Source organism: Dendrobates tinctorius, unplaced genomic scaffold, assembly GCF_039654945.1.
Source record: "Dendrobates tinctorius isolate UK_male_01 unplaced genomic scaffold, ASM3965494v1 ptg000126l, whole genome shotgun sequence".
Classification (NCBI taxonomy): Eukaryota; Metazoa; Chordata; class Amphibia; order Anura; family Dendrobatidae; genus Dendrobates; species Dendrobates tinctorius.
In genome coordinates this window covers 25,564,134-25,636,222 of record NW_027361794.1, presented here as the reverse complement: position 1 = coordinate 25,636,222, position 72,089 = coordinate 25,564,134, and the positions used below count along the sequence as shown (strand labels likewise).

Genomic DNA, 72,089 nt, shown 5'->3' with positions numbered 1-72,089 from the left:
ACCTCTCTAAAACTGAACTTCTGCTCCCGCCGTCTACTAACCTCCCTTAAATCTGACATTTCCCTCTCTGTGGGTGGTACCACAATAACAACCCTGCAGCAGGCGTGCTGTCTGGGTGTTATGTTTGACACCAATCTCTACTTCACATCCCATGTACAATCTCTTGCCCGCTCTTGCTGCTTACACCTAAAGAACATCTCTAGAATTCGCCCTTTTCTCACCATGGAAACAACAAAAACCCTCACTGTAGCATTGATCCACTCCCGCCTGGATTACTGCAATGCTCTATTAATTGGCCTCCCCGTCACTCGACTATCCCCCCTCCAGTCCATACTTAATGCAGCAGCCAGTGTCATCCATCTGGCTAATCGGTACTCGGATGTGTCCGCTCTTCGTCAGTCATTACACTGGCTGCCCATTCATTATAGGATCCGATTCAAAGTACTTGTTCTCACCCACAAAGCTCTCCATGGTGCGGCAACCCCCCTACATCTCCTCCCTCATTTCTTTCTATCGGCCTAGCCGATCGCTGCGCTCTGCAGACGACTTTCGACTAACCTCTGCACTAATCCGTACCTCCCACTCCCGACTCCAAGACTTCTCCCGTGCTGCTCCTATACTCTGGAATGCTCTACCCCAAGAAATTAGGACTAACCACAGTTTGCATAGTTTTAGGCGCTCCTTTAAAACACATTTGTTCAGAGCGGCTTATCACGTTCGCTAATCAAAGTCATTCTATGTGTAAGTGTGCGTGTGTAGCCCATTCACTATCTCCATCCATCCTTCACTCCCTCAAGATGGCTGGACCTTCATTGTAAATATACAATTGTAAATTCACACCTGTACTTTGTATCTCCCCCACCTCATTGTAGATTGTAAGCTCTCACGAGCAGGGTCATCTTATTTCGTCTTATTTTGCTTTAATAATTGTATTGTTAACGTTGTTACTTATGACTTGTGTTTTGAAACTGTTAAACTGTAAAGCGCTGAGGAATATGTTGGCGCTATATAAATAAAGATTATTATTATTATTATTATTGAAGATTACAGTGCGGGGAAGCCGGGAAACATTCATATAGACGGCCGGTGGGGATGGAGGCAGTGACCGACTCTGGCCAAATCTGTCTCTAGAGCCGCAGTAGAAGATGAAGATGTCGTCCTCATCATGAAGGAGTTATTTCTCATGTCGCGTGTAATGAATCTCTCCTGCAGTATTGCTAATGCCGATTCCAGTGTCGGTAATGAGACAAGAATTAGCGTTATGGAAGATGAGTCTATGAGGAACGTGTTCAGCTGCCAACTCCGAGGAGGAAACTGCTTGTTGTCTGTGGCCTAAATATATAGGTTTTATTAGTAGATGTCAGGGGAGAAAACTAAACCCTGTAAGATAATAAATCTCCTCATATGTTTCCCTTATTATCTCCAGTAATTGTATTATTACACAGGATTCTTATGATGTTACATCGGATCATCTTCTTCTCATTCAGGTCTCTACAATATCGGATCCTCTCAGTGAAGATCTTCTACAGAAGAGAATTTTCCTGATTTACCCATCAAGGATGGATATGGACAGAGACAAGATGGCTGAGAGGATATTACACCTCACCCTAGAGATCCTCTTCCGTCTCACTGGAGAGGTGAGAGATTCTGATGTCGTCACATTACATCATTCTTATCTATGGGAATAACAGGTGGACAGAACTGGAGAGGTGAGGACTCTGGAAATGTCTGTAGTGAGATTTATTAATGTGTCTCTCCATAACCAGGATTACACAGTGGTGAAGAAGACCTCTAGTGATCGCTGTCAGGACCCTGTGTCTGAGGGATGGGGAAGACCCCTGAGCCCAATCACGGGGCCTCCACCTCACCCCCTGATCCATGAGGACATCAATGACCAGAAGATCCTAGAACTCATCTACAAGATGATTGAGCTGCTGACTGGAGAGGTGACACTGCTGGGAATGCTGGGACATTATACAGTAACACTATGAAGGGATTGGGGGGATGACGGTATCATTGTATGTGTCAGGTTCCTATAAGGTGTCAGGATGTCGCTGTCTATTTCTCCATGGAGGAGTGGGAGTATTTAGAAGGACACAGAGATCTGTACAAGGACGTCATAATGGAGGTTCCCCAGCCCCTCACATCACCAGGTAATAGACAGGACTAAATACACACGGCCTATAATTATCTGTATGTAGAGAATGAATTCAGTCCCTGTATGTGTTTCCTCCAGATCTATCCAGTAAGAGGACAACACCAGAGAGATGTCCCCGTCCTCTTCCTCCACAGGACTGTAGCCAAGAAGATCCCAGTGTTTCTCAGGATCATCAGGTAGATGGAGAGAAGGTGTCAGGAGATCTCCCCTATGATGTGTAGACGGCTGTGAAGGTCTTGTGCTCAGTCTTGTTTTATCCCCCAGTATTATATGTTTTATACTTGTGTAATGAGAACGGTGGAGATGGCAGGATTAGAGCTGATCATAGATGGGACTTCTCCATCTGTCTGTGACTTTTACAATATTTGTTTCAGGGTGAAGATCTGACCCATATTAATACTACAGAGACATATGTGAGAGATGATGAGTGTTGTAAAGAGGAGATTCCCACCTATGACTACCCGGGTGAGTAGTAACCACTGAATGCAGAGAAGTCACAGATTCCTCTCAGTCACCGGCTGTGGCTGCTTTATCGGTGGTGTAGTCCGGCCATATTACCATGATCACCATTTTGCCTCTAGATCACAACATTCTCCTCCACCCAAAACTGTTCAAATGACTTTGGGCAGTGAAAGCCCTTTTCTATAGAACTTACAACCAATTACATTGTTTTTGATCCTAAGGAATTCAGATTACTGCACAATCTCTCCTGAAATGGGGAGCAATATTATTTTCTTTGTGCAGTGGATGATTTTGCAAACTCCCCTCTCCCGCACTCTGACCACAATCTTCTTTCATTCTCTATCAAGGACTGCCAGGCTGCTCAGGTCACCCCCACTGTCCATACTTATAGAAACATACAGGCCATTAACTCCCAGAAACTTATGAAGAACTTTCAGTCTTCATTGGCCCCTATCTCCTCCCTCTCATGTCCTGATTCTGCATTGAAGCATTACAATGAAACACTTCAAACTGCCCTGGATGAATTTGCATCTCCTATAAATAGAACACCACAACGCAGACGGCGACAACCCTGGCACACGGTGCAAACACGTTTCCTGCAGCGGCTCCAGGAGCGCCGAACGTCTGTGGAGAAAATCCAATCTACACGAAGATTTCATCCATTATAAGTTTATGCTTAGAACATACAACACTGCCCTTCACCTCTCCAAACAAACCTATTTCAACACCCTCATCACCTCACTGTCCAATAACCCGAAACGTCTCTATGACACTTATCATTCTCTACTCAACCCAAGAGTTCAGGCCCCAACCACAGAGCTCTGAGCTGACGATCTGGCCAATTACTTAAAAGAAAAAATTGACCAGATTCGACAGGAAATTATCTCCAAATCACCTCATACCATGCACTGTCCTCCCTCCCCCACTGCATCTAGCTCACTCTCTGATTTTGAACCAGTAATAGAAGAAGAAGTAAGCAGGCTCCTTGAATCTTCTCGCCCAACCTTTTGCATCAGTGACCCATTTCCGTCACATCTCCTCCAGTCCCTTTCCCCTGCTGTCACCCCTCACCTAACTAAAATATTTAACCTCTCTCTCTCTCTTCTGGTATCTTTCCCTCCTCATTTAAGCATGCCATCATACATCCACTACTTAAAAAACCATCCCTCGACCAAAACTGTGCCGCTAACTATAGACCTGTCTCTAATCTTCCCTTCATTTCTAAACTCCTGGAACGCCTGGTCCACTCCCGTCTTATCCACTATCTCTCTGATAACTCTCTTCTTGACCCTCTCCAATCCGGTTTACGCTCCTTACACTCTACTGAAACTGCCCTCACTAAAGTCTCTAATGATCTACTAACAGCTAAACCAAATGGTCATTACTCCATGCTAATTCTCTTGGATCTCTCTGCAGCATTCGACACTGTGGATCATCAGCTCCTCCTCCTCACTATGCTCCGTTCCATTGGCCTCAAGGACACCGTTCTCTCATGGTTCTCCTCCTATCTCTCTGACTGCTCCTTTACTGTATCTTTTGCCGGTTCCTCCTCCTCTCACCTTCCCCTTACTGTTGAGGTTCCTCAAGGATCGGTTCTAGGCCCCCTCCTCTTCTTGTACACTGCCCATATTGGTCAAACAATCAGTAGATTTGGTTTCCAGTACCGTCTCTATGCTGATAACACCCAATTATACGCTTCTCCTGACATCACACCAGCCTTTCTAGAAAACACCAGCGATTGTCTAAACGCTGTGTCTAACATCATGTCCTCACTATATCTGAAACTGAACCTGTCAAAGACTGAACTCCTTGTGTTTCCTCCCTCTACTAATGTACCTATACCCGACATTGCCATTTCTGTGTGTGGCTCCGCTATTACTCCCCAGCAACATGCCCGCTGTCTTGGGGTCATACTTGATTCTGAGCTTTCCTTTGCCCTCTACATTCGATCACTGGCTCGCTCTTGTCATCTGCACCTCAAAAATATTTCTAGAATTCGACCTTTTCTTACTTTTGCAAAAACTCTTACTGTTTCTCTTATTCATTCTCGTCTCGACTATTGTAACTCTCTTCTAATCGGTCTCCCTCTTACCAAACTCTACACTCTCCAATCTGTCTTGAATGCTGCAGCCAGGATCATATTCCTCCCCAATCATTACACCGATGCCTCTACCTTTTGCCAGTCATTACACTGGCTACCCATCCACTCCAGAATCAAGTACAAACTTATTACCCTCACCCACAAAGCCCTCCATGGCTCAGCACCACCCTACATCTCCTCCCTTGTTTCAGTTTACCACCCTACCCGCGCCCTCCATTCTGCAGATGACCTGAGGTTAGCATCCTCAATAATCAGAACCTCCCACTCCCGTCTCCAAGACTTTACACGTGCTGCGCCAATTCTTTGGAATGCACTTCCCGGGTCAATACGATTAGTCCCCAATCCCTACAATTTTAAGCGTGCCCTAAAAACGCATTTATTCAGACTGGCCTATCAACTCAACACATTAACCTAATCTATCCCTGTGTGGCACAGCCAAAAGTTTTACCATAACCAGGTTCCCCGCATCATGTTCCCACATGCTTTATGCATCCATTAGCCCTCTGTGTCTGTACTGTTACACACTTAACATTATGGCTGGTCCATACAATCAGGGCAACTGTTACCACCCACCTTTCGTGTCTACCTCTTTCCTCATAGATTGTAAGCTTGCGAGCAGGGCCCTCATTCCTCTTGGCATTTGTTATAATCTATGTGATTATTGTTATGCTGTAATGTCTATTGTCTGTACAAATCCCCTCTGAAATGTTAAGTGCTGCGGAATATGTCGGCACTATAGAAATAAAATTTATTATTATTATTATTATTATTATTATTATTATTATTATTATTATTATTTTCTCTGATCTTCTGGTCAGGATTCATAGTAGCTCCAATGGTCCACCATAAATGAATTCAACTCTGGTTTACTGTTGTTTAATCTGTATTTGTAGTTTTCAGTAATGAGATTCTCGTGCTCTGGGGCGGTGCTGTGGGTGGGGCTGTGGGCGGGGCTTTATGTGGTCTGATTACATATTCATCTGTATTGGCTTATGACAGGTCGCTGATCCCTCACTGACCTGCCCCCCATTATTACATAATACATATAATAGCATTGATATTATTGGTGATAATGCCTATAATATTGTGACTATTGTGAGGCTTAGAAAAAAATTACATCCAGCAAAATGTCACCAGCGATGGCGGCGTCATTTGACATTTTGAATGTAAAATATGCTGGAATAATTAGCGGTTGCCATGTCGTGTTTGGAGAGCCCCTGATGTACCTAAACAGTGGAAACCCCCAACAAGTGACCCCATTTTGGAAACTAGACCCTTTAGGGAACTTATCCAGATGTGTATTGAGCACCTTGAACCCCCAAGTGCTTCACAGAAGTTTATAGCGTAGAGCCATGGAAATAAAAAAAATAAAATTTTTCCTAAATCTTTTTACCTCGATATATATTTTAGTTTGTCCTGAGTACGCTGACACCCCCATATGTGGGGGTAAACCACTGTTTGGGTGCATGGCAGAGCTCGGAAGGGAAGGAGCGCCATATTGGAGAGCAGATTTTGCTGGAATTGTTTGTGGGTGACATGTCACATTGTCAGAGCCCCTGAGGTGCCAGAACAGCATAGGCCCCAAAAGTGACTGCATTTTACCAAATACTTCCCTGAATGAATTCTTCTAGTGGTGCAGTGAGCATACTGACACCACAGCTGTTCCATAGACAATTATACAATTGGGCAGTGAAGAAAAAACAATTATATTTTAACCACTAAAATATTGTTTTAACCCCAGATTTTACATTGGAAAATAGGTAGATAGGTAAATGGTCATCATAGGTAAATCTATGGGTGTACATAGATGAATTTGCAAGGGGTGTCATTTCCAATTCCCAGAGGGGTGTCATTTCCAAAATGGGGTCACTTCAGGGAGGATTCTGCTGTTGTGGCACTTTGGAGAGCCGCTAAGTGCCAAAACAACAGAATTCCCCCTGAAGTGACCCCATTTTGGAAATGACACCCCTCTGGGAATTCATCTGTGTATATTGTGACCATTTTCACTACATGGATGATTTCCAGAAACACGTAGTGGAAGTTTTAGAGCAAAAATTGCAAAAATGTCATTGTAGTGCCCAATATATTGTGCCCAGCTTGTGTCTCTGGAGACCTCCCCCCACCTACCCCCGGAAATTGTTAAGTCAGCTCTACTCAAAAGTGTCTGTCACCAAATAAACCAAATGCTTGATTGTCAAAACAGTTCAAAAACGTGGTTCTGTGTGGAGATTGTAAAGCAGTCATGGAGGCATAAGGCTGGCAGTGATGGGCATTGTGGGTAATAATAGCGGGTATCATGCCTCATTCCTCTCTAGGAACATACACGACATCTTCTCTGGGGGTTCTTTCTTGTTTCAGTTACTGGGATGAGTGCAATATAATGTCGCTCAGTGAGTCTTCTCACATCTTCACATTCTAAAGGATTGGTGGGGACAAAATTTTCAAAAACAAGATTTACATGACCTTTTCCTGATAATCAAGGAAAGTATCTGCATTTCCGGCTTTTTTGTATAACACAAAAGAATTATATGTGGCCACCTGAAACAAATACATGACTAACTTTTTATACCAGATATATGATTTTCTTGATACCTGGTATGGCTGTAGAACCTGATCTGCAAGGTCCACCCCCCACATATTTGTTGTAGTCAATGATAGACACAGGTTTTGGAGTGGTGGATCCCTGTTGGTCTGCAGTGGCCCTTGTGGCATCTGTGTGGATCGAGCTCAGGATAAAAATATATTTTTCATCCTTATACTTAAGGACAAGCAGCTCTCCATTGCATAAAGCCCCTGACTGCCCCATTCGGAAATGTTCTTTGACCAATGATTGTGGAAACCCCTGATGGTTTTTGAGAATGGTCCCACAAGCCCCTATGTTATGTTCAACCAGACTTTTAAATAGGTGTATGCTGGTACAGTAGTTGTCAACATACAGATTTTAGCCTTTTTGTAAAAAAAGGCTCAAAACGATTTTTCCAGATGTCCCCAGATAAGTAGGGCATCCTGGTGGGATTAGTTGTCTATCTTTCCCCTCATAAATGTGAAAAGCTGATGTGTATCTGGTTGAACTCACGCACATTTTATAGAGCTTAATTCCGAACCTTGCCCTCTCAGAAGGAATAAATTGCTTGAGGTCCAGTCTTCCTTTGAATTTTACAAGGGACTCATCAATGGAAATGTTTTCTGTTGGGGTGTAGAGCTTTAAGAACTTTTCTGTCAAGTCTTCGATGATGGGTCTGATTTTGTATATTCTGTCATGTTCTGGGACATTTCTGGGCAGGCATTGACTATTGTCATTAAAATGCCAAAATCTCATGAGCATTTCATAACGGGTCCTAGGAATAACGGCAAAAACATAGGGGTGGCTTGAACAGGGCTTTTTTAACAAGACACATAGCGAATGTAAGTCCTAAAAAAAATTTAATTTCTAGTTGGTGTCCATAAATGTGACCTACCATAATAGGATTGTGGATTCTGGCTGATGAATTGGGACGCATATAAATTTGTAAGCTAATATGCTCTAGCAAGCTATCTGTCATAAACATATTAAAAAAATAATTGGTCCAAAATTTTCCACCTCCACATTTATACCAGGAATGGCATTAAAATTAGGGATGAATGGAGTAGCCGAAACCGAAGCCTCCCATCTGGGAAATGCTACATCAAGAGGCAAAGCTTCTTGGACATTGGTGTGCGCCAATTCACGAGCACTGGGGACAGCGCTAGTACTGGGCTTTGTTCCCTGAGTTGGAGACATTTCTCCAGAAGCGCTATTTGTCCTTCTTGTTGTACTGGTCCTTGTGTGTGAGGATGGACCAGAATCACTGCTCATTTCTGAGCTATCACTGTCGCTGCTACTAAAGCCCTCGAAATCCACATCACCATCTGACACTGCACTTTCTTCACTGTCAGAACATAAAAGTGCATAAGCCTCCTCTGCACTATAATACTGACGGGCCATTTTATTTTATTTATTTATTTTTTTTCGTAAATAGAAAACTACGACATGACGTGACCAAATTATTGGGCAGGCAATTGAGAAAAGCCTAATTCTTTACCCTAGCCCTAACTTTAGAATAAACCCTAACAGTAACCCTAACTTTAGTCCCAACACTAACCCTAACTATAGCACTAACCCTAACCTGCCTTATCTGTTTTTTACTTTATTGCAAAATCAATGACTGACACAGCTCTTGGCAGCAGCACTTGTAAGGCTACTTTCACACTAGCATTTCCTGGAGCTGTGGAGGGATGCGCATGGCCGCCCCTCCTCCGGTCAGCTCCACCTATGGGCGCATGACGCTGCATGCGGCCTGCGTATCCTATCTTTAGCATTGGGTACGCAGGCCGTGCGCAGGTATGTATTTGCCGGCGCATGCGTCCCTTTGACGGTGCGCCGAGTGCACCAAAATGCAACACGGTTAAAGTTTTTTGCATAGCTTGCCATTTTTACGGACAATTTAAACAGGTTGTCCACTACTTTTTAGTAACCCCCCTATTGTATCCCCCCGGGGCCCATAATGATTTTTGTAATTACCTTGCATTGCCAATTCTGCCTGTGAGCGGCGCTATGCGGGCGGCTGAGTCCGAGTCATGTGACCGCCAGGCTACAGCCGCCGCTAACATCTGCTGATGTCACGTCAATTTCCTGACTATGGAAATTGATGTGACATCAGCAGGCGTGACCCAGTATCAACACACTGCTGTCACTCATCAAGAGTCACAGTAGTGTGTGGGCGGTGCTGCACCAGACATCACAGCCCCGTCACTCCGCAGCGTCTGTCTCCTCACCCATCAAGAGTGACGGGGCTGTGTAGGGGTCTGCGGGCTGCTGTGTGGGGGGGGGCCGTGCAGGGGTCTGCAGGCTGTCTGCTGGCTGTACGGGAGGTGAAGGGGCTGTGCCGGGTCTGCGGACTGTCTGCCAGCTGTGCGGAGGGTGGGCGGGCTGTGTGGGGGTATGCAGGCTGTCTGCTGGTGCCGGCTCTGCGGGGGGTGGAAGGGTCGTGCGGGGGTCTGGGCTGCTGTGCGGGGGGTGGTGGGCGGGCTGTGCTGCGGTCTGCAGGCTGTATGCTGGCTGTGCAGGGGGTGGACGGGCCGTGCGGGGGTCTGCCGGCTTTGCGGGAGGGTGGGTGGGCTGTGTGGGTGTTGCCAGGGCTGTGCGGGGGAGTCTGCGTGCTGTGCTGGCGGTGCCGGGGCTATGCGGGGGTGTGTGCGCATGCGTGTGTATGCAGGCAAGCATCATCATCTACAAGTCCCATCAGGTGATGCTTGCTACACTGTCAGTGAGTGACACATTAGCCAATGATGGGACAGAAGTAGTCCCATTATCCGGCTAATGTGTTGAAAGTGAAAAAAAAAAAAAAACACATTCTGAACATACAACATATAGAATATACATATAACATACAACACAACATAGAGTATATACTTACCAATCACCTAGTTCCCCGAAGCCATCGATCTTCTGTAATAAAAATAAAATAATAAAGCAACCTATACTCACCTTTCCGCTGTAGTCCAGATAATAACGAGGGTCCCACGACGATCTCCCGTGTAGAGCAGCCGCATCAGCTGATGCGACCGCTCTCCAGGGGCCCCAGCAATGAAATGATAGACGGAGGTAATCCTCCCCTGTGTATCCCTCCGCCGCCGGGAAAGTGGTCCCGTAACCCTAACCCAAGCCCTAACCCTAATTCTCATGCAGCATTGCTGGAAAGTGAGAGCCTGAACTCATGTCACCTCAGTGATGCACTGCAGGAGCCATTGTCTCCTGTCAGTTCACCACTGGGAGGCGCTATAGAGCGGTCACATCACCTGATGTCACTGTTCTATAGGGGAGATCGTCGTGGGACACTCGTTATTAATTGGACTGTGCCGGACAGGGAGTATACGGTTTGTTTATTTTTTTACTTTTTATTAGAGGAGACCGAGGGCGTCACTTGGATCTGGGCGTGCAATAAAAATATGATATCCATGTTGTGTTTTATTTCATTAAAATACTTTATTCTTATGTGTGTGTTTTTTAACCCTTTATTACTATAAGATTAATAATGGATAGGCTGACGCCACTCCATTGTTAAACCGGGCTTAATGTCATTTTCCAATAGCAAGGTGACATTAACCCCTTATTACCCCATATCCCACCGCTACACGGGAGTGGGAAGAGAGGGGCTAAGTGCCAGAAATGGCGCATCTTATATATGCGCCATTTCTGGGGCGGCTGCAGGCTGGCATTTGTAGCTGGGGGGGTCCAATATCCATGGCCCCTTCCTAGGCTATGAATATCAGCCTGCAGCATAAAATTTAGGGGGACCCCCACGTCATTTTTTGGGGGGTCCCTTATTTTAATAGCCAGTAAAGGCTATGAAGACAGCTGCGGGCTGATATTCATAGCCTGGGAAAGGGCCATGGGTATTGTCCCATTCCCAGGCAAAAAATATTGGTCCCCGGCAGTCGGCTTTCCTCCTCTGGTGCAGAAAGTTGCGCGGGAGCCCACGCCATTTTTTTTTTACTTTTTAAAATGAAACATTGTTCATTAATAAACATGGATATGGAAATATCTATGGAAATAAAATATCTATGGAAAAATCTATATATAGATCCATATATCTATCCCATATCTATCTATCTATCTATCTATCTATCCCATGTCTATCTATGTGTGTAATGAAGTGTGGGATGGACAAGTGTAAATGAGGAGGTCGGACAGAAATGGCAACACAAATCTTTTTTTTTGTTAAATAACATCTTTATTTAGGTTACAAAAACACATACAATCCACATGTAAAAAAGCACATGAAAAACCGCATGACAAACGCATCAATAACGCACCTGCATTTTCTGCCAAGAGCTGTGGATTCTGTGTGGAATAATCCGCCCAGTGTGCACACAGCCTTATAGCTCTCAGCACTATAACGGTGTGTACATGGCGACTTATTATTAAGAACGTCTGTGTCTGTGCACGCTCCTGTGTGTGCGCTCATGATGCTTGCAATGTGTTTTATGTGAACACGTGGCGGATTGTGCTGCCGATTTTTCCGTGCGGATTTTGCTAAATCCGCAGTTAAAATGACCTGCGGATTTATAGCGGATTTTGTTCGGCTTTCCCCTGCGTTTTTACACCTGCGGATTCTTATAATGGAGCAGGTGTAAAACGCTGCGGAATCCGCACAAAGAATTGACATTCTGCAGTAATGAACTCTCAGCGTTTATGCTGCTGATTTTCTGCACCATGTGCACAGCGGTTTTTGTTTTACATTGACTATAATGGTACTGTACAATGCAGGAGAATCTGCTGCGGATCCGCAGGGCCAAATCCACTGCGGATCTACAGTAGAATCCACAACGTGTGCACAGACCCTTACAATAAGATGCTTCAAATTGAAGAGAGAGGAGGGAGGGGTTTGGGTGTGTTTTGGAGTGGGTGTGCTAGGTGCTGGCTTACAGGCCAGTGCAATGCATCATGGAACTTGTAGTATTAGAGCACAGTAAGTCGGGAGAAAGAAAGTTGTCAATTAACCCCATGAGAGCTGGAGCCAGCACTGAGGATGTGCTGCTAGAGCATGATAAAAGGTAATATTGCTAAAATAAACATAGTGGATGTTTTTAGTGGCACATAATAGCAAGATTTATGAAAAAAAAAAGTTACAGTAGTGGACAACTTCTTTAAGTAGAAATGTTCAAAAATATAAAACTCAATGATATTTTATGAAAGAAAAATTGTTTTTTGTCTTGGTAGATGACTGTACCAGGATATCAGGGGGACAGCTGACATCTTCAATTTTTAAATCTGATGATCTTGAGATCCTACAAGATACAACTGAAGTGATTGCTATTACTCCAGATATATCATCATCCATTCACAGCAAAGTTCTGTCATCTGATCCTATGAAACAGGTCCCATCTTCTGATTCATTACTGACTACTAAGGAAAATCAAAGTCACAAAAGAGGCATTAAAAAACAAACTGCTCCTAAAGCAAAAAATTCATTTTCATGTTCGGATTGTGGGAAATGTTTTCACAAGAAATCTAATTTTGTTACACACAATAGAACTCACACAGGGGAGAAGCCTTTTTCATGTTCAGAATGTGGGAAATGTTTTAACCAGAAATCAAATTTTGTTAACCACCAGAGAATTCACACAGGGGAGAAGCCTTTTTCCTGTTCAGAATGTGGGAAATGTTTTAACCGAAAATCAAGTTTGGTTGATCACCATAGAACTCACACTGGGGAGAAGCCTTTTTCCTGTTCAGATTGTGGGAAATGTTTTAACCAGAAATCACATTTTGCTAACCACCAGAGAACTCACACAGGGGAGAAGCCTTTTTCCTGTTCAGAATGTGGGAAATGTTTTAACCGGAAATCAAGTTTGGTTGATCACCATAGAACTCACACTGGGGAGAAGCCTTTTTCCTGTTCAAATTGTGGGAAATGTTTTAACCAGAAATCACATTTTGTTAACCACCAGAGAATTCACACAGGGGAGAAGCCTTTTTCCTGTTTAGAATGTGGGAAATGTTTTAACCAGAAAGGGGATCTTGTAAAGCACCAAAGAACTCACACAGGGGAGAAACCTTTTTCATGTTCAGAATGTGGGAAATGTTTTAACCAGAAAGGGGATCTTGCTAAGCACCAAAGAACTCACACAGGAGAAAAGCCTTTTTGATGTTCAGAATGTGGGAAATGTTTTACTCAGATTTTAAGTCTTGTTACACATGAGAGAATTCACACAGCAGAGAAGCCATATTCATGTTCAGAATGTGGGAAATGCTTTAAATGGAAAATAGATCTTGATCGCCATCAAAGAACGCACACAGGGGAGAAGCCTTTTTTGCTGTTCAGAATGTGGGAAATGTTTTAACCGGAAAGTGATTCTTGCTAGACATCAGAGCAGTCACACAGAGGAGAAGCAATTTTCATTTTCTTAATGTGGGAAATATTTTACTTGGAAATCAACTGTTAATAAACATCAGAGACGTCACATAGGGGAAAAGCCTTTTTTATGTTCATAATGTTGGAATAGTTTTAACCAAAATAGAATTTTCTTAAATGGGTTGTCTCTTGTCATTCCTCATGTTTGCTGACAAAAGGATAAAACTAAACTTTATTAATTCCAAATGTAAAACTATACCCATAATTCACCCCCTTAAGGTTAGTCAGTAGGTGACTAATAGAAAAAACATGTACCCCAAAGTTCAGTATATAAGGTGAGGTGACGTATACTGTGACGGAGTCAGCTTCAGCTGAGCTGATTTCTAGAGTGGACCCTCTGGGTCGTGGCACCCACCCACCTAGGGCGAGCTGACCTTGTGAGGGACCACCCCTACACAGGGAGAGTCAGGGGCAAGACCAAGGGGGTGAGCCACCACCACTGCTGGAACCAGACTGCCGACTCAAGAAAGACACAGGTGTGAGTGTCTGGCAACAGGGAACGTGGAGGGTACAAGACATAACAAAGCGTGGTCACAGGGTTTCTTCAATAAAGCGTGGTCTCAGGGTTTAATCAGGAACACGATATAGTTACAAGGACAAAGTGAAACATAGCAAGGTGCATGCGTTGGCACGCCAAGGTCCAAGGCATGATACGTGCTATGTGGCACGCCAGGGTTCCCGCAAGGGCTAGATGGCATTGGACTCCGGACATCTGGCAATGATCGACAGGCTCCGGACATTAGGCTGCAGTCTTCAGGTTCCGGACCTCTGGCAGCGATCGGCAGGCTCTGGGCATCTACCAGGGATCAGGCAAGGAGGGACGCCGGAGTTCAAGACATGGTGCATGTTAGGAGACACGCCAAGGCAGGGGTCCAGGCAGGATGAGTGCTAGGAGACACCAGGGTCCAAAGCAAAGTTCAAGGCAGGGTGCGTGCTAGGGGGCACACCAGGGTCCAAGGCAGAGTGCAAGGCAAGGTGCGTGTTAGGGGCTATGCCAGGTTCAGACTAGGGCAAGGGCCTGCATGTGCTAGGAGGCATGCCAGGGTTGAGGCTAGGGCCTGTGCATGCTAGGAGGCACGCCAGGGTTCATGGCAGGACCTGCGGGTGCTTTAGAGATGCACAGGGAGGTATGTCAAGGAGCAGGCTAGGGCCTGTGCAGTGCAGTGACAGCGTGAGTGCAAGGAAGCACAGAGCACGGCTGGGGCACTGGCTAGCTGGTCAGGCTGAGGCTCAGACAGGCGGGCCAGACTGTGGCGAGCACGGCTGAGGCACAACAGTGGACACAGCTAAGTCACTGGCCGACGTGCACGGCTGAGGCACAAGCAGGCGGGCACAGCTAAGGCAGGCATGGCTGAGGCATAAACAGTAGGGAGAGGGAAGGCCAGGTGCATGCAAAGGGCTCACGAAGAAACAAGGCAAGGCAAAGTACAAATCAAGGAGCGGAAAGTAGGCTGAAGCACAGAGCCGGGTACAAGAAAGCAGAGCGTATGTTAGAGCCCAGAGCCAAGTCAGAGACACAGAGCAGAGTACAGACAGGTAGTGGAATGTATGCTGAGGCACAGAGCCAGGTACAAGGGAAAAGTGGAGCGTATGCCAGAGCACAGAGCCGGGTATATGGCAAAGCACAGAGTACAAGATAAGACTTGTGCTAAAGGAGCACGGAAGGTCAGAATGAAAAGATAGAACTCAAGACAGATTGGATTGGAGAACCAGGAAGCTCATCTGCATATTTCTGATGCATTCTGGGAAGAGGAGAAGCGTCACCTTAAGCTGATCGATCGCTGGGACTTGCCACGTCTCGCTGTTTGAGGACGTCGCAAAACCAGGGATTGGAGAAGCAGGAAGCTCATCTGCATATTTCCGGTGCATTCAGGGAAGAGAAGAAGAGTCGCCTTAAGCTGATCGATCGCTGGGACTTGCCTGGTCTCGCTGTTTGAGAACATCGCAAAACCAGGGATTGGAGAAACAGGAAGCTCATCTGCATATTTCCGGTGCATTCTGGGAAGAAAAGAGTCGCCTTAAGCTGATCGATCACTGGGACTTGCCGGGTCTCGCTGTTTGAAGACATCGCAAAACCTGGGATTGGAGAAGCAGGAAGCTCATCTGCATATTTCCAGTGCATTCTGGGAAGAGAAGAGTCGCCTTAAGCTGATCGATCGCTGGGACTTGCCGGGTCTCGCTGTTTGAGGACATCGCAAAACCACCCATCATAGGCTGCATCAGCAATAGCAATATGGAGAAGAAAATCCACATGGTCACCTGCAACACATGCTACATGTTTACGGATCTGCCGGCCCAAAAACTCAACTTTACCTGTCAGAAGTGCAAACTTGTTGCCCTCTTAGAGGAAAAGGTGCAGGGACTGGAAGAAAGAATAGCAACATTGAAGGTAATTAAAGAACATGAGGACTTCTTTGATGAAGCAGAAGCAACCATTCAGGATGCGGAAAGTGAGAAAAGCTTCAGAGCACATACAGAGGCTGAAAAGTGGAGCCATGTGACGAAAAGACGCAAACGGATCAAGTGGTCATCGCCACCCACACAGCTTAGCAACCAATATGAAGCCCTCATGCTGGAGAACGAAAATGGGACAGCTCAGGATGATACCGTATCTCCAAGAGAAGACACACTATCAACAAAAGAAGTTACTCTCAACAAAAGCGGAAACAAAAGACACTCAAAAACACTCACGAGCAGCAAGCAGTGCGTCCGGAAGAAAAAGAAGAGTGGTAGTTATGGGCGACTCACTACTAAGAGGAACGGAGGCAACTATCTGCAGGCCGGACATAACCGCACGAGAAGTATGCTGCCTCCCAGGAGCAAAAATCAAGGATGTGGCCAACAGGATACCAACTATCCTCAAATCCAAGGATGACGACCCTTTCCTACTGATACATGTAGGCACAAGCGACACGGCAAGAAATGACCTACCAACTCTCTGTGAAGACTTTAAAATTCTAGGGAAGAAAATAAAGGAACGGAATGTACAGGTTGTTTTCTCATCAGTCCTCCCAGTCGATGGTCATGGCATCAGAAGATGGAATTGGATACTAGACGTGAACAACTGGCTACGACGGTGGTGCAGGCAGCAAGGATTTGGATTCTTGGACCATGGCATGAATTACCTCTACGATGGACTTCTCGCAAGAGATGGGATGCACCTCACAAAACCTGGGAAACACACATTCGCCAGAAGACTTGCCACACTCATAAGGAGGGCTTTAAACTAGAAGAAGAGGGGATGGGAGGAAAAACAGCAGACAAGAACATGCAGCAGAAGGACAAACTAATCAAGGATACTAGATGTGGTAAAGAGGACCCAAGACAGGGTACTCAGAAGGAAGCTTAGAAAAATTAAGCAAAACTTGTTTCCTGCATGCTGACCAACGCAAGAAGCCTGACCAATAAGATTGAAGATCTGGAGTTGGTAATGTATGAGGAAAAATACGACATAGTAGGAATAACTGAGACATGGTTAGACGACAGCTATGACTGGGCGGCTAACTTGCAAGGATAAGATTTGTTTAGAAGGGATCGTAAAAAAAGGAAAGGGGGTGAAGTCTGTCCATATATAAAGTCCACTTTAAAGCCCACACTAAGAGAAGATATACAAGAGTGAAATGAAGAGGTGGAGTCTCTATGGGTGGAGATACAAGGAGGGAAAAGTAATAAAATCCTCATTGGGGTTTGTTATAAGCCACCAAATATAACAGAAACCACTGAAAATGTATTATTGCAACAAATAGACAAAGCAGCAAATCCCAATGAGGTGATTATTATGGGGGACTTCAACTACCCCGACATAGACTGGGAAAGTGAAACCTGCGGATCTCAGAGAGGAAACCAATGTCTGTCAGTGACCAAGGATAATTCTCTGTCACCACTTGTGCAGGGCCCAACTAGAGGGACGGCCCTTCTGGACTTAATGTTAAGCCACAGGCCAGTTAGAATAACAGAAGTCCGAGTCGATGGGCACCTAGGGAACAGTGACCACAATATAATACAATTCCACTTGTCCTTCAGTAAGGTGCCCTGGAAGGGGGTTACCAAAACGCTGAATTTCAGGAAAGCAAAGTTTGATCAGCTTAGAGAGGACCTTCGCCGAATTGATTGGGACAATGTCCTCAAAAATAGGAGCACAGAAAATAAATGGGAAATATTTAAATCAGTCTTACACACCCACTGCGAGCTAGCCATACCGTACAGAAATAAAAGGGCTAGGAACAGGAGAACACCAATGTGGCTAAATAAGGATGTAAAAAGGGCAATAAAGAACAAGAACAAGGCATTTAGGAAGCTAAACAAGAAGGCAATGAAGAAGCATTAAAAAGTTATAGAGAGAAAAATAAAATGTGTAAAAAACAAATACATTTAGCAAAAGTGGAAACTGAGAGACTCATTGCTAAGGAAAGTAAAACAAACCCCAAACTATTCTTTACTTATATAAACAGTAAAATGATTACAATTGATGGTGTCGGCCCTTTAAAGAACAATGAGGGTGAAATCATAGAGAGCGATGTGGGAAAAGCAAATGTTTTAAATACATTTTTCTCCACAGTGTTCACACAGGAAAAGGATTTGCCAGGGGAAATGCAGAGTGATAATGTAAACTCCCCATTAAGTATTACCTGCCTAACCCAGGAAGAAGTGCAGAACCGCCATAGTAAGATTAAAATGGACAAATCACCAGGCCCTGATGGCATTCACCCTCGGGGATTAAGGGAGTTAAGTAATGTGATAGACAGGCCTCTATTCCTTATATTTAAAGACTCTATAGAAACAGGGTCTGTTCCTTTTGATTGGCGGCAAGCAAATGTGGTACCAATATTCAAAAAGGGGTGTAAAAGGGAACCTGGAAACTATAGGCCGGTAAGCTTAACATCTGTTGTGGGTAAAATTTTTGAAGGGTTTCTAAGGGATACCGTTATGGAATATCTCAATGTTAATAAATGTTTAACTCCATATCAACATGGATTTATGAAGGATCGCTCCTGTCAGACTAACCTGATCAGCTTCTATGAGGATGTAAGCTCTCAAATGGACCCAGGAGAATCATTGGATGTCATTTATCTCGACTTCTCTAAAGCATGTGACACTGTCCCACATAAAAGATTGGTAAGTAAGATGAGAAAGCTTGGGCTAGGGGAAAATGTGTGTAGATGGGTAGGTAGCTGGCTGAGTGATAGAAAACAAAGAGTGGTTATTAATGGGGCATCCTCAGATTGGGCCAGGGTTACTAGTGGGGGACCATAGGGGTCTGTATTGGGCCCTCTACTATTTAATATATTTATTAATGATCTAGTGGATGGCTTACACAGTAAAATATCAGTATTTGCAGATGATACAAAACTATGTAAGGTAGTTAACACAAAGGAGAACAGTTTGCAACTACAGACAGATTTGAGTAAATTGGAGAATTGGGCTGAAAAATGGCAAATGAGGTTTAACACAGATAAGTGTAAGGTTATGCACATGGGAAGGAGAAACAGATGCTACAATTACTTACTAAATGGGAAACTGCTGGGGAAATCAGACATGGAGAAAGACTTAGGCATCTTAGTCAATAAGAAGCTAAATTGGAGTGCCCAGTGTCAGGCAGCTGCCACCAAAGCAAATAGGGTCATGGGATGCATTAGAAGAGGTCTGGGGACACGAGATGAAAACATAATTCTCCCTCTGTACAAATCACTCGTCAAGCCACACTTGGAGGATTGTGTGCAGTTTTGGACGCCGGTGCCCAAGAAAGACATTACTGAAAGGGTTCAAAGGCAGGCTGCTAAAATGATAAATGGAGTTGGTTCACTACAATACCCAGAAAGGTTATCAAAATTAGGTCTATTTACTCTAGAAAAGAGAAGACTTAGGGGAGACTTAATATATATGTACAAGTATATCAGAGGGCAACACAGAGATCTCTCCAATGAACTGTTTGTACCAAGGACTGTGACAAGAACAAGGGGGCATTCTCTTAGTTTGGAGGAAAGACAATTTCTGCACCAGCATAGAAGAGGGTTCTTCACGGTAAGAGCAGTGAGGCTCTGGAATTCTCTTCCTGAGGAAGTGGTGATGGCCAACTCACTGAATGAATGTAAGAAAGGAATGGATGCTTTTCTTGTGAGTATCAGTATAGAAGGTTACGACTAACATAATATTATAGGTAGATGGTTGACCCAGCTTAGGGGAAGGAATTTTTTTCCCTATGGAGAAAATTGGCTTCTACTCTGTGGGTTTTTTGCCTTCCCCAGGATCAACAATGCAGAACAGCTGCACTAAAAATAGGCTGAACTAGATGGACATAAGGTCTTCCTTCAGCCTTCAAAACTATCTTACTCTGTAATGTGCCCTATCTTGGGTCCTGTGCTGGGACTGTTCTATGTGTTATCTGCCTGTTCTGTGGTAGAATAAAGCATTGCCCACACTGTTTTACCCTCACCCTGTGTTGTCTGAGTAGCATTTTGCCCAAATTAAAAGGAGAGCAAGGTTCGGTCGGACGATCACTGGTCCATGTGGTTTTGGCTAGTGGGTGGCGCTCATAGCATTCCGGCAGTGACAAGCATAGAGGTCTGCTGGAGACCTCTGGTTGTCATGCCAACCCATCGGTGACCCATGATCATGTGACGGGGTCACTGTTGGGTGGATTTCCGGCGTGCTTGCTGGAATTGCACATTAAATGCCGCTGTCAGAGGCTGTTCGGGGCAAATGGCAGCTGTTCAATACAGCTGACATGTGCTGGAAAATATGTGTGCTCACCGCTGAAGCCCGCAGCAAAGGGAGGAAGTACATTTACACCCGATGTCAGAAAGGGTTAAAGGGGATTGTTTTTACAGAGACAGAAGTGGTAATCAATCATGTATACATAGAAATAATTACAGAAATACACAGCTTCTAATGGTAAATAGTATAGAGTTACCACAAGAAAATATAATTTGTGTAAACCAGGTGTAGATATAAAAATTCAGGCAAATGTCAGATGTTGTAGCGCCATCTAGTGGCCATGTGCAAAAGTGCCATCATAGAGTAACATGTATCCTAAGAGAGCATCACTATCAAGGTGGGGATGAGATAAGTGCACCGTATTTACTGAGTGTAAGATAAATCCATACATAGATATATGTAACCGGATTGTAGATCTATCACTGGATATCAGTGTATAAGGGGAATAGATCCTGTGCACTTATAGATGAATAGCTTATATAATGAGAGGACACAGAGCAAAGGGTATAAATAGTGAGAGAATAAAGAGCTGACAGCGCATTACATCCCTGGGATACAGAGAGGAGATATAAAGTGCAGCCAGTGCTATATGGGATATCCCAGGAATACAGCACAGCCCATAAAGTGTAAAGGAGGAACCATCCTAACAAGAGATGGGGATTACAGATCCTACAGACGACATGCCGGGAGTGTACAGAGAAAGATGGCAGAGTCACCACTATTCCCTCTTACGGGCGTTTCGCCCCGTCAGCTTCCTCAGAGGGTACGGATAAGTGTTTCCAACACACCAAGGTCCTGCACTAATCCAGGCAAGGGGAGTAACTCTGGGGTAAAGTGGGAGTGTTCCTAAAGGAATTGGGGCTGTTCCCCGGTCACATCTATGGAACACATGATTGAGTCGGCCAATGTCAGCCAATCACATTGGTGGTTATTATTTATACCAGCCCTTTCCTGTCCAGGTTCATGTTATTGGCGTGACACCTAATAGTGGTGGGGACATACCCCTGATGGCTTATTGGTGTAACCCGAACGACCTGGGGCAAATGCCAGAGGTCACAGGAAGCGAGTTCACCCCACGTGGGATCCAGGAAACAGCGTCACATGCCATCCCGGGGAACGCCGCCTCCGGGCACCTCCTATTGGATGGTGTCACTGAGGGGGAGTGACCGGAATGACGCTAGATGGACTCGTTACCATGGAGATCGGATGGGTCCACACCACGCAAGCGTTCAGCATCCCCAGTGAAGCAGGAGGTTCAGGATGAAAACCTGTTGGTAAGACCAAGATGAATAATGCTGCATAGAGCCATCTGGTAGCGATCAGTCAGGTGAAGTGATAGTGAGGGGGGTCCGGAAACAAAACAATGCAGGTGAAAAGAGCCAAATGTGACCCCACCAAGTGACCAGTGAGAGTGCAACTGTGCAACGGGTAAGAAAAGAGAATAAACAGTGATATGGTAAAGATATAAAGAGAGAAGCAGCTTAATAACAGTGATGGATAATAAAATCTATGGGAAGTGTTTGTGGTGAAGTGTATACACTCATAAAAATGTTTCCTCTACAATATAGAGATATAAATGATCAGTATTAGGACGTGTAACAAAGAGGAATCTGTTATTATATAGAGAGAATGTAACGAGCAATAAATGACGGGAAAAATCGGGAATGAAATTGTTATTAATAATATAATGAGATCCCAGCACCTGACACTTCCCGGATATATGGGCTTATATTAGAATCCCAATTACCAACTGGAAAGATAAAAACAAAGGGAAAAGGGCGGAACAAAAAACAAGCCCCAAACACCTCATAACCCACAATGTAAGGGCAGAAAAATACCGGAAATATAAGTTTCTATTCACACTGCAATATTAGTCACCTGTGATCTGTGTCTCTCCCAGAAGAGAAGTCATCACAGCGTCATTCCCCGTAATAACCGTATAGAGGAGGAAATGATCGCGGAGAGAGCGTCCATTGTTAGACTAGTGGGGAGACACAGATGGGATCCAATGCTCCTGACTGTCCGGAGGTCTAGAGGATCGTCACCATCGGAGAGTAAAGTGCAGATCGGCGATCTTGTGACCGTTGTATTATGGGGAAATAAGAAACAAATAAGACACATTGAGATCAGAGAAAAAGTTTCTAATTGTGACCAGTAGTGATGGGCGAACCCCAGATGATCGGGATCGGTGGGTTCACCCGAGTTTTTTGTAAAGTTCGAGCTCGGGGCCGGAGATGACGCGAACTTGCATCCGAACCCCGAGCTTGGACTTTACAGATATGGGATGAGGCGGGGGGCTGTAAAACAAAGTATAAAATTAATAATAAACATAATTATACTTACTGGTCCAGCGACATGTCCTCCCATCTCACTGCCTCCCGGCTGCATCTACTTCGGGGGCGCTCATTAACTTCCGGGTTATTTACTCCACCATTCGGCAATTTTCGGTCGGCGTCGGTGGCGTTTGTGTGGTGACGTTAGGGTTCACCCCAGTTCACGGCTCGACCCATGAACTGGGATGAACTCTGACATCACCGCACGAACACTTCCAGAAAAAGCCGAAGACTGCCGAGTTCAGTGAATACCGCCGGAAGGTAATGCGCAGCCCCGGAAGCAGATGTGGCCGGGAGACAGCGGGATGGGAGGACGCATCGCTGGACAGGTAAGTATAAGGATAATGTTTATTATTAATTTTATGCTATTACAGGCTTTGGACCTGAACAATAAAACACGAGTTTCCCATGGAAAACCATGTTCAGGAGCTTATGACCGAGCAGTATATGTTTGGTACAGGGTCGGAACTTTACAGTTCGGGTTCGCCCATCGCTAGTGACCAGATCTTTTTCCAGTCGCCCCCTATTGGTAACCAGGACCCTACCGGTGCCAGAGACACGGAGTAAGCTGGAATCACAGGTATGTTTCTTTATAGTCAACTCCTCTAAATCAGAAGCCATGAACATAACGCTGACCTGACACAACTAATTTCTAACTTTCCCTGTAAGTGGCAGAAAGTCGCAATTAACCCCTTCATGCTGCGGCCCATTTTCATTTTTTGTTTCTGTTTTTTCCTTCCCCTCTTCCCAGATCCATAACTCTTTATCTCTCTGGCCACATAGACATATGAGGGCTTGATGTTTGCGGGGCGAGTTGTACTTTTCAATGACTCCCTTAATTTTACCACATAGTGTACTCAAAAACGAGGGAAAAATTCCAAGTGCGGTGAAATCGAGAAAAAAGCAATTCTGACATTGTTTTTTGTGAATTGTTTTTGTACATTTTGTGGTATAATTGACCGTGTGATATGATTCTCCTCATCACTATGATTATGGCAACACCGAACATGTCCAGTTTTTATTATTCTTTTAGTGGAGAAAAAAAAATCTGAGGTTTGGAAAGAAACATTTTTGGAGCAGTTCCTCCATTTCCCGAGCCCCGTAACATTGTTATTTTCCTCCGGTGGAGCTGTATGATGGATTATTTTCTGCAGGACGAGATAACGTTTTATTAGTACAATTGTGATTGCTCGTTACAGCATTTTTTGTGGAATTGTGCCATCCATAAATACGTAATTTTGGCAATTCTCACATTTTTCTATTTCCGGTGTTTACTGATCGGGTTAATTGTTTTTATGTTTTTTTACAGAGGGGTAAAAGACACACAGGCAGTGCTGTACAAAAACAACAGATAATGTAACAAAAAAGAACAGCGAGCACTGAAGGAGATAAAAACTGCCAAGATCCTGTTATTAGAGAAGCCGATAAAGGCAATAATGTAGTGTTAGTAGCAATGGACAATATAGTAAGGAGCAGAAAGACAGCGATCAGAGAGCAGCACAGAGAAAAACAAGCGCTGATCCCACAAATAACGAGAAGGAACAACTAAGATCTTCTCTGAGATTTCACATAGAGAAGGGACGATTGTCTAATATCAGAGAAACTCTTCCCTGAATTTCCACACAAGCCGCATTGGTATTATATTCCTAAAGTCCCCAAAGACGCAGCGCCCCCACCAGGCCGCCCGATAGTGTGCGGGGTCGGATCAGTAACAGAATCTTTATCTACATTTATAGACCGGTGTCTGACACCATTACTGAGAATAGCACCTGCTCACATCAAGGACACCGGAGATTTATAGAGAACTGTGTCCGGTATAGATTGGCAGGAGGGTTATAAATTGGCTTTGATCGACGTCGGGAGCTTGTACGCACGAATTCCACAAATCACAGGACTGGAAGCAATAAACAATCTATGGAAAAAACTGCTGAAACAGATGACTATATTGGATTCATCCTGGAAAGCCTGAATGTTATATTGTCCCATAAGGCCTTCTCTTTTGGGAGCAGCTGGTCCACCCAGATGACGGGGACAGCGATGGGGGCGCCAGATGCTGCAGTTTCACTAATTTGTTCTTGCCAGACTTTGGAAATAAATATATTTATTGTGTAAAACCCCCACCTGACACCTCCGTGCGGACCACCGGTACATGGATGATGTGTTTCTGGTGTGGGCTGGGACAGAAAGGGGTTAATGATTTCATTACATATATGAACGAGGAGAATAAGGTTAATATGAGATTTATTCACAATTTGGACAGAATAACTTAGATTTCTCAGATGTGAATAATAAAATAGTGGATGGTAGAATAATAACCAGCACCTATAAAAACCTGCAGCCACCAATATGTCCCTCCATTCTAATAATGCGCACCTGGAACATACTAACAGAGGCCGACCATACAGCCGGTATCTGAGGCTGAGAACAATGAATAGTAGAGAAGAAGGTTTCCTACAACAAGCGAATGACCTGACAGACGACTTATTACACAGAGGTTATCCGCCAACATTATTACACTGTGCTAGAGCGATGGAGGAATCCATGTGGGTCTAGTTACAAGATCCAGGAGGAAGAGCAGAAAGAAGGACGAGATAATAAAAGGTTCATTGTTACTTTTACACCTAATCCCAATATGAATGTAATCAGCGATAAACAGGAATTGGCATTTGTGAGGAGATAAAGATTTAGCCGTAGCAGCAAAGAACAACCCTCGATTGCTTCTAGAAGAAGCGGTGACTTAGATGACTTATCGCTACAGGAAAGATTCCAGGAGAAAAACAATAAAGTCATCTGGTTACATGGAAGACGTCCAAGAGGCCATTTCCATTGTGGGGATCGCTCCTTCTGTCATCTCCATCTTACAGGAGAAATCTGAGGATCGGGGCGATGACGGTAGATAAACTAATCACGGGCCGCACAGAGCAAGCGCTTTATGTCATATACTGCCCAGGATGATTATTATATTGCCCAGACTATTAGACCGCGGCACATCAGGCTCAGAGAACATTTCCATTCAGTTACACAGGAGAAGGATCTGTGACATAAATGATATAAGAGAGGTCCATAATGCAGACCCCAATGTGCTGAGATCTGCAGGAATTGAGCCCGCTGATTATCCCGTACAAGGCGGTGACCAGAATAGATTACTACTAACAAGAGAAGCAGCATGGATTGTGGATTGTGATGCACAAGTTCCCCTTGGCCTCAGTGATACATTGAATATGTCTGTGTGGCTATGATCTATGTTATATTTCTTTACATTTTTTATATTAATCATCTCACTGTACTCACTATAAATGTTTTGCACTTCTCAGTTAACCATTCCCTAACCCTTGTTAAGAGGAAGTAGTGTAACCCCCTGACAAGCATGGACCGGTAGAAGCGCTAAGCAAGTGCGAAACGGCCGTAGTCCGTCAGGCTCTCTCATCTGTATAGCTCCCTGCTACCTGCACGCCGCACTCTAATATGGTTTGATGTCACGTTTCACCATGGAATAAAATTGCAAGAAGGATCTGGGTGACAATTCTTTCAATTCCTTATGATTACTCTTATACGTATACACAAGACTGTTGTGACTCAGGGCTAGAACCCCAATAGCATTTCCTCTACCCCACTTAACCATTAATAAATCAAACACGGAAACCAAATGATGGGTGAAGGTCGGTCACAGCTTTATTGAATGTATCTCAAACAACCATTTTAGAGGCACTTAGCTTCTCTTAACACACACTCGCCGCAAATGCCCTGCTCTGTAATCGCAGGCAAGTCAGCCAGCGAGCCGTAGCTTTGTGCCATTCCTTCTTACACCGCCACGGAGGATCCTGTTTTCTAAACAGGACTCCGACCCCCACCCATCCATAACAAAGCTTGCTCTACCCCATCCTGCAAACCGGATAAGATGATATCGAGCCCGATGTCGTCCAATTGCACCCCGTCAGGCCTTAGCAGGGCACTGTTATTTCCTTCCAGTTGTCTGTGACGAACAACCACACCGAATTTCTCACGCACAAACTTAGAGATACGGGCATTGATAGACCTCCTCGTGCGCTCAACTGCCATACCATCTCGAGCCCCTTGCCACACCGCCCTCGGGACAATCTCTGACCAAACCAGCACCAATTCCTGGAAAAAACTATGAAAGCGTTCCATATCAGCCCGCATCATAGTCAAAAGCTCCGCCACCTTGTACGAGCAAAGATCGTTACCCCCGCATGTAGCACCAGAATGCTCGGCCCCCGAGCTCCCCTTGCAATCGAAACCACCTCAGGTAAAACTTGCGGCCACTGCAGGCCCCTAATGCCTCTCCACATAAACGCTACGTCCCGAAATCCAAGGTGCCGTCCACCCGGGCGACACTCGGCTCGTTGCGCCGCCCAGAAGATGTAGGAATGTCCCAGCAACCATACAGTCGGTCTGACGGAATCTGCGGAAAAAGAAATTGTTAATATAACAAATCCGGACGAATGTAACGAGCAAAGCATGCCGACTTCCACCTCCCTATCCTTTGAACTTCAGCATCAGGAAGACCCTCATTTGCCGCCTCCGTAGCTGCCCCAATGCGAAAAGAATGAGTGCCATACTCACCAGCTGGAACTCCTAACCCCTTCAAGCATCTATTAAACACAGCCTGAAATTGATACCTAATTAAAGGTAAACCATCTGCATGCGAAAAGAAAAAACTACCTCCGGTCCTAACAGCTACATACGACCGAAGTAAAGCAACCGGGCACAACGAGAATCTAGCAGCACGCAGCAGAACCCAGGAACCCCTACCCAAAGGATCAGTCTTCGATTTACGTATTCTCACGCGCACGGACCCTTCCAAGAAAACCACGTCCTCAAACCGCAAACCACACCACAAATCAAGCTTCGAACGTGGAACCAACTCCCCTACCCGTAAGGCTCCGAAAAATGCCAGTCCCAAAAGCAGCGGACACAAGAGCCGCTTCAAACGCAGAACTGCAAACTTTACCTGCTATACCTATGAGCTGACCAAGGAGGTCAGAAAAATCAGAAAAGTTAAGCAACAAAACATCAGGGCCTTGTACCAATTGAGCCCTGAAGCCAAATGTTGAATTTCAAACAGAGCAAAGCCAATCTACGAAGAAGGCCCAAGACCGGCGGAGACCTAGACGACATATGATTGAGACAGCGAGACACCCCTGGAGTAATTGTCTTCCAATGAATCTCCTGATTGCACAGCAAATTGCCCCATAACTCAATCAATACAAGAATTGAAAAATCTCGCACAGGGTCCTGTCACAATCAAAACCCAACCTGGTCCAAAACTCCGACCAAGTCTCCCGACACAGACGGTTCCCAAAACCTGCCGTGAAACCAACGACACCATCCACTGATGTAAACAAAAGCAAATCCTGTGCCGTCCGGCACGGTAACATAAAGCAAGTATGCCCGTTGAATGTTTGCAAAAAAGAGAGCCACACCTCCAAATCCGCCTTCATGACCCTCGTCAACCGCACCCTGTGGTGCGGGCTGGAGGCCCCTTTCGTAGCCAACGACAGCCGACGTGAAAATGCCCTACCTACCGGCATAACTCTGCTCGCAAAAACCAACTATCCCAACAGTGATTGCATCTGCAACAGTGTAACCTTCCGAACAGACATGAAACCCTCAATCAACGAGACCAACTTCTAAATCTTGTCGCCTGGCAATCGATACACCATTGCCACCGTATCAATTTCAATGCCTAAAAACAACAAGGTTTGAACCGGACCGATGGTCTTCTCTGGTGATAGAGGTACACCAAAGGTCCGCACAATAGATGTGAATGTTGAAAGCAAAGTGCTGCTCACCTCTGAGTCATTGGGGCCGACAAAAAGGAAATCATCCAAGTAATGAGTGACAGACCTCATTCCAGACTCCCATCTCACCACCCACTCCAAAATGAACTAAAAAGTTCAAAATAATAACACGGAATAGAACATCCCATGGGAAGACACATGTCAAAATAAAACTCTCCTTCTACTTGACAACCCAACAAATGAAAACAGTCCGGGTGCACCGGAAGCAAACGAAACGCCGAATCAATATCAGACTTCGCCAACCAGGCTCCATTACCCGCGTCCCTGACCAAAGCCACAGCCCTGTCAAAAGATGCATACGATACTGACGCATCCTCAGGGGAAATACCATCATTCACCGAAGACCCCTTCGGGTGAGACAAATGGTGAATCATACGAAAGGAACCCGGGTCTTTCTACGGCACCACTCCCAACGGTGATACTCTAAAATCCTGAAATGGCGGTGATACAAATGGACCAGCCATTCTACCCAACGCTACCGCCTTCTGCGCTTTCGCCACCAGGACCTCCGGGTGTTCCCGAGCAGACTTCAAATTTGACGCAAAACCGAGGGACCTATGCAATTTAAAAGGGATGAAAAACCTTCTGAAAAACCAAAATGCAGTATACCTGCAGCCTCCTTATTATGATAACGGTCCAACCATGGCTCCATCGCGACCACGTTCACCGGCGTCTTTCCTCTCAGGTTGCTGCGGCTTGACTGGCAGCTTTCCCGCAGGGCGGGAACACCTGGAAGCCGGGTGGGGTCCTCCACATGCCGAACATTCATGTCGGAATTTGCAGAGGCCGTAAAAACGACAATGTCCCTCATTGAACAACCAACAGGTACCCGGTCTCCGCACGACCACTGAACCGGAACCTGTTGATCCTTGTCCAGCAGCCGCTGACGGAAAGGGATACTGCTTCTGAGTCATCATAAGGCGCAGCCACACCTCAGTCGCCTTCACCCCCCAGCCAATTTCCGGGTGAAGGGCTAAACGCCTCCTGAATTCCTCATCGTACTTCCACCAAGCCGATCCCCCATGAGCCTTATATGAATTGTAAATCATATCCTGGTAAATAAACAGCTCGGAGCAGCGGCTCGGATGCTTCAGCCCCATGATGCAACCCAGTACAGCGAAAGCTTGCAACCAATTATTCATAGTCTTAGCCACCTTGGGACGAACTCTCTCTGAAAACCTCTCAACCGACCTCCTTTCTTTATCCACGGTGTGCTGGTCCACCGAGACCAGCGACCAAATATCTATATAATCATTACTCCAAATCTTCTTTTTGGTATCATCATCAATGTGCGACCCTAGCGCACTAACCCCACAAAACATGGTATCCTTATACACCCCTGCTAACGGGGAATCCACCTTTTGACACTCCGTTGCTGTGCCAGCCGTAGGGGGCAATTGCCCTATCAACGCTCGCAAAACCGATATCATAGCTGCGTTATCCACACTTGAAGATCCCAACAGGGAACACTCACCCGGATTCACCGTTGGAGGAGGGACTCCCATAGATGGAGGAACTCCGGCTCCCGGATGACCCGCCAGAACGTTGATGCCGTGACTTGTAGCCTCAGGAGTCGCGCCCGTCTCGACTAGGCTGAAAGTCCTTGATCGAGCCCTCGACTCCCGACGCTCGGGAGGAGGACCACGGATCAGCTCGGGACTCACAGACGCGCTGGACACCTCTGACATTGAAGATGGAGAGCCACGTCTCGAGGACCGGGGACGGTGACGACCACGAGAGGACGCTCTGCGGCCAGAGTGCCTTGATTTCTTATGGCGACGCTGCGATGCGTGGTGCCCGTGCCGACGCGTCTGCGGGGATGATGAGTAAGTGGAAGAGGAGGAGGAGGATCCCCGGCATCTACGCCTGCCTCGCCTCCCTTTCGGGGGGTAATCAGCCACTGGAGCAGCCACGGAAGTCTCCCTGCTATCACCGGCTACGGCAGTAGCCGAAGCCTGGCCCAAACCGACATCCCCTTGAACGCCACCACCCTGCGGCGCAGGAGCAAGCACTGTAGTGCTCGGCACACACAACCCTACGAGAGGAGAGGATGCCTGAACCCCCGCCAAAGTAATCTGGGACACACTGCCCCCCCCCGTTCCTCCACCCTGGGCGCAATGGGCTGCTCAATGACCCTGTCCTCGGTTGACCCAGAGGAGGACGCACTGTGCCTCCCTCCCATTATTGTTCCCACGTCCCCAACCAAATTACTCCCCCGTGCCGACTGGCCCTGATCCCTCCCAACCACCACCGATATGCCGCTCGCTTGCCCGGGACCCTCCGCCTCCCTAACCCTGGACCCGCGCCTCTTTTTCCCACGTGCAGGCGCCGCTGCACGATCTGTGTCCCTGGACCGGAAGTCTGGGGGCGGCGACTTCCGCCTAGCCGCGCGCCGCCGGGAAACCCCAGCCAGCGCCGGCGAGGCATCGCGCAGCCTTAAAGGAGGGCGGGATCGACGCTCGGACCGCCTGCCTCCACTCACCCCCACCGCCGCCGGCTGATCCTCCTGTACCACCGCGGCGGCGGCCGGACCCGACCGCGGTGAAGCCGCGCCAGGACCAGGTGCCCCCAGAGAAGCCGCAGCCCGTGGGGATGCTAGGTGAGTGTCAATCCCCGCCAGGAAACTATGCAGCCAGGACTCTCCCTCTTGCAGCACGCGCAATCGCAGGGCCTCCATTAGAGGGTCTGCCATAATACCGCCAGACAGTGCTCGACAAGCACTTCCAGGATTAGCTGCCATGAGAAAGAGGGAGGGCGGCCTGGTGACTGGTGCTATATAACTACAGGAAGGGGCTGTACTAACCCCTTCCTGATCCCCATTGGCCCTACAATACTAAATACCTGCCCCAAAGCAACATGGGTGGGCCAGCTCAATTAACCCTAAGGGGAGGGGAGGAAAGGCACCCCAGTCAGGGGCACTTTCCTTATGCAGTACAGTGCCCTCCATAGTGATGAATGGAAGGCCGCAGTCAATGCACCGGAGGGTCATATTGAAAATTTGGTGATGCCATTCAGATTAAACAATGCTCCGGCAGTCTTTGAAAATGTCATTTTTTTTCTCCCCGATGGGTAGATTTGCGGTAGTTTACCTGGATGATATATTGAGTTACTCACGTCCTCTGCAGGAGCATCATGAGCATGTCAGACAGCTGGAGTGGGAAAAACATTACCCAGCAATCCCTTTTTGACATTTTGAAGACTTCCATCATTGAAAAATGTCCTAGCACCAAGAAACATAAAAGAGAAGAAGGAAGATTTGCTAAAAATCGCCTGTCTCCCGAATAAAACCATTACATGCAATCTGAAAACTTGCCTCTGTTGTGACTCGATCTGCCATGGTCTCTCTGAATTCACCCTTATTTCTACTGGTGAAATTTTCCCGATCAAAACTCCCATGTCATGTTCCACCAGTTATGTTACACACGTGATTATATGCTCATACCAGAAATTATATGTGGGAAGGACGACCCAACCCCTCCCCAAAAGGCTGAACTCACACCGTTCCAATACTCCATAGGGTTTTCTCCAACATGGGCTTTCACGTCACTGCACCATCAAACACAAGAAAGATTCCACAAAACTGAGAATATTCCCCACAGAGGAGATTCCCCCACAGGATCAGAATCGCATTGGACAACTACATCGGGAAGAAATCTTCTGGATTTATAAACTAAACCCCCTTACTCCAAATGGGCTCAGTGAGATTACAGATGTTACAGAGCCTCCTGCTGCACCAGCCTGGGATAAGTCAGATCATCGCCGGATCCCCGAACACCTCCTGTGACCCGGCTCCACCAGCGCTGCCGATCCCCCCCCGGGTTTACTGAATTTGGACTATGGGACAGACCCCCATTTCACACATTAACTTTTTCCCTATTATCTTTCTGAATATTTGGGGAGCGTCTTATGGTCCGGTGCGGCTTATAGTCAGAAGATACAGTATATTTTTATTCATTCTTTTAGGTGACCTCACTTCATTCATAGGCACTTTATAATATAATTATTGTATGTAAGTGTGTTCTGTTTTCTCATGATCTATAATTTATCTTTGTGTGACGGACTTTCTCATGAACTTTGACATCTTGTGCTTTGTTGGCTTTTTTCATTCCAGAGACATACTGATAGGGAATTTAGATTGTGAGCCCCATCGGGGACAGCGATGATAATGTGTGCAAACTGTAAAGCGCTGCGGAATATGTTGGCGCTATATAAATAAAGAGATTATTATTATTATTATAAAGACTGCATATAAAACGTTCCAGGCTTGACATGTTTATCCGCTATCAGGTTACGTCCTGAGGAAGACATCCTGCGTGACTGTGAAACGCGATGACTTTGAAAAACTATGTGAATAAACATTTTTAATGAAAATCTCCATCTCCGATCGTCTCCATCAGCAGCGCAGGTACAGACACATTATACCCGGATCAGCTCTTCTGCTCGGTCTTTGGCCCCGGGTCCTGCAGCAGCTGATTGATGCACTGAGCATGGTGTAAAGGCGCCACTCCATCAGGTGAGTGTATACTCCCCTACTCTCATTACATCTGGTTATCAGGTAAGACCCTATTTTTCGCTTGTTTGTTCCTCAGTATCTCGACTAAAAGAAATCTCTGTAACACTTTCAGGTTACTTGGATAAAACCAATGAAGGGACTGCTGGGACCGTAACAGGGTCCATCTGAGACCCCAATGCAGAAGCCACATGTCCTGAGAACTGGAACTGCTGGAAAAACAAATTGTCATTTCTCCAGGTTACCAAATAAATAGTTGTCACGTAGAACCTGGAGAACCTGTCTGACATGCTCAGCATGCTCCTCCAGAGGACGGGAGTAACTCACTATATCATCCAGGAAAATTACCACAAATCTACCAATCAGTGAGAAAAATATAATTACTGACATTGTCACAGACTGCCGGAGCATTGGTTACCCCGAATGGCGGCATCAGGTTGGGTTTTCTTACAGCGAATATTGGATTTATGTTGGGGCCCCCTGTCCCTGACAGCCGGTGTCGTTTCCCCTACAGAGGCTAATCCACAAGGGCCCTGAGGTGCGAGACTCAGGCGAGTTTCTCCCAAGTGTGACCCCGGCCTCAGCCGGACTCTGGAAGGGGGGAAATAACCAAGATTTGGGCATTTTAGCTCCTGGTGTGGAGTCGATAGCACAATCATATGCCGCCATATAGTAGACGGCCGGTAACTGGTGAGAATTCCCTCCTGTGTGGGGTCTATTTCCCTCCAGAGAAATCACACGTTACATTCCACACATAACACTGTGTAGAGAAGGCGGCGCGGGGTAATTGTGCCAGTAGTGAGGGGCGAATAATGGCGGGAATGTCACTGACTGAGGAGAAGCCTCCATGGAGCGTCTTCACTCCGGAGATCATGTGACCCCTGACTCCTCCCCTCCTGTGACCTCATCACAGGTCCTGTGCACAGAGCAGCCATATATGTGGAGTGCGGCTCTGCAGGTTAGTGATGGGCAGTCCGGCTCTTCTGGCTCCTTTCCCTTCACTATAAAGCCTGGGCCTCATTATACAGCTGTACAGTGGTCTAGTGAAGGCTTTTTAGCCCTTTCCTCAGACTGTAGCTCCTGGGAACAGGCCCTCACTCCTGTCCCTTCACTATAAAGCCTGGGCCTCATTATACAGCTGTACAGGGGTCTAGTGAAGGCTTTTTAGCCCTTTCCTCAGACTGTAGCTCCTGGGCACAGGCCCTCACTCCTGTCCCTTCACTATAAAGCCTGGGCCTCATTATACAGCTGTACAGGGGTCTAGTGAAGGCTTTTCAGCCCTTTCCTCAGACTGTAGCTCCTGGGCACAGGCCCTCACTCCTGTCCCTTCACTATAAAGCCTGGGCCTCATTATACAGCTGTACAGGGGTCTAGTGAAGGCTTTTTAGCCCTTTCCCTTTCCTCAGACTGTAGCTCCTGGGCACAGGCCCTCACTCCTGTCCCTTCACTATAAAGCCTGGGCCTCATTATACAGCTGTACAGGGGTCTAGTGAAGGCTTTTCAGCCCTTTCCTCAGACTGTAGCTCCTGGGATCAGGCCCTCACTCCTGTCCCTTCACTATAAAGCCTGGGCCTCATTATACAGCTGTACAGGGGTCTAGTGAAGGCTTTTTAACCCTTTCCTCACACTGTAGCTCCTGGGAACAGGCCCTCACTCCTGTCCCTTCACTATAAAGCCTGGGCCTCATTATACAGCTGTACAGGGGTCTAGTGAAGGCTTTTTAGCTCTTTCCTCAGACTGTAGCTCCTGGGAACAGGCCCTCACTCCTTTCCCTTCACTATAAAGCCTGGGCCTCATTATACAGCTGTACAGGGGTCTAGTGAAGGCTTTTTAGCCCTTTCCTCAGTCTGTAGCTCCTGGGAACAGGCCCTCACTCCTGTCCCTTCACTATAAAGCCTGGGCCTCATTATACAGCTGTACAGGGGTCTAGAGAAGGCTTTTTAGCTCTTTCCTCAGACTGTAGCTCCTGGGAACAGGCCCTCACTCCTGTCCCTTCACTATAAAGCCTGGGCCTCATTATACAGCTGTACAGGGGTCTAGTGAAGGCTTTTTAACCCTTTCCTCACACTGTAGCTCCTGGGAACAGGCCCTCACTCCTGTCCCTTCACTATAAAGCCTGGGCCTCATTATACAGCTGTACAGGGGTCTAGTGAAGGCTTTTTAGCTCTTTCCTCAGACTGAAGCTCCTGGGAACAGGCCCTCACTCCTTTCCCTTCACTATAAAGCCTGGGCCTCATTATACAGCTGTACAGGGGTCTAGTGAAGGCTTTTTAGCTCTTTCCTCAGACTGTAGCTCCTGGGAACAGGCCCTCACTCCTGTCCCTTCACTATAAAGCCTGGGCCTCATTATACAGCTGTACAGGGGTCTAGTGAAGGCTTTTTAGCCCTTTCCTCAGACTGTAGCTCCTGGGATCAGGCCCTCACTCCTGTCCCTTCACTATAAAGCCTGGGCCTCATTATACAGCTGTACAGGGGTCTAGTGAAGGCTTTTTAGCCCTTTCCTCAGACTGTAGCTCCTGGGCACAGGCCCTCACTCCTGTCCCTTCACTATAAAGCCTGGGCCTCATTATACAGCTGTACAGGGGTTTAGTGAAGGATTTTTAGCCCTTTCCTCAGACTGTAGCTCCTGGGAACAGGCCCTCACTCCTGTCCCTTCACTATAAAGCCTGGGCCTCATTGTACAGCTGTACAGGGGTCTAGTGAAGGCTTTTTAGCCCTTTCCTCAGACTGTAGCTCCTGGGAACAGGCCCTCACTCCTGTCCCTTCACTATAAAGCCTGGGCCTCATCATACAGCTGTACAGGGGTCTAGTGAAGGCTTTTTAGCTCTTTTCTCAGACTGTAGCTCCTGGGAACAGGCCCTCACTCCTGTCCCTTCACTATAAAGCCTGGGCCTCATCATACAGCTGTACAGGGGTCTAGTGAAGGCTTTTTAGCTCTTTTCTCAGACTGTAGCTCCTGGGAACAGGCCCTCACTCCTGTCCCTTCACTATAAAGCCTAGGCCTCATTATACAGCTGTACAGGGGTCTAGTGAAGGCTTTTTAGCCCTTTCCTCAGACTGTAGCTCCTGAGAACAGACCCTCACTCCTGTCCCTTCACTATAAAGCCTGGGCCTCATTATACAGCTGTACAGGGGTCTAGTGAAGGCTTTTTAGCCCTTTCCTCAGACTGTAGCTCCTGGTCACCATGTGATCTCACCATAACCCTAACAAGCTAATTAAGTTGTGAAATCTTGATCAAAATGATCTCAGTACACAAATCTCCAAGGGTGCCCAAAATTTTGCATCGCCCCTTTTTCCTTTTTGCAATTATGAAATTGTAAAAAAGTCTCTCTCTCTCTCTCTATATATATATATATATATATATATTTTTTTTTTCTATTATTATTTCTGTCTAAAATACAAAGGCCATGTGTGATCTTAGAGGTTCGGCCTTTTAGAGATCATTTCTTCTTCATCTTACTACTGCTCACAATAACGGTCATTTTGACCAGGGGCGCCGACACTTTTACATGCCGCTGTCAATGCTTCGTCCCGCTGGTGCTCAATATTTAATAGGGTCTTACTATTAAACTTAATGAAAAGTTCGGTGAATTTCTTTGAGCTGTTATTACTAGAGATGAGCGAATATCGTCGGAGAAGTTGTTATTGGCTAATATCACTTACCGAATAGCTGCATCAGGACCCCGGATCCCTGGAGCGCTCCCGATAATCAGCTGCATGTGTCGCCCTCCATGCAGGTGCTGTGACTATCACACAGCGCGACACACGCAGCTGATTATCGGGAGCGCTCCAGCACACTGAGTCCTGCACACACTGAGGCCCCTGATCATATGACCCCTGACTCCTCCCCTCCTGTGACCTCATCACAGGTCCTGTGTGCACAGAGCAGCCATATATGTGGCAGACACAACTGGATCTTCTGCTGTCTGGGCCGGTTCCTCCTGTGAGTCCTATTAACCCTTTCGCTCCCTGTATTCTCCTTTCTGACAGGACAATATCTGAATTCGGATAGTGTGAGAGGAATATAAGCAATGTGGAAGGAAAAAATGACAATTCTACTTTTTTTTCCTCACAAAAATGTGACTTTAGCCCCAAAATTGTCAGCGTAACAAATCCTTATTTTCCCCACTGTAGTTTGTAGACTCCATATACAGATCCCTTAAGTGTGAAAAGAGATAAATTCCCCACTTAAGTTATTGCATTTTGGAAATTGCCCCCACTGGGAATTTATCTCCAGGTAAAGGCACAATTGTGTCTCCATGGGGGTTGTGCTCACAGCCCAACATCGTGTGGCCTCCAAAGAAATGCCACCCCACACCATTACTGACCACTGCCAAACCGGTCATGCTGAAGGATGTGGCAGGCAGCAGATCGCTCTCCACGGCGTCTCCAGACTCTGTCACGTCTGTCACATGTGCTCAGTGTGAACCTGCTTTCATCTGTTAAGAGCACAGGGCGCCTGTGGTGAATTTGCCAATCCTGATGTTCTGTGGCAAATGCCAAGCGTCCTGTACGGTGTTGGGCTGCGAGCACAACCCCCATCTGTGGACGTCGGGCCCTCAGACCATCCTAATGGAGTCAGTTTCTAACCATTTGTGCAGACACATGCACATTTGTGGCCTGCTGAAGATCATTTTGCAGGTCTCTGGCAGTGCTCCTCCTGTTCCTCCTTGCATAAAGGCGGAGGTAGAGATCCTGCTGCTGGGTTGTTGCCCTCATATAGCCCCCTCCACATCTCCTGGTGTACCGGCCTGTCTCCTGGTAGCACCTCCAGCCTCTGGACACTACGCTGACAGACACAGCAAACCTTCTTGCCACAGCTCGCATTGATGTGCCATCCTGGATGAGCTGTACTACCTGAGCCACTTGTGTGTGTTGTAGAGTCCGTCTCATGTTACCACGAGTGTGAAAGCACAGCCAACATTCAAAAGTGACCAAAATATCAGCCAGAAAGCATTGGTACTGAGATGTGGTCTGTGGTCCCCACCTGCTGAACCGCTCCTTTATTGAGGATGTCTTGATAATTGCCAATAATTTCCATAAGTGGACAGTTTGATTTCACAGAAGTTTGATTTACTTGGAGTTATATTCTGTTGTTTAAGTGTTCCCCTTATTTTTTTGAACAGTGTATATAGATGGATAGATTTTTTTTTCTTTACGTTGGAGGGTCCAATTCCAGCTATTGCTGTGGGATCTGTGATTTCTATCTACTCCACTGTGTACAGGATAATAGAGTATAATAAAGTAGCTATGGACGTGACGTAACTAACATTGTGCAGTGACTCTGCTTTCCATATAGTGATGGATATTTCTTGTTGCTGAAACTGTGATATTTTTCCCCTTTAAACCTTTTTTAAACCCCTCTGATCAGTGCGATCACACAACATACAAGCCTCTGATGGCTCCGGTGATGCCCTGTACTGCTGTAGTGCCGTGTATCATCACTGCCTGTCAGTGTAATACTAACGGCCCCATACACATGAGATCAGAGTTGGCTGAGCGGTCATTTGTCAGACGGCGATCTCTCCCGACTCCCCCATACACACAAATATTCCAGCTTTCCTGTGGTCTGTATGAGAGAGTCGCCTCCAGACTCCTCTAGAGGAGGATTATCTACAGGAAGAACAGACGGATTATCCTCTGAAATTCAGGATGTCAGATCCTTCTCTGCCCTGACATCATCTGTCGGGAGGCCCGCAAATACATTATATGGTCGGCCAAACCCCCCGAAATCAGTGTTTTCATGGAACTTTAGTCTAATGTGTATGGGGGCGTTATAAGGTAACTTATTGGACGCTGCCTCTGGCCCGGCCCAATAGACCTTCATACATTGCAGCCCAGACCCCATTATTAGGCATGTAAGTATCGTAGTAACTAGGCCGCCCCATACTATTGAGTACTTGGAGGCGGGGGGCATTCAGCCAAACTCTGTCACACCTTCTTAGATGTCATGTTTGCTTTTCACAGCAGCAAGTGGTTTTGTTGAAGCCTCATCTGTGCCGTCCCTGCTGTGTACATCTATGTTCTGGGGCCCAAACAGATTAATTTCTTTTTAATAAAAGTTTAACATGTTAAAAATTCTAAAATGTGTCTTCTGCTTTTTGCATAATTTTTTCTTCTTACAAGAATTGTTGGAGCCAATTTTTCTTTAGAAACATTTTAATTTCGGCTTTTTCTGGAGTTTTTCTTGTAATATAGGAAAGCCTAAGGCCAGAAATAAACCCCATAAATCACTGTACATGGAGACTTTGGGATCAGATCATTTCTGTCCGTTGTGATTGTGGAAACTAAAAATCTTTTCTAAAAGCCTCAAACTTCTGTGTGTGACTCAGAGCTGAGATCTAACGTGATAGAAGATTCCAGTGCGGGGAAGACGGGAAACCTTCATATAGACGGCCGGTGGGGATGGAGGCAGTGACCGACTCTGGCCAAATCTGTATCTAGAGCTGCAGTAGAAGATGAAGATGTCGTCCTCATCATGAAGGAGTTATTTCTCATGTCGCGTGTAATGAATCTCTCCTGCAGTATTGCTAATGCCGATTCCAGTGTCGGTAATGAGACGAGAATTAGCGTTATGGAAGATGAGTCTATGAGGAACGTGTTCAGCTGCCGACTCCGAGGAGGAAACTGCTTGTTGTCTGTGGCCTAAATATATAGGTTTTATTAGTAGATGTCAGGGAAGAAAACTAAACCCTGTAAGATAATAAATCTCCTCATATGTTTCCCTTATTATCTCCAGTAATTGTATTATTACACAGGATTCTTATGATGTTACATCGGATCATCTTCTTCTCATTCAGGTCTCTTCAATATCGGATCCTCTCAGTGAAGATCTTCTACAGAAGAGAATTTTCCTGATTTACCCATCAAGGATGGATATGGACAGAGACAAGATGGCGGAGAGGATGTTACACCTCACCCTAGAGATCCTCTTCCGTCTCACTGGAGAGGTGAGAGATTCTGATGATGTCACATTACATCATTCTTATCTATGGGAAGAACAGATGGACAGAACTGGAGAGGTGAGGACTCTGGGAATGTCTGTAGTGAGATTTATTAATGTGTCTCTCCATAACCAGGATTACACAGTGGTGAAGAAGACCTCTAGTGATCACTGTCAGGACCCTATGTCTGAGGGATGGGGAAGACCCCTGAGCCCAATCACGGGGCCTGCACCTCACCCCCTGATCCATGAGGACATCAATGACCAGAAGATCCTAGAACTCACCTACAAGATGATTGAGCTGCTGACTGGAGAGGTGACACTGCTGGGAATGCTGGGACATTATACAGTAACACTATGAAGGGATCGGGGGGATGACGGTATCATTGTATATGTCAGGTTCCTATAAGATGTCAGGATGTCGTTGTCTATTTCTCCATGGAGGAGTGGGAGTATTTAGAAGGACACAGAGATCTGTACAAGAACGTCATAATGGAGGTTCCCCAGCCCCTCACATCACCAGGTAATAGACAGGACTAAATACACATGGCCTATAATTATCTGTATGTAGAGAATGAATTCAGTCCCTGTATGTGTTTCCTCCAGATCTATCCAGTAAGAGGACAACACCAGAGAGATGTCCCCGTCTTCTTCTTCCACAGGACTGTAACCAAGAAGATCCCAGTGCTCCTCAGGATCATCAGGTAGATGTAGAGAAGGTGTCAGGAGATCTCCCCTATGATGTGTAGACGGCTGTGAAGGTCTTGTGCTCAGTCTTGTTTTATCCACCAGTATTATATGTTTTATACTTGTGTAATGAGAACGGTGGAGATGGCAGGATTAGAGCTGATCATAGATGGGACTTCTCCATCTGTCTGTGACTTTTACAATATTTGTTTCAGGGTGAAGATCTGACCCATATTAATCCTACAGAGACATATGTGAGGGGTGATGAGCGGTGTAAAGAGGAGATTCCCACATATGACTACCCAGGTGAGTAGTAACCACTGAATGCAGAGAAGTCACAGATTCCTCTCAGTCACCGGCTGTGGCTGCTTTATCGGTGGTGTAGTCCGGCCGTATTACCATGGTCACCATTTTGCCTCTAGATCACAACATTCTCCTCCACCAAAACTGTTCAAATGACTTTGGGCATTGAAAGCCCTTTTCTATAGAACTTACAACCTGGAGGATCCACCTACCCCCTGGGATTAGTGTGTGGGTGATACCTTAAAGAGAGAGCTATATGATTGCTTGCACCTGATCCAATATAGGCAGTGTGCTCTTAAAGAGTCACACTGAACACAGAGTTAGATGTCTACTCCTTTCTCCGCAAAGACTCGCACACAACTGAAGTTTTTTCTCAAGACAAAGAGACAGGAAATGGGCGTCACACAATCTTCTGAGGAGCCAGTGTCAGTCTATGATAGGTCCATTTCAACTTCACTTCCATATATTGTATCCAGTATCTTAGCTTCTGCATTCCAAGGATTCCTTCCAAGGTGTCTGAAGACACAGACGCCATCTTGGTACACCATATCTGAACTGACTTATTTAAGGTTTAATAATTGATTTCATTAGCCATTCTCTCCTTCACATTAAGAGACGCTGACCGTTACCTGCCCAGATCTGTAACTATAAAGCCAAATGACAGCGTATGTAGAATGTGCTGACAAGTTACAAAATCACTTGAAGAAAGGTATTATGATGGGCCTGTAACAGAAAGCGGAGGGTAATGATGCTGTTGGCTTCCTAGATCCCTGAGATCTTATCGGATGAATCTTCTCTCCCTTCTGTGCTGCTGAATGTCTCATGGTCCCTACAAGACCAGGTCCAGTCTTTCTGGCCAAACTTCCCTTTTATGATCAACAACAGTAAATGTGCAGTGAGACCAAGTGTGAATTTCTGTACAATAACAGCAGAGTTTCCCTTTATCCTGACTTTTCAATTTGTATTAAAACCAACTAACTTCAAGGAGGATTGTGATAATCTACAGGACAAACATTCCACCTGTGCCATGATAGATCTCTAAGCTGTGCGTGGCTGATGGCTGTAATATACATTTATTCACGCCTGCAGGCAGGGCCGTATTTAGAGTTTGTGCTGCCCTAGGCACTTTTCGTGCTGCCCCCCATTGGCGAGTATGACTAATGCAGACACTGTCAGCAGTGACTTGGGCTACTTTCACATCAGCGATTTTTGCCATTCACGGCAGATCCGGCAGTGGATTTAATAGCGCAATATCAATGTACAAATATTATTCTTAATATTATGTCACAATACCAGGATCTGAGGATCTTCTATTTCGAGGTCACGAGCTCTCTGATGCGATGTTGCTGCCTGTCTCGCTGTCTTCCTCTTTTGACACTGCAGTGTGGTGGACAAGAAAGCATTAACTGGTTAACAGCAAGAAGTATGGTGCCTGTACTAACTGAACTATAAACTATCCCCATACCATGTCCAGCAGACATTGGAGGATTACCCGTATATACACGAGCATAAGCCGACCCGAGTATAAGTCGACCCCCCTAATTTTGCCACAAAGAACTGGGAAAACTTATTGACTCGAGTATAAGCCTAGGGTGGAAAATGCAGCAGCTACTGGTAAATTTCAAAAATAAAAATAGATACCAATAAAAGTAAAATTAATTGAAACATCAGTAGGTTACATGTTTTGAATATCCATATTGAATCAGGAGCCCCATATAATGCTCCATACAGTTCATGTTGTCCCCATAAGATGCTCCATACAAAATGCACCCCATATAATGCTGCACAGAGGTTAATAATGGCCCCATAAGATGCTCCATGGAATAATATGCCCCATATGCTGCTCCATAAAGGTTATGGCCCCATAAGACATTCCATAGATTATGCCCTATAAAATGCTCCATAGAATAGGCCCCATAAGATCCTCCATTGAATATACCCCCATATGCTGCTCCCATAAGATGCTCCATTGAATATGCTTCCATATGCTCCCCCATAAGATGCTCCACTGAATATGCCCCCATATTCTGCCCCCATAAGATGCTCCACTGAATATGCCCCCATATGCTGCCCCTCATAAGATGCTCCACTGAATATGCCACCATATGCTGCCACATAAGATGCTCCACTGAATATGCCCCAATATGATGCACCACTGAATATGCCCCCATATGCTGCCCCCATAAGATGCTCCACTGAATATGCCCCCATATGCTGCCCCCATAAGATGCTCCACTGAATATGCCCCCATATGATGCTCCACTGAATATGCCCCATATGCTGCCCCCATAAGATGCTCCACTGAATAAGCCCCATATGATGCTCTACTGAATTTGCCCCCATATGCTGCCCCCATAAGATGCTCCACTGAATATGCCCCCATATGCTGCCCCAAAAGATGTTCCAATGAATATGCCCCCATATGCTGCCCCCCATAAGATACTCCTCTGAATATGCCCCCATATGCTGCCCCCATAAGTTGCTCCACTGAATATGCCCCCATATGATGCTCCATTGAATATGCCCCATATGCTGCCCCATAAGATGCTCCACTGAATATGCCCCCATATGCTGCCTCCATAAGATGCTCCACGGAATATGCCCCCATATGCTGCCCCCATAAGATGCTCCACTGAATATGCCCTCATATGATGCTCCACTGAATATGCCCCCATATGCTGCCTCCATAAGATGCTCCATTGAATATGCACCCATATGATGCTCCACTGAATATGCCACCATATGATGCTCCACTGAATATGCCCCCATTTGATGCTCCACTAAATATGCCCCCATATGCTGCCTCCATAAGATGCTCCATTGAATATGCTCCCATATGCTGCTCCACTGAATATGCCCCCTTAAGATGCGCCACTGAATATGCCCCCATATGATGCTCCACTGAATATGCCCCCATATGCTGCCTCCATAAGATGCTCCACTGAATATGCCCCTATATGCTGCCCCCATAAGATGCTCCACTGAATATGTCCCCATATGCTGCCCCCATAAGATGCTCCACTAAATATGCCCACATATGCTGCCCCAATAAGATCCTCCACTGAATATGCCCCAATAAGATGCTCTACTGAATATGCCCCCATATGCTGCCTCCATAAGATGCTCCATTGAATCTGCCCCCATAAGATGCTCCACTGAATATGCCCCCATATGATGCTCCACTGAATATGCCCCCATATGTTGCCTCCATAAGATGCTCCACTGAATATGCCCCCATATGCTGCCCCCATAAGATGCTCCACTGAATATGCTCCCATATGCTGCCCCCATAAGATGCTCCACTGAATATGCCCCCATATGATGCTCCATTGAATATGCCCCCATAAGGTTCTCCACTGAATATGCCCCCATATGCTGCCTCCATAAGATGCTCCATTGAATATGCCCCCATAAGATGCTCCACTGAATATGCCCCCATAAGATGCTCCACTGAATATGCCCCCATATGCTGCCTCCATAAGATGCTCCACTGAATATGCCCACATATGATGCTCCACTGAATATGCCCCATAAGGTGCTCCACTGAATATGCCCCCATATGCTGCCCCCATAAGATGCTCCATTGAATATGCCCCATATGCTGCCCCCATAAGATGCTCCATTGAATATGCCCCCATATGCTTCCCCCCATAAGATGCTCCATTGAATATGCCCCATATGCTGCCCCCATAAGATGCTCCACTGAATATGCCCCCATAAGATGCTCCATTGAATATGCTCCCATATGCTGCTTCCATAAGATGCTCCATAGATTATGCCCCCATATGCTGCCCAAATAAGATGCCCCACAGTTTATGCCCCCATATACTGCTGCTGCCGCTACTGCAGGTATTAAAAAAAATCTGCTCAGTCTCCCCCTGGCCCCCATTCTCCCCCTGGCACTCATTAAACCCCCCCGCTCATTCCCCCGCTCATTCCTCCCCACTGCTCAGTCTCGCCAGACCCCCATTCTCTCCCCTAGATCATTTATTGCCCCCCCTGGCGCTCATCCCCCCCTCCCCCGCTGCTCAGTTTTCTCCCCGGCTGCCATTCTCCCCCCGGATCATTTATTGCCCCCCGCCCCGCTGCTCAGTCTTCCCCCTGGCCCCCATTCTCCCCCTGGACCGCATGCTGAGACAGGAAGAAGACAGACATCCTGGCAGTCGTGCAGGACCATCGGAGCTGCCTGCAACAGACGCCACTGGAGCCTGGAGGAGGTGAGTATGATGGCGGGGGGATGGCGCAGGGGGGGGAGTAAACGAGGATAAGGGCCGACACCGGACCAAATTTAAACAAAAAAAAAAAAAACACTCGCTCAGGTGCTGCCACACCGCTAAGCCCTGTCCTAGGCACGGGCCCTCCAGTGCCTAATGGCAAATACGGCCCTGCCTGCAGGAGATGTGTTGGCATGGCTCAAGCCCTGGTTTCATGGATTCACTCCGTGTCATAAATTACATTGTTTTTGATCCTAAGGAATTCAGATTACTGTACAATCTCTCCTGAAATGGGGAGCAATATTATTTTCTCTAATCTTTCCTCAGGATCCATAGTAGCTCCAATGGTCCACCATAAATGAGGGCAAGTCTGGTTTACTGTTGTGTAATCTGTATTTGTAGTTTTCAGTTAATGAGATTCTCGTGCTCTGGGGCGGGGCTGTGGGTGGGGCTGTGGGCGGGGCTTTATGTGGTGCTCTGATTACATGTTCATCTGTATTGGCTTATGACAGGTCGCTGATCCCTCACTGACCTGCCCCCATTATTACATAATGCATATAATAGCATTGATATTATTGGTGATAATGCCTATAATATTGTGGCTATTGTGAGGCCTAGAAAAAAATTACATCCATTAAAATGTCACCAGCGGCCTCTGTCCAGTAACCTCTATGTCTTACTTATAGATGCTACTGTGCAGGCGCCGTCATCGCTGGTGTCATTTTGCTGGATGTAATTTTTTTTCTAAGCCTCACAATAGCCACAATATTATAGACATTGTCAGGAAAAGGGGTTGTATGGCATTTGGCCAGCACACGGCTATCACATGGGCCGGGGGCTTATCTTAGTTATCCCACCACTGCCAACAATGAGTGACAAACAGTTACCAAGGTAACAGAATCGCCTCTTGCTTTTTTCTTCTTCCTTGTGCTTTAGCTTACAGCGTTCGTTTACCAATACAATACATTCTACGTATGCTCCATAATTTGTGTTGCTGTATTTATTTCCATATTTACAAATTCTGGATTTCTATCACTAACAATCCTTGTTTAAACCGTGGTTTCCCTTCATCTTGTATTAGCAGTCTCCCCCTTTTGTACATAACCATTTTGTATATATGGTTTTTATGTATTAGTCATATGTATATATTGTCATATATGTTTTCTTATATTGTCCTCTCTATTTTTGTAGTACCCCATTACTAAGATCCGGGAGGATAGAAACGTTGGGTATGGGAATCTAGGCTGTATATACTAATTTTTCTGTCCTGGCACTTTTTTTCTGTGGACTGGATGTTTTTGAATAAAATTCACTAATTTTGCATAATATCCAAGAAAAGTGTGCGGTGAATTATATTTCTTGTGCACATTTTGGAAATGACACCCCACTGGGAATTCATCTATGGATATAGCGACCATTTTCACTACAAGGATAATTTCCAGAAACTCGTAGTGGAAGGTTTAGAAAAAATTGCAGAAATGTCATTGTAGTGTCCAATATATTGTGCCCAGCTTGTGTCTCTGGAGACCTCCCCCACCTACCCCCGGAAATTGTTACATCAGCTCTACTCAAATGTGTCTGTCACTAAATAAACCAAATGCTTGAATGTCAAAACATTTCAAAAATGTAGTTCTGTGTGGAAGATTGTAAAGCCGTCATGGAGGCATAAGGCTGGCAGTGATGGGCATTGTGGGTAATAATAGCGGGGATCATGCCTCATTCCTCTCTAGGAGCATACACGACATCTTCTCTGGGGGTTCTTTCTTGTTTCAGTTACTGGGATGAGTGCAATAAAATGTCGCTCAGTGAGTCTTCTAACATCTTCACATTCTAAAGGATTGGCGGGGACAAAATTGTCAGAAACAAGATTTTCAGTGACCTTTTCCTGATAATCAAGGAAAGTATCTGCATTTCCGGCTTTTTTGTATAACACAAAAGAATTATATGTGGCCACCTGAAGCAAATACATGACTAACTTTTTATACCAGATACTGTATATACTCGTGTATAAGCCGAGATTTTTGGGCTGAAAGTCCCCCTCTCGGCTTATACGCGAATCATATACCGGGGGAGTGGGCGGGGAGGGGGAGCTGGGGTGTCAGAGACCATACTTACCTCTCCTGGCACTTCTCTGCAGCCCCTGCGTCTCCCTCTGCCATCTGCTTCCTGCATTCAGCGGACACGTGGTACCGCTCATTAAATTCATGAATATGCGCATATTTAATGAGCGGTACCATGTGACCATCTGAATGCAGGAAGCAGATGGCAGAGCGAGACGCAGGGGCTGCCGCTGTAGAGAAGACCTTGCCCTAGGAGGGGTGAGTATGATGGGGGCAGAGTGATATTCACCTGTCCCCATTCCAAGCCGTGCACCACTGTGTCTCCGGGTCCTCCTGCTGTGACGGCAGAAGGCGCGATGACATAGTCAGTGCGCTCCCTCTGCTGTCAACGCAGAGATCCAGGGGACACAGCGGGGCACGGCTTGGAAAGGGGACAGGCTAATATCGCCACTGCCAGGGGCTCAGGACACCGGCACCTGGCCCTCAGCGACGGAGAGGTGAGTATGTTTTTTTTTTTTTATTGCAGTTGCAGCAACAAATAAGGGCGATTTATGGAGTATCTTATGGGGCAGCATTAGCCCTTGTGGAGCAGCATATGGGGGGTATTTATGGGGCAGCATTAACCCTTGTGGAGCAGCATATGCGGGGTATTTATGGGGCAGCATTAATCCTTGTGGAGCAGCATATGGGGAGTATTTATGGGGCAGCATTAACCCTTGTGGAGCAGCATATGGGGGTATTTATGGGGCAGCATTAACCCTTGTGGAGCAGCATATGGGGGTATTTATGGGGCAGCATTAACCCTTGTGGTGCAGCATATGGGGGGCATTTATGGGGCAGCATTAACCCTTGTGCAGCAGCATATTATGGGGGTATGTATGGAGCATCTTATAGGGCAGCATTAACCCTTGTGCAGCAGCATATGGGGGGGTTTATCTATGGAGTTTCTTCTTGGACCACCATTATCACTCGGCCTTTATATAAGAGTCAATACGTTTTCCCAGTTTTTTGTGGCAAAATTAAGGGGGTCGGCTTATACAAAGGTCGGTTTGTACACAAGTATATACAGGTATATGATTTTCTTGATACCTAGTATGGTTGTAGAACCTGATCTGCAAGGTCCACACCCCCATATATTTGTTGTAGTCAATGACAGACACAGGTTTTGGAGTAGTGGATCCCTGTTGGTCTGCAGGGGCCCTTGTGGCATCTGTGTGGATCGAGCTCAGGATAAAAATATCTTTTTTATCCTTATACTTAATGGCAAGCAGCTCTCCATTGTGTAAAGCCCCTGACTGCCCCTTTCGGAACTTTTTGCTGACCAATGATTGTGGAAATGCCTGACGGTTTTTGTGAATGATCCCACAAGCCCCTATGTTATGTTCAACCAGACTTTTAAATAGGGGTATGCTGGTGTAGTAGTTGTCAACATTCAGATTGTAGCCTTTTTGTAAAAATGGAGTTATCAGCTCCCAAACCATTTTTCCCCGATGTCCCCAGATAAGTAGGGCCTCCTGGTGGGTTTAGTTGGCTTTCTTTCCCCTCATAAATGTGTAAAGCTGATGTGTATCCGGTTGAACTCTCGCACATTTTATAGAACTTTATTCTGAACCTTGCCCTCTTAGAAGGAATAAATTGCTTGAGGTGCAGTCTTCCTCTGAATTTTACAAGGGACTCATCAATGGAAATGTTTTCTGTTGGGGTGTAAAGCTTTAAGAACTTTTCTGTCAAGTCTTCGATGATGGGTCTGATTTTGAATAGTCTGTCATGTTCTGGGGCATTTCTGGGCAGGCATTGACTATTGTCGTTAAAATGCCAAAATCTGAAACTGTGGAAAAAAATAAAGCTATGGAGGGGTATAGGGGAATACCCGAGATACAAAGCCATTTGGTTTGACCCCCGGCTGACTGAACTGCTAAGTCTACGGAATTTTGGACAGTGGAGAAGAATAGGTATATGGTATGTGTCGCTGTTGCTAGATCAGGGGTGGGGAACCTCAGGCCCCAGGGCCATTTACGGCCCTCGATGACCTTTTATCAGGCCCCCCGAGCAGATTCTCAGGGACTGCATTCTTGGGCAGGGAGCTGTATTTTGATTGCCACAAGCTCATTAATTTTTCTTGCTCTGTGAGCACATACATGCAGTGTTCACTACTGAACATTGAAGGGCATGCAATGAAAGATTAAGCCAGTACCACAGTCAGGATGTACTTTGTGGGCAGAGTTTGTACGGCCCCCGAAGGATGGTATAATTATCCAAATGGCCCTTGGCAGAAAAAAGATTCCCCACCGCTGTGCTAGATGGTGAGACATTTAAAACATTTGAAACACTTAGGGAAGAGTTCCCTTTGGAGCATACTATGTTTTACCAGTATCTGCAGCTGCGACACGCATTCTCTAGACAGTGGAGAAAGTCACCGATAGTGATACAGAATGACAGTATGTTGGATACGCTTGGCCCCCAGAGGGGCACTAGGGGTCTTATATTGATAATTCACAGGGGATTGCTGGATATGTTTTTGGATAGACACCCATTGATGGCTAGATCCAAATGGACAAGGGATTTGGGAGACATATCGGATGAGCAGTGGGAGTCGGTTTTACAATATGTCCCTAGAATATCTATGAGTGGATCTGGGAGGGGGTCGCAGTTATACACTATACATGGGGTACACAGGACACCTGTGTGGATGAAAAAGGCTGGACTAAGGGCAGACTCTGGATGTCCGAGATGTACGATGGATGAAGCTGATATCCTTCATATGCTATGGTCTTGTCCATGATTACAGGCATTTTGGTTCGGGGTCCTAAATTTAGTGGAAAGAGTGTCGGAAGCAAATATTACTCGAGATCCATTGACGTGTATTTTAGGACATGTAGAGGAGGTGGCGTTGGATGAATGGGGTAGGCTAGTTATAGCCAGACTGCTTTATGTTGCAAAGAAGACTATCACATTGCACTGGTTAGATCAGTGTTTCTCAACTCCAGTCCTCAAGACCCTCCAACAGGTCATGTTTTCAGGATTTCCTTAGTATTGCACAGGTGATGCTATTAATGCTTGAGCAGGTGAGCAGGTGATGAAATTATCACCTGTGCAATACTAAGGAAATCCTGAAAACATGAACTGTTGGTGGGTCTTGAGGACTGGAGTTGAGAAACACTGTGTTAGATGAAAATCCTCCTACTAGGAAGGAATTTGTAAAAAAGAGTTAATTTTGTAATCCTTATGGAGCGAAGCGTCTACTTGAAAAGATGAACCACTAGGAGAATATCTGGGGGGGCTGGTTGGACTTTCCCGGATTGGCTTCCGCAGAACTCATCAAAAATAGGATATTAGGGTTATAAAAAAGTGTACAACATTGTAATGCATGGCTAAGGATTGTAGATGCGTGACGGGGGGGTTCTTGTTATGGGAAGGGGGAGGGATGTGTTTGGTGTATTTGCATTTATTAAAAAATGGGGAAAGTATTATAATTTGTACTCTAATGTATACTTATGTATGTAATACTATCCTGTATGCTTTCTTCAATACTTTCTTCGCTGTCAGAACATAAAAGTGCATAAGCCTCCTCCACTATAAAACTGAAGGGCCATTTTATAAGTTTTCATTTTTTTTTCAAAAATACAAAACTGCGACGTGACTGACGTGACCAAATTATTGGGCAGACAATTGAGTAAAACCTAATTCTTTACCCTACCCCTAACTTTAGAAGAAACCCTAACCCTAAGTTTAGCCTAACAGTTACCCTAACTTTAGCCCCAACACTAACCCTAACTATAGCATTAACTGTAACCTGCCTTATCTGTTTTTTTATTTGATATTTGGGAGGCAGAATGAACAAACAGTTGAACACCGCACACTACTGGCTCATCCAACAAAGTTTTCTATTAGACTGTGAACTGTCATTGTCTTGGTAAATAATTAAAGTTTTTTGCATAGCTTGCCATTTTTATGGACAGTTTACTTTTTAGTAACCCCCCATTGTATCCCCCGGGGCTCCTAATGATTTTTGTAATTACCTTGCGTTGCCAATTCTGCCTGTGAGCGGCGTTATGCAGGTAGCTGATTCCGGGTCACGTGACCCCCAGACTGCAGCCGCCGCTAACATCCGCTGATGTCATGTCAATTTCCTGACTCTGGAAATTGATGTGACATCATCAGCAGGCGTGACCCAGCGTCAACACACTGCTGTCACTCATCAAGAGTCACAGCAGTGTGTGGGCGGTGTTGCACCACACGTCACAGCCCCGTCACTCTGCAGCATCTGTCTTCTCACCCATCAAGAGTGACGGGACTGTGCAGGGGGTGGACAGGGCTGTGTAGGGGGTGGACAGGCAGTCTGTCGGCTATGCAGTGGGTGGACAGGCTGCACGGGGCTCTGCGGGCTGCTGTGCGGGGGAGTGGGTGAGCCGTGTCAGGGTCTGCAGGCTGTCTGCTGGCTATGTGGGGGGTGGACGGGCCGTGTTTGGGTCTGCGGGCTGTCTGCCAGCTGTGCGGGGGGTGGGCAGGCCGTGCGGGGTCTACGGGCTGTCTGCCAGCTGTGCGGGGGGTGGACGGGCCATGTGGGGGTCTACGGGCTGTCTGCCAGCTGTGCGGGGGGTGGACGGGCCATGTGGGGGTCTGCGGGCTGTCTGCTGGCTGTGCAGGGGGTGGACCGGCCTTGTGAGGGTCTGCGGGCTTTATGCCGGCTGTGCGGGTGGGTGGGCAGGCTGTGCGGTTTTGCCAGGGCTGTGCGGGGGGGTCTGCGTGCTGTGCGGGTGGTGCCGGGGCTGTGCGGGTGTGTGTGAGTGTGTGTGCATGTGTGTTTATGCAGGCAGGCATTGTCCGATGGGACTACAAGTCCCATCGAGTTATGCCTGCTACACTGTCAGTGAGTGACACATTAGCCAATGATGAGACAGTAGTAGTCCCATCTTCCGGCTAATGTGTTGAATGTAAAAAAAAACACATACAGAACATACAACATATAGAACATACATATAACATTTAACACATAACAGAGTACAATCACCTAATTACATGAAGCCATCGATCTCCTGTAATAAAAATAAAATAATAAAGCAACCATTTTCTGGATTTTTTTTTCTCAGTTTGTCTCCCATAGTTGAGGTCTACCTATGATGTAAATTACAGACGCCTCTCATCTTTTTAAGTGGTGGAACTTGCACTATTGCTGACTGACTAAATACTTTTTTTCCCCACTGTAGATTGTGTAGAGCTTATAGGCATCTATCAGAAAGGACGATGGTGCTTTAGGCATTGAGGAGAATGATCTCTCTAAGGTAATGAGCTTGTCAGTATATAGGAGAGGGGCAAATGTGCCTCCAGATGCGGTGTCCACCGCATTCCTCACGTTTGGCCTCATTAAAATAAAAACACTCCTACTCCGCTGGCGTGCCGGCTCCACTTCAGTGGTGTTGAGACTCACTGTCCCGGGGCTTATGTGATGTTGTCACATCACACGAGCCCTGCACCCAATCAGCGGCAGCTTCACTGTTCCTTCGGACATATTGAACATGAACAGGAAGCCAGGGCTGCGGCTGCTCTCTGACGGCCTCATGATGCTTGATTTGTCCGAAGGTGGGGACAGTGATGCAAGCGCTGATTGGGCACAGGGCTCACATGACGTAAAAACCTCAAGAGACCCCAGAAAGCAAGTACCGACAACCTTTTTTAACATCAAAAATCCCACACAGGGAAAAGTCATTATTATACCTAGAGTGTGAGAAATGAATTACAGGAAAATAGTATTTTGTTGACCTTCAAAAATAACTCAGACGGGGAGAACCTATATATATTATTCACAGATTGTACAAAAACATGATGCACGCGGCGTGCGTTCAAGGATGGAATATTATATGGGAGTTTTATAGAATAAATTCAAGGTGAGAATATTATATGGGAGTTTTATAGGATAAATTCAAGGTGAGAATATTATATGGGAGTTTTATAGAATAAATTCAAGGTGAGAATATTATATGGGAGTTTTATAGAATAAATTCAAGGTGAGAATATTATATGGGAGTTTTATAGGATAAATTCAAGGTGAGAATATTATATGGGAGTTTTATAGAATAAATTCAAGGTGAGAATATTATATGGGAGTTTTATAGGATAAATTCAAGGTGAGAATATTATATGGGAGTTTTATAGGATAAATTCAAGGTGAGAATATTATATGGGAGTTTTATAGGATAAACCAAATACCAACAGAAAATAAACGACCCAAAACAAACATTTATCAGTAAAAATAACTCCTCTTAATTAGGTAAAGTATGAAAGAATTGCTCCATATTCCGATACCCGTCGCATCTTCATTTTTCATGATCTTGGGTTGGGTGAAGGCTTATTTTTTGTGTGCCGAGCTGACGCTTTTAATGATACCGTTTTGGTGCAGATACGATCTTTTGATCGCCTGTTATTGTATTTGAATGCAATCGTGTGGCGACCAAAAAAACTTAATTCTGGCATTTTTTTTTTACGTTTTTTCTCATTACGCCGTTTAGTGATTGGGTTAATTCATTTTTTATGTTGATAGATCGGGTGATTCTGAATGCAGCAATACCAAATATGTATATTTTTTTATTGTTTTATTTTAAATGGGGCAAAAGGGGGAATTTGAACTTTCATATTTTTTTTAACTTTTTTAATATTTTTAAAAACATTTTTTTTTTTACTTTTGGCATTGTGAAGACATACAGCTTTGTTCCTTAATTAACCAGACGACTATTTTTAGCAAACGAAGAATAATAGAATGTTATCTGTATGTTGGCTTTAAATTTAAGTGTTTAATTTCTAGTTGGTCAAGAAAACAGACTTTTGTTTGTGTAAGCCGGTAATATTGACTTTTATTGTGCGCTTATCCTTGATCACTAGTGATGTTTGCTGATATGCTAATTATGCATTGTGTTATGGAGCCAGTTTGTTGACTTCTAAAGCAGAGAGGGAAAAACTATGTAAATAGTTTAAATAATCGAGGGACACGGGTCTATCATTCTATAGGAAATAACCTAGGGATTTTCAGCCTCGGTTGGAAAGAATACAGATCTGCTCCATTGACCATTGCTGAACCATGGATATGTGTAGAGAAGCCAGGTTGTGATCCTCGGATCAACTGTCCTTGCACCTTGTATGGACTCAATGGACTGTCATCTTCCTACACTTGTTGTTACCCCATCTCTGTGTGCGTGCCACAGGTGGAGTAGTTGACAGCTGACATGTGCCTGAAAAGATGTGGGCTCAGCGACGGAGCCCACATCAAAGGAAGGGAGTCCGACATTGGCGTACATTTATGCCCAATATCGGAAAGGGATTAAAGGGGATTGTTTTTACAGAGACAGAAGTGGTAATCAATCATGTATACATACAGATAGTTGCAAAAATACACAGCTTCTAATGGTAAATAGTATAGAGTTACCACAAGAAAATATAATTTGTGTAAACCATGTGTAGATATAAAAATGCAGGCAAATGTCAAATGTTGTAACTCCACAAATAATTAAGAGTGGTGTAAGGTATGAAAGTGTGGTGTACTTAATTATTTGTACCAACTGTCCAACTGGGGGGTCTGTATGTGGAAGAGACAGGGCAAAAACTTAGAACAAGGATGAATTCTGACAACTACACAATAAGAGAAAAAAGAATAGATCTACCTGTGGCAAAACATTTTTGCAGCCCTGATCACAGCACCATGGACATGAAATTACTTGTATTAAAAAGGTAACTTCAAATCTCAGAGAAACAGAAGGATCTGGGAGTATAAACTCATGACAGCTTTTGACACTCTCAATGCAGGAATGAATGTGTCACATGGATTTATGTCTTTTTATATAAATTAAGGAATTTTCTTCTCAGACCTTGTTGGGTATCACAACACAGAACCAGACCCCTACCAGGGGACAATAAAACTTTCACACTCCTAATCTATGAACTGTTCCAATATTTGTGGCCACCACTGTTTATCCCTCTCCCATAATGATAGTTCTACTTCACGTCATTTGTCTTACCTATTGCATTATGTCTGTGCTATGTGATTCTTCAGATTTTGTATTATTCTATGCCTGAAGAGACCTGAGTTGTCTGGAAAGCTTGCAATGTGTTACCATCTTTTCAGTTAGCCATTAACCCCTTTACCCCCAAGGGTGGTTTGCACGTTAATGCCCGGGCCAATTTTTACAATTCTGACCACTGTCCCTTTATGAGATAATAATTCTGGAACGCTTCCATGGATCCCGGTGATTCTGACATTGTTTTCTCATGACATATTTTACTTCATGTTAGTGGTAAAATTTCTTTGACATGACTTGCGTTTATTTGTGAAAAAAATGGAAATTTGGTGGAAAATTTAGCAATTTTCCAATTTTGAATTTTCATGCCCATTAATCACACAGATATGTCACACAAAAGACTTAATAACATTTCCCACATGTCTACTTTACATCATCACAATTTTGGAACCATAAGGTTTAGGAAGTTATAAGGGTTAGAAGTTGACCAGCGATTTCTCATTTCTACAACACCATTTTTTTTTAGGGACCACATCACATTTGAAGTCACTTTGAGGGGTCTATATGATAGAAAATACCCAAAAGTGATACCATTTTGAAAACTGCACCCCTCAGGGTGCTCAAAACCACATGTCAGAAGTTTACTAACCCTTCTGGTGCTTCACAGGAATTTTTGGAATGTTTTTTCCCCAAGGGTAACAGGAAAATTTGGACTGCAAAAGTTATTGTGCAATTTGTCCTGAGTACACTGATACCTGATATGTGGGGGTAAACAACTGTTTGGGCGCTTGGTAGAGCTCGGAAGGGAAGGAGTGCCATTTGACTTTTTCAACACAAAATTGGCTGGAATTGAGATTGGACGCTATGTTGTGTTTGGATAGCCCCTGATGTGCCTAGACAGTGGAAATCCCTACAAGTGACCCCTTTTTGGAAAATACACCCCCAAGGAACTTATCTAAATGTGTGATATGAACTTTGAACGCCCAGGTGTTTCACTATAGCGTCTGGGCGTGAAAATATAAAAATAATTTTTTCTAAAAACATGATTTTTAGTCCCCAATATTTTATTTTCCCAAGGGCAACAGTAGAAATTGGACCCCAAAAGTTGTCCAATTTCTCCTGAGTACACTGATACACCATATGTGGCAGAAAAGTACTGTATGGGTGCACATTGGGGCTCAGAAGGGAAGTAGTGATGTTTTAGAATGCAGACTTTGATGGAATGGTCTGCCCGTGTCATGTCGCGTTTGGAGAGCCCCTGATGTGCCTAAACAGTGGAAACCCCCCACAAGTGACCCCATTTGGGAAACTAGACCCCCCCAGGGAACTTATCTAGATGTGTGGTGAGCACTTTGAACCTCAAATGCTTCACAGAAGTTTATAACGTAGAGCCATAAAAGTAAAAAATATTTTTTTCCACAAAAATGATCTTTTCTAAGCCAATTTTTTATTTTCTCAAGGGTAACAGAAGAAATTGGACCCCAAGAGTTATTGTGCAAATTGTCCTGAGTATGCTGATATCCCATATGTGGGGGTAAACCACTGTTTAGGTGCATGGCAGAGCTCAGAAGGGAAGGAGCGCTAGATTTTACTGTTATGGTTTGAAGGTGCCATGACACACTGGGATAGCCCATGAGGTGCCAGAACAGCAGAACCCCCTATAAGTGACCCCATTTTATGAATTACACCTCTCAATGAATTCATCTAGGGTTTGCAGTGATCATATAGACATCATGGGTGTGTCACAGAATTTTATACCATTGGGCAGCCATGCGGAGAGACGCGGGAGGAACGGAGCGCTATTTGCCTATTCAAGTGAATGGGTCTGTGCACATGTCAGTGTGTTTCCACGGACCGTGTGTCCATGAGCAAAACACGCTGACGTCGATTTTGAATGTCAGCGTGGGCCAGCATACGTGCACACATAAAACACATGGATGTCATTCATGTGACACGCATTGGCACCGGGGAAGAAGCGTTACAGTAAGCGCTGTTCCCCAGCGCCAGGTGCTGAACACGACTCTCATCATTCTCCCCTGCTTGTGCCGATCGCCAGCACAGTACCAGTACCCGAAATATCAGGACATGTGAATGAGGTGTTATAGCGGGTTTTTACGTTTGGCAGCTGTCACACACTAAAAGATGCTTTTCATTGTAAAAATAGTTTTTGCATCACCACATTTTGAGAGCTATAATTTTTTGACATTTTTTGATCACTTTTTATTCTGATTTTTGGATGCAGAATGAACAAAAACCATCAATTCATGAATTTCTTTTGGGGGGGGGGCGTTTATACCGTTCCAGGTGTGGTAAAATTGATAAAGCAGTTTTATTCTTCGGGTCAGTACGATTACAGCAATACCTCATTTATATCATTTTTTATGTTTATACAATAAAAACTATTTTATATAAAAAATAATTATTTTTTCATCGCTTTTTTCTGAGAGCTATAACTTTTTTATTTTTCTGCTGATGACACTGTATGGGGGCTTTTTTTTGTGGGACAAGATGACGTTTTCAGCGGTACCATGTTTATTTATTGATCACGTGTTTTTCCACTTTTTGCATGGCGGTATGAAGACAAAGCGTTTTTTGCCTTTGCTTTTATGGTGTTCACTAAAGGGGTTACCTAGTGGAACAGTTTTATAGGTTGGGTCGTTATGGACGTGGCAATACATTATATGTGTACTTTTACTGTTTAGATTTTTTTTAATTCAAATATTTAATGTTAGAATAAATATTGACTTTTTTATTATTATTATTTTTTTTTTTTTTTTCTTTTCTATTTTTACAATTAGTTACATTTTTTTTTATTTCATTCTATCTTTTACACTTTGTCCCACTATGGGACAGTCATTTTTTGCAGGCTGATCGCTTCTATGGCAGGCAGATGAAGCAGCATCCCCATGCTATAGAACAGGGGTGGGGAATCTTCTTTCTTCCAAAGGCCATTTGGATATTTATACCATCCTTCGGGGGCCGTACAAACTCCACCCACAAAGTACATCCTGACTCTGGCACTGGTTTCATGACTTAATCTTTCATTGTATGCCCTTCAATGTTCAGTAGTGAACACTGTGTGTGTGTGCTAACAGAGCAAGAAGAAATTAATGAGCTTCTGGCAATCACAATACAGCTCCCTGCCCAAGAATGCAGTCCCTGAGAATCTGCTCAAGGGCCTGATAAAAGGTCATCGAGGGCCATAAATGGCCCTGGGGCCTGAGGTTCCCCACCCCTGCTATAGAAGCTGTCAGCACTGCACTCAGTGCCCTGACACTGAGTGACTTCCTGACTTGCACTGCGCATGACAAGGAAGTTTCTTCGCTCTGGTGGTGACAACATCAGGTTACCATGGCAGTGATCGCGACCTCGCATCACGTTGTGGGGTCTCTGATCCAAAGGCAGAGGGACTGTCAGCCCTCTGCCTGCTCCTGGAATGCTGTGATCGTGTTCGATTGCAGTATTTTGGGGGATAAAATGCCGGGATCGGTCTGTGACTGCTCCTGGCACTTAGTGCTGGGTGTCAGCTGTGAGAATCAGCTGACACCTGGCCGCGATCGGCCGCACACCACCCGTGTGCACCACCGATCGCCGAGACATACTATTCCATCAATGGTCAAATTGGCCCAGGGCACATGGACGGAATAGTACGCCTGATGTAAGAAAGGGGTTAAACACAATACCACCCCTCTTATTTATTGTATTACGCTGCATTTGAAACTAAATAATTACGGCATGATGAAAATCAGCTTAAAGTTTCATGGACTATTGTACACCTTTCCATCTTACCCCCCCCTTAGTTCATATGATCCCTATTTTTTGTGCTTCAGTTTTCCTTGGTTTTTCCTTTTCTCTAGGAGCCAAGTCATATGTGATGCCCCTATCACCGACTCTATTGTCTCTGCGCTGACTGTAGGACTTGTAGCTGTTTAACATTTAATAAAAATTCATTGGTTAAAAAAAAGCTGTCCGGTTGGGTTATGAAACGAGCCGTGTCCTCCTGATTCTCCCCTTCTGAATTCAGATCTGACAATGACAATTTTACTTGTCCCTTGTTTCTATGATATCTAAAAGTTTTCCTTTTACCGCTACATGTTATTGATACATAAAAGTTTCAGTACTCGGAAACATTAATTTTGCAAATATAAAGATGCGTGATATTTTGTTAGGCCAATTGTCTGATACTTCGAGGAAGCTTAGCAGCAATTCCAATATCTAAAACATATCTAAACACTATTACGAATTATAAACAGTTACAAAAATTGCATTATAAAATTTGGTCCACTGTTGTGAACTCATTTTCTGGTTTACCTCTGGCTTCTGGTGAGGGTGGTGGAGCTGGCTGTGTTGACAGAGGAGTCATGAGTTCTCCATCTGGGCTCCCTCTAGTGGTGACAGTAGGTAATGAAGCTGATCTAAATTGCAGAGTCCTGCCACCTGAGGAGGAGGACTGTGAGTGGACATCAGGAGTCTCTAACTGGATTTAAGACAGCCGACTCCCTAATTTTGTGCTGGTGATTTTCCTGCCCTGAGGTTCTGGATTCCAGTTCTGTTCCTGCCTTCTCAAGCTAAGTGTGCTCTGCTATTTTTTCACATGAGATTTGGTCTGGTTTACTCAGTTTTTGTGGTCAGCCAGCCCCTGCTGGGGCTGTGCTGAATTTCCATTCTTATGTCTCTATTTATGCCAGTTTGTTTTTTGTCCCAGATCAGATTGGTCTCTTTTTGCTCTGTCTTCAGAATATACCAGAGTGCTGATAAAGGGAATTGAAGTCTAGCGACTTCAGGGTTTTTGTTATCAGAAAGTGTTGGACATTTTTTGGCAGGGTTTTGTGCGTGATTGCAGACAGCATCTTTCCTTTCCTGTCCTTTCTAGTTAGTGTGGGCCCCATCGTTTGCTCAGCCTATTTTTCTATCTGAGTTTGTGTTTTCATCTTGTCTCACCGACAATACATGTTTGGGGGCTGTCTATTGCTTTGGGGTCTGCTCTGGGGCAGTTTAGATTTCCCTTTTATTGCTTTAGGCTTATTTAGTTCTCCGGCTGTGACAAGGCGCCTAGGATCATCGTAGGTACGCTCCACGGCTACTGCTAGTTGTGTGAATAGGATCAGGGGTCTGCAATCCGCTTAGTTACCAACCTCTCTAGTTTTCTGTGGCTTAGCTTGTTTTTGTTTTTCCTCCTCGGTGACTCATTCATAGCAGTCCTCATTCAGTGACAACTCTTTTTGCTTGTCTCTTGTACTCCTGCACCGGGTCATCTCTTACAATGGCCCAACGTTATCTACAAGCATTGATGGATTCCATTGTCCTTGATCTCTTGTTTCCATAGGTGCAATATCTTGGTGAAATCTCTCACCGTGCTCATCGCTCAATACTTCGCAGTTTGGTTGAAAAATGTCTTGATGCGAATGTAAGAAATGAATCTTTAAGGACATGTACAGCCAAGATCCTGACACAGTGCGGAAAATAAGTATTTGATACGCTGCCGATTTTGCAAGTTTTCCCTCCTACAAAGAATGGAGAAGTCTGTAATATTTATCACAGGTACACTTCAACGGTGAGAGAAAATCTAAAAATAAAAAAAACAGAAAATCACATTGTATGATTTTAAAATAATGAAATTGCATGTTATTGCATGAAATAAGTATATGATCACCGACCAACCACCAAGAATTCAGACTCTCATAGACCTTTTAGTTTTTCTTTAAAAAGCCCTTCTACTCTGCTTTCACCTGTATTAATTGCAACCGGTTTGAACTTGTTACCTGTATAAAAGTGTCATGTCCGCCATGTTTGTCATGTCTGCCATGTCTGTTTTGTCTCAAGAACTCCTGGAGTGATGTGCATGTGCATATCTTGTCGGCATGTTCGCTAGAGCAGTGTGCACACTCACCTCATGTCTGAGCTGCAGGATGCCTGCGTTTCTGCTCTGCCTTCTGTGATCTTCTCGTCTTGTCTAGAGTCCCTGATCATGTGTCCCTGCCTGGATCCTGCACTGTCTGGTTCTGCAATCATCTCGTCATGTCTGGAACGCTGATCATGTGACGTTTCCTAAAGATCCTGCACTGTCTGGTTCGGTAATCATCTCGTCATGTCTGGAACTCTGATCATGTGACCTGTCTAGGTTTCAGCACTGATTCTGCAGTCATCTCGTCATGTCTGGATCTCCGATCATGTGACTACGCTCTGTTATCCTGTGGATCTGAACCCGGAAGTGCTCCCCTGGTCCTGACCTGGAAGAGGAGGTGCTATGCCCTATATCAGGCCGCCCCTTCCTATGCTCTGGGCCTGAGTATTGTGTGGTGTCCCTGCATGGCTGCTTGGTCTGTGGGGCGCTCCCTCTATTCTATGCCCTTGCACTCTGCTCTGTCGTGCATCTCTGCACACGCTCCGTGCTCGTATTCCGTCTCTTGTCTAGTGTTTGTCTCTCGTGCCATGTTCTGTCCCTGCTCTGCTTTGCCTTGTAGTCCTTGTTTGCTCTGCTTCTGTTCCGTGTTTCTGTCCTCGTGTCATGTCTCGCTCTGCTTTGTGGCTTCAGGTACCCTGCCTCAGTCTCTGTCCCTGGCGTGCCTCTCTGCACGCGCAGGACTCTGCCTCGCCTGTCCCTGGCGTGCCTCTCTGCACGCGTAGGACTCTGCCTCGCCTGTCCCTGGCGTGCCTCTCTGCACGCGCAGGACTCTGCCTCGCCTGTGTACCTTGTCTAGTCCCAAGGCCCTGCCTTGGCCCGGCTCTGGGCTTCGGCCTACGCTCCGCTGCTAGACTGTCCCTGTCCCTGGCATGCTCTTTGCATGCGCAGGTCTCTGCCTTGTTCTTTGTATTGTCCCTGATGTTTTGTGCGCCCTTGCACTTTTCGCACTAGGCTTTGCCGTACTGTCTGTACGTGTCTCTGTCCTGTGTCTTTGCCTAGCCCTGCCTTGTGGCTCTGTGCCTCCTTGCACGTGACTGGTCATCTGTGCCTGCCTGGTGTGCCTCAGCCGTGCCGCCTCTAGCCATGCTCTCCTGTGTGCCTCAGCCGTGCCCCGTCCAGTGCTATAGTGATCTTGCTGCGTGGCCCCGCGGCGGTGCCGCCTCTAGTCGTGCCCGCCTGCAACTGCCATCGTCAGTACCACCTGCCGGCGCTCCCAGCCGTGGTCTCCGTGCTCCCTTGCACTCACGCTGGTTCTCGCACTGTGTCTTTTCGTGCTACTCTTGCACAACACTTTGTTAACTTTGCTCTGCTCTGATTCCTGTCTTGCCTGGTCCTTGAACCCTGTTCCTGGCGTGCCTCTCTGCACGCGCAGGACTCTGCCTCGCCTGACCCTGGCGTGCCCTTTGCACGCTCAGGACTCTGTCTCGTACCTTGTGCCTTGGCGTGTCTCTACACACGCACTCTGTCTCGTACCTTGTGCCTTGGCGTGTCTCTACACATGCACTCTGTCTCTTGCCTTGGCGTGTCTCCACACACGCACCCTGTCTTGTTTTGTGAACCCTGGCGTGTCCCCTACACACGCACCTAGCCTTGAACCCTGGCGTGTCCCCTACACACGCACCTTGCTTTGCACCTAGCCTTGAACCCTGGCGTGTCCCCTACACACGCACCTTGCCTTGCACCTAGCCTCAGACCTCGGCGTGTTCTGTAACACGCACCATGCCTGGATACCTGTCGTGCCTCCTTGCCTGAAACCTGGTTTGCCTGCCGGATGTCCGGAACCTGCCGATCGCTGCCAGAGATCATGAGCTGGATGACTGCGGCCTGATGTCCGGAGCTGATGTCCGCAGCCTGATGCCTTGATGATGTCGATCGTTGCCAGCAGTCCGGAGTCCGATGCCATCGTGCCGTTACCTGTACCTAGGCGTGCCACCTGGCACATACCATGCTATGGACCTTGGCGTCCCCACGCACGCACCTTGCACGTTTTGCTTGTTTACACTGTATGTGATCCTGAGTTATCCTAATGAAGTTACCTTGCACCTACGTCTTGTCTCGTCTTGCTTCCTGCTCGTCCTTGTCATCAGACACTCGTCTAGTGTCCCCTGAGCCGGCCGTCTGGTCCCAGCAGTCGTGGTGGCTCACCCCCTTGGTCTTGCCCCTGACACTCCCTGTATAGTAGGTGGATTCTCACAAGGTAAGCTCGCCCTCGGTGGGTGGGTGCCATGACCCAGAGGGTCCACTCAAAAAATGGGCTCAGCAGGAGCTGAGTCCGTCACAAAAAGACACCTTTCCAGATAATCAGTCACACGCCAACCTCTCCACCATGGCCAAGACCAAAGAGCTGTCTAAGGACACCAGGGACAAAATTGTAGACCTGCACAAGGCTGGGGTGGGCTGCAGCACAAAAGGCAAGCAGCTTGATGAGAAAGCAACAATTGTTGACAAAATTATTAGAAAATGGAAGAAACACAAGTTAACTGTCAGTCTTCTTCGGTCTGGGGCTACATGCAAGATCTCGTCTCGTGGGGTAAGGAAAATTCTGAGAAAGGTCAGAAATCAACCCAGAACTACATGGTAAGACTTGGTCAATGACCTGAAGAGAGCTGGGATCACAGGACCGGGCCTGCTCAGGAAGTGTGCATAGCTAATCAGCTACCTAGTGTTCACTGGTGGATACAGACTGACCTGCAGGTAGCCGCCAGGTACCACTCCTGGGCAGAACCCAGTATTGCAGCTGCAGACCCCAGAGGTCAGGTTCACTGACACTCAATAGGGATACGTCTCTGTTCAGACTAGTAAGTTCTGGTACCTCTACAGAATGGTTACTGACACTGATTAGGGCAAGGTTAAGACACTCTGGTCTATGATACTGGAACAGGGTTTGGTCGAACACAGAGCAGATGACAATGTTCAGGCACTGGCCACTCATGGACAAGCTTCAAGCACTGGCCGCTCCGGGAATGAGATTCAGGCCCTGGCCTTTCTGGATCCAGGGGACTACGGATACAGGACGTGCTACACCAGAATGAGTTTCAGACACTGGCTGCTCTGGGACCAGGGGATGACGGATTCAGGACTGGCCACACTGGGGCAAGAAATACAGGTTTAGGACACTAGCCAAACCAGGACCAGGGGACCTCATAACGCATCAGTAGTACACCTTACTGACTAATGATTCTACACGTTGCATGGCGAATCCCTAAGGGAGAGGGAGTCTTTTATATAGGATGACTCCCAGTAATTAGCTGGAAGCCATCTTCCAGGTGTAGTAATTATACTAAACATCTCTGAGCAACAAGCTAAGAGTATTTAGTATATACTTGCTCTGCCCCTTTAAGAATGGGTGAATGCGCGCATGTGTGTACTAGGTGCATCGCTTGGAGCTGCGGGGCTCACACAACCAGGAAGCAGGAGAACGCTGAGGATTGTGCCGAGGGTCTGAGGCAGTAAGCTGGCGTCCCACCATGCAGGGGTGCCGGTAATAGAGCTACAAGCACATTATGCCATCATGGATTAATATCTTCCAGGGCCGCAAGGTCCTGCTACTCACACCAGCATATGTCAAGGCCCATTAGAAGTTTGCCAATAGCCATCTGGATGTTAGGAATCTGGTTTCTACCATGCCTATGCAGGAATCCAGATTCTCACATTTATCTCCAGAGGCTAAGTCCTTTGTGCCATCTTCTGAGCATGCTCACGAGACGAGCTCCCACTGGAGTTCAGGAGTCAGGTGTTCAGGTCCTGCTCCGGATCCTTTTGGCTCCTTTTGGAGACCTGGAGATTTCTGGCAGGTCCCGTGTGCTATAAAAAGTGCGCATGGCCGTTCCGCCATGCGCTAGTATTTTCATACGGCTGCAGTATGTATGGTGATGGATGCTTGGACTGGTGACTGACTTATTAAGAACCCCTTCCCTCTGATAATACGTCTGTGTGAGTGTTTGGGCATCAGCCAGTATTAGCGCCAGCGCGCTCAAGCTTCATCTTTGCCAGCAGCTAGCGTTTCCTGCATCGCGCTTGCAGCATAGCGGTGCTTTCTCTGTGGCTCAGTTCACGCCGCGCTGCGGTTGCAGCCTGTCGGGCGTTGGCAGTTGCGATGTTCCACATCCTATTTTTACGGTAGGTCTAGAAGGAGTAGTCCTGGTGCTTAAGGCTACTCCTGTGACCTTTAATACCGTATCTGCATCGCTGGAAGTCTGTGACCCTGTACAGACTCAGCGTTATTTATGCTTTTGTTTGCAGCTCTGTGCATATAACAGTCTGCTTCAGTGCACTGGGTGCAGCTAGAACCCTGTGCACATTACTGCCTTAGGGCTCTGCCTCTTTTAGCAGCGGTTATTCCATCCACCCCACAGTGGACCCCGAGTGGCGAAGGCACTTTATTTATTTTTTATTTAGTGTCTTCCTTCACTCATAACACTGGATGATCCCGAGGAGGCAAGGGAGAATGTCACTTGGTCAGATAACACCAACATAGAACTTTTTGCTATCATCACCACCTGCCATGTTTGGAGGAAGAAGAAGGATGAGTGCAAATCCAAGAACACCGTCCCAACCATGAAGCACGGTGGGGGGGAAACATCATACTTTAGGGGTGTATTTCTGCAAAACAGACAAGATGACTTCACCGTATTTAAGGGAGGATGGATGGGTCAAGGATCGAGAGATTTTAGCCAAAAACCTCCTTCCCTCAGTTGGAACATAGAAAATGGGTCGTGACCTCTGTAATTACAAACAAAGGTGTCTGCACCAAATATTAAAAGTTATCCACTACCCTAATTCGTTTAATTTTGTATTCATTAATCTTACTATTATGTGCCAGTAATGGATCCATACTCTTATTATAGTAATATATACCTTTATAAGGCAGATAGCATCACTTGGTGTCTGCCAGATGCAGCTCTGATGTTTATCAATCACTTCTTGTCCCCCGGCGTACTGCGCTCTAATACTACAAGCTCCACTATGCGTTGCAGTGGCCTGTGAGCCAGCACTTAGCACGCCTTCTCCATTTTTCACACAAACTCCTCCCTGCCTCCTCACCATCACTATAAATATACACACACACTGTATATATGTATACATAGACATATGCATACACATTTCCTATTCTTTGGCATGTTTGTCACACATGTATCAGATCACCAAACAAATGTAAATATTAGCCAAAGATAACACAAAATGCAGTTTTTTAATGAAGATCTTTATTATATAGGGAAAAAGAAATCCAAACCTTCAGGGCCCTGTGTGAAAAAGTGATTGTCCCTAAACCTTATAACTGGTTGGGCCACTCTTAGCAGCAACAACTGCAATCAAGCGCTTGCAATAACTGGCAGTGAGTTTCTGGAGGAATTTTGGCCACTCATGTTAGTAGAATTTCCAAGCATGGACCGCCTTGTTAAGGTAATGACACAACAGCCTCTCAATTGCATAGCTCCCAACCATCCCAGATTCAGCTGGACTGTCATGTCCCGTCTCAGCTGTTCTCCCAACCTCTATATTCCTCTCTCCGACATTTTCATTGCTCCTGTAGCTCCTCCTGCTCGGAGGGATTGGCCGCTTCTCTCTGCTAAGTGCATAAATTAGATTATAGATTCACTTCCTCTCCCTTCAGTGATTGGTCTCCCCAGGACTATGAGCTTCCATCTCAGTCTCCACAGGCTGCTGCTTTACCAGTGAGCCACAGCTCACAATGCTGGAGATGGGAGAATTTGGTCATATTGCCAGCAGTGAACTCAGAAGCAGAGTATACATATCTATAGCAATACATTGTGTATAAGAATGCTTTTTATGGTGCCTGTATACTGAGGAGAAGAAAAATATATTTTTTTGTTCCTATAAAAGTATTAAAAATAATAAGCAATTACAAAAATGTATTTTTTTATGTTACACTCCCAGATCCCAAACCCACAGCCTCAACATTACTGACAGGCACTGTAAGCTGCTGAGCCACAAGCTCTGGTGAAGTGACTGCAGGATTGTGTGCACTTGATCTATATTCCAGGCTCTGACTACAGGCAGATTATTCAGATAGAAATACACTGCTGTGTACAATGGATGTTTCTGTATTCTAGAGGAGAATAAGAGATTTTTTCATCCTATAATATTACTAATAATAATGTCCCCCCCCCTTTCGGCCCATTCAAAATAAAACAATAGAAAAACCAAACATACACAAATTTGTTATCGCCGCGTTCAGAATCGCCTGATCTATCAATAAAGAAAGGAACAAACTGATCACTAGACGGTGTAGTGAAAAAAAAAAGGCAAAATGCCAGAATTAAGGTGTTTTGGTCGCCGCGACATTGTATTAAAATGCAATAACGGATGTTCAAAAGATCGTATCTGCACCAAAATGGGATCAATAAAAACATCAGCTCGGCGTGCAAACAATAAGCCCTCACCCAACCCAAGATCATGAAAAATGCAGACGCTACGGGTCTCAGAAAGTGGCGCAATTTTTTTTCCAACAAATTTTGGATTTTTTGTCACCACTTAAATAAAAAAGAACTGAGACCTGTTTGGTGTCTATGACCTTGTAATGAGTTGGAGAATCATAATGGCAGGGCAGTCTTAGCAATTGGTGAATATGGTAAAAAGAAAATCCCCAAAAAGTTGTGGAGTTGCACTTTTTTTGCAATTTCATCGCCCTTGGAATTTTTTCCCATTTTTGAGTACACGATATGGTGAAACCAATGATGTCGTTCGAAAGCACAACTTGTCCCGCAACAAACAAACCCTAACATGGCCATACTGACGGAGACATAAAGAAGTTATGGCTGTGGGAAGAAGGGGAGCGAAAAACAGAAACGCAAAAACGAAAAAGGGCAAGGTCTCTAAGGGGTTAACAAACCCCTATTTTTCCTTCCCAATTCTCCTCCTTAACCCTTTCTCCCGCCTCTCTCTTTCATGACTTTACATTTCTCTTTTTGCTGTTGTTTGGTTCTTCTCTGTATTACTGGGTATTTATAATCTGTCGCCCCTTTTTCTTTACCCCATTTATGTAAATAAATCCTTAATAAAAACTACTTTACCATAAAAGGCGCCCGCTGGGCGCCCAAGGCACGCGGCTGATCTGTGCCGATTTGGGGCTTTTCTCTCTCTAATAAAATCGCAGGTAAAAAACTGCTGAAACTTTATTAAGTGCAGAATCAAAGCTTTTCTGTCCTCTAAAAAGCGCAATAAAAACGCGGCTTCACCTCTGCACCAAGAACGCATCAAATAAGGGGGAGAAGATCGTTATTGTAGATGGTGCGGATCCTGCAGAAAACAAAAAACACCGTATTGCAATGTGTGAACACGGCCTTACAGACACAAATAAGCCGGGTGTCGTATAGTGACGCTACATAAAGAGGAGAACGTTCTGGAGGCTCCGACTGATGGCACAAAAAATAATCCCCAGGTCCCACGCACGCTGGACCAGAGAGCCATGAATCCACCTGCTCATCTGTAGTCCCAACTGTCCCGGATACAGCGGTCAGTCCCAGATTTGGGTCTACGTCCTGCAGTCTCAGGCGTCTGCTGAATATCCCTCACTACCAGCGTCCCTCTGACAACTCCTCCTGCCGGGGGAGAAAGCAGTGGTAAATGGCCGTGGATTAGGGTGAGGCCAAAGTTTGCTGCTATGTGCGCCGCATGCTCTGTGCCTTTATCTGTGCTTCAAAAGTTGTGAGGTGTGTACAGTTACTTGGTGTAACATTGGTGGATGTGGACCCACTGCACCATCGGCCAGGCTTACCCTAGAGAGGTGTAACTGGGTGTCCACCAGGTCTTCACTAGAGCTACTGGTGGACAGGATAGGCCAGAAAACCGGTAGACACCAGGAACTACTCCAGGGTAGTCCCCAAGACTACCTCAGCTGATTGGTGGGTCAGAGACACAAGTGTGCGGAACAACAGGCAAAGTGAACTGCCTAGGAACCAACATCCAGCAGAAAGCGGATGGTGGAGCTGCCTAATATAGGACCTGCCGGCACAGGATAGGCTGGGGAACCTAATCTGTGAAGGACACAGCAGGGTTAAATTCCTGTAGAGACTGGCCAATCCCCCAAGGCTAAATGGAAGCAACATGCTGAGAAGCTGCAGTGGCCATAGTGAGTAGGGAGGCGCTGAGCGGGCATGTGAGGCACCACCATAACACCTGGTTAGGAGCCCACTCAGATGTTTCCCCACCTGAGCTGAACCCCGTACACACGTGGCTCCGTACACCTCGTACACATGCGGCTCCGCTCCGTACACCTCGTACACACACGGCTCTGCTCTGTACACCTCGTACACACACGCAGCTCCGTACACCTCGTACACACACGGCTCCGCTCCGTACACCTCGTACACACACGGCTCCCAACCGTCTCGATTCCCGCCGGGAAGTCCCATTTTTGACATCCACCTCCCGCGTCCCGCCAGGGATGCTATTTTTCCCCCATCCAGCACCATGACAACCAGCACAGCAGAGTCCTGCACACACTGAGGCCCCTGATCATGTGACCCCTGACTCCTCCCCTTTGTGACCTCATCACAGGTCCTCTGCACAGAGCAGCCATATATGTGGAGTGCGGCTCTGCAGGTTAGTGATGGGCAGTCCGGCTCTTCTGGCTCCTTTCCCCACTTTTCTCCCTCCTGTCCCTTCACTATAAAGCCTGGGCCTCATTATACAGCTGTACAGGGGTCTAGTGAAGGCTTTTTAGCCCTTTCCTCAGACTGTAGCTCCTGGGAACAGGCCCTCACTCCTGTCCCTTCACTATAAAGCCTGGGCCTCATTATACAGCTGTACAGGGGTCTAGTGAAGGCTTTTTAGCCCTTTCCTCAGACTGTAGCTTCTGGGAACAGGCCCTCACTCCTGTCCCTTCACTATAAAGCCTGGGCCTCATTATACAGCTGTACAGGGGTCTAGTGAAGGCTTTTTAGCCCTTTCCTCAGACTGTAGCTACTGGGATCAGGCCCTCACTCCTGTCCCTTCACTATAAAGCCTGGGCCTCATTATACAGCTGTACAGGGGTCTAGTGAAGGCTTTTTAGCCCTTTCCTCAGACTGTAGCTACTGGGATCAGGCCCTCACTCCTGTCCCTTCACTATAAAGCCTGGGCCTCATTATACAGCTGTACAGGGGTCTAGTGAAGGCTTTTTAGCCCTTTCCTCAGACTGTAGCTCCTGGGATCAGGCCCTCACTCCTGTCCCTTCACTATAAAGCCTGGGCCTCATTATACAGCTGTACAGGGGTCTAGAGAAGGCTTTTTAGCCCTTTCTTCAGACTGTAGCTCCTGGGAACAGGCCCTCACTCCTGTCCCCTCACTATTGATAGGAACTGAAGGAGTTAAATTGAGTTCTGTCTATGTTGCATTCTCTTGTTTAAAACCTTATCTGTTCTTCGAGGAGATGTCTCAGACATCTCCCTTGTGAACCAAGGTCAAATACCTCTGCTTTTTCGCCTAAATGACTTTCTTTGTCGAAAACAAGTTGTAAAATCATTTGTACTGCGCATGTCTGTAAAATGTTTAAATTCTTTACTATAAAAGACGGAAGCCTAACTGATAAGCCAGAGGCGTCTTGAGAGGCATCCCGAGTGGTATTATACAGCTGGTGTCTGTGTAGTTCTTCTCGACGGAGCTGATTTAATTAGAGACATATGATGCTTCACACCTAAGAACATCGGTCCTTCAGATGAAAGAGTAATCTGAGGGATCCCGACAGTTTCCTGGCGCCCGAAACAGGGACCTGATATAGGCACCTCTCCAAGACTACCCGATCTACAGACCACTCCAGTTACTGATGAAATTGTGAACAGCAGACCTAAACACCTGGCCAGGTAAGAGATCAATTTTTCTCTTCTCTGCTCTTCATAATCTATCATTATAACTAAGGTCCGTATAAAGGGGAATCTAGTAGAGGAGGGGGCCGTAAAATCAGGTCCATATAAGAACTCTGAGGAAATCGGGTGTGACATGCATATGTAATTTCTGCTCGAATGAGAGGTTACTGTAGGTTCTGTGTGTGCACAGCTATTTTTAGAAAAAGAGCTGATGCAAATCAAAATGGGAGAGGTCTGACATTACGGAATATAAGGCTGGGTGAACAGTTCATACTGCGCAGCCCGGACGGACAAGTTTTTCACAATAGACGGTTCCACACTAGGAATAGAGGAGGTTGTTGAATGGCTACTTTGATTTGAAAGGTTGTGGAAAGTAGAAAAATAAGCTGCACAGTAGGTATTCGTTCAAAGAGTGGTGATATTGCCTAACTGGGTCATGTGACAGCGTCCTTTCGGGGAGGTCACCGCCTAAGCTTAAATCAACACCCTTTACGAATAAACCTTGTGACAGATAAGAGTGTGACCGAATGAGCACAGGACCGTGAAATGAGCCTGTGACAGGATATGACTGAAGAACCCCAGTAGATGGACACTTTATTTACAATCCTGTGTGTTGTGGGAGTATTTCTGTTCGGATGCTACCTAGCATATAAGTACACGAAACACGTAGTACACCGAGGAACAGACACTCCATTTAGCCTGTTAGCACCTTAGGAAGAAGGTAACGAGGTATAGTAGAGCCTAGTCTTGAGCTTACCCAATACACCACCTAAGGCAGGGGACTAACAGGAAGACAACAAGAGAGACAGGATAAGAATAAAAGATAAGATGGGGAACAGTCAGGGAAAGACACCTGAAGAAGGAAATCGGTTATGTGATATAATTGAGGATAGATATGGAAGTAGTGCAGCAAAGAACCTGGAAAAAGTATTAATCAAATCCAAAGTGCAAGATAGGCAGGCTGTGTGAATCCTTGTATATATGTCTATGAGAACCTCTGAATAAGATGAGAGATGAGTAATTGAGTATAAAAAAAAAAAAAAAAAATCAGTGAATGAGCACGTATGAATGAATCATCACACATCATTTTTGTGTCAAGAGATTTGTGACCTTTCTAGTTGTGGGGGA

The 72,089-nt window shown here is 45.8% G+C and overlaps 1 long non-coding RNA gene across 2 annotated transcripts; it reads left to right on the top strand.

Annotated features, from left to right (window-relative positions):
- The first annotated feature begins 40,890 nt into the window (after nt 1–40,890).
- LOC141047110 (uncharacterized) lies at nt 40,891–63,201 on the top strand. 2 transcript variants are annotated; one of them, XR_012219756.1, is made up of 3 exons: nt 40,891–40,973; nt 59,677–60,804; nt 61,208–63,201. It is a non-coding gene; the product is annotated as an uncharacterized lncRNA (long non-coding RNA). The 2 variants fall into 2 exon arrangements; XR_012219755.1 differs by having other exon boundaries at nt 59,677–63,201.
- Nucleotides 63,202–72,089: the final 8,888 nt, after the last annotated feature.